At 45.5% G+C, this 72,089-nt stretch overlaps 1 protein-coding gene and 1 non-coding gene across 2 annotated transcripts; one reads left to right on the forward strand and one right to left on the reverse strand.

Annotated features, from left to right (window-relative positions):
- Nucleotides 1–6,264: 6,264 nt before the first annotated feature.
- On the forward strand, nucleotides 6,265–6,338 carry TRNAN-GUU. The gene has a single exon. It is a non-coding gene; the product is annotated as a tRNA-Asn (tRNA).
- Nucleotides 6,339–7,021: 683 nt separating this feature from the next.
- Nucleotides 7,022–16,079, reverse strand: LOC125536275 (histone deacetylase 5). Its single transcript, XM_048699466.1, has 13 exons — nucleotides 15,781–16,079; nucleotides 14,966–15,167; nucleotides 14,707–14,853; nucleotides 14,279–14,391; nucleotides 12,717–12,928; nucleotides 12,300–12,364; nucleotides 11,796–11,966; nucleotides 11,600–11,689; nucleotides 10,633–10,962; nucleotides 9,103–9,296; nucleotides 8,835–8,991; nucleotides 7,573–7,637; nucleotides 7,022–7,455 (listed from the first exon to the last, which is right to left on the reverse strand). The coding sequence occupies exons 1-13, from the start codon at nucleotides 15,948–15,950 to the stop codon at nucleotides 7,290–7,292; spliced, it is 2,082 nt and encodes a 693-aa protein (XP_048555423.1). The 5' UTR covers nucleotides 15,951–16,079; the 3' UTR covers nucleotides 7,022–7,289.
- Nucleotides 16,080–72,089: the final 56,010 nt, after the last annotated feature.

Genomic DNA, 72,089 nt, shown 5'->3' on the forward strand with positions numbered 1-72,089 from the left:
GGGCTCAAATACATAAGCTCGAATACACCAGAGTCAGCGGAAGCAACAATATCTGAGTACAGACATAAGTTAGACAAGTCTGCCTTAAGAAGGCTAGCACAAAAGTAGCAACGATCGAAAAGGCAAGGCCTCCTGCCTGGGAGCCTCCTAACTACTCCAAGTCGTCAGCGGACGTCACGTAGTAGTAGGCATCCTCCGGGTAGTAGTAGTCATCAGTGGTGTCGTCTAGCTCCTGGGATCCGCCATCTGGTCGCAACAATCGGGTATGGGGAAAAAAGAAGTAGCAAAGCAACCATGAGTACTCATCCAAAGTACTCGTAAGACTTACATCAGATCTAAACTAAGTATGCATCTGTATCAAAAGGAATGGGTTGTATCTGTGGATTAAACTGCAGAATGCCAGAAGGGAAGGGGAAAACCTAGCCTATTGAAGACTAGCATCTTCTGGAAACCACCATCTTGCAGCAACAGGAGGGAGTAGAGTAGCATAAAGTAAAGTAGTAGAAGTGTTATCAACCTCGGCCAGAGATCCTTTCTTGACTCCCTGCGAGAAAGCAATCCCAGAGCCATACTATCCATTTCTCATCCACAATTCATTTCTCATGCACAATTCTTTTCTCGTCACAAGTATCCAGTTTCTAGTTGTATCGATCGGGATACAACTCCAAGTGTCCGTTACCGTAGGACAGGCTATCGATAGATGTTTTCTACCCTGCAGGGGTGCACCAACTTACCCACCACGCTCGATTAACTCCGGCCGGACACACTTTCTTGGGTCATGCCCGGCCTCGGCCAAACAATACGCCGCGACCCGACCTAGGCTTAATAGAGAGGTCAGCACGCTGGACTAAACCTATGCCCCCATGGGCCATCTCCCCGGGAACTCCTGCACGTTGCGTACGCGGTCGGTGAGCAGACCTAGCAACCTCCTTCAAAAAGGCAGGTGCTTACCAGTCCAACCCGGCGCGCGCCGCTCAGTCGCTGACGTCTATTAAGCTTCGGCTGATGTATACAACACAGAACGCCCATACTATGCCCACGTGATGGTTAGTGCTATCAGGCCAGAGGCCCTCGGATCAAATATCCAAATCGTAGTGGATTAGGAGCACGCGGTAAGGAGTAGAGACTCATGATTGATGTGACCCCGTCGCCCCATCTCGAGTACTTGCGGCAAGGGCTAAGAATGCCCGGCCACTCCTCGTAAGTATCTCGCGGGCACCTTCCAGATCAACCTGACTCCACATCACTCGCTATTAAGCTTGTGCAGGTACCCCTCAGGGCCGACCCGTCTTTAATAACATGGATCAGTGCAAAGTCATAGTAACCATAGTAACTGTGTGTCTAACACCAAGGGGAAAACCCAAGGAATCACCCCCGGTGAATTCCACTCGATGTTATCATCAAGGTGAACGTAAGAGGATCCACCCTCGAGGTTCACACTTGAGGGGTTGCACGACAGAGCCGTAACGGAAGTGGTTAAGGAGGAAATCACCCTCGATGACCTTGACTGTATAGCTACACTACAGAGATCTCATCAGGAGTGATGTAAGAGGTTCCACCCTCGGCACTCGATGGTAACTCTGCAGAGTCATACAACTAGGGGGGTGATGTGCGGTGTCGGGGCCTGGACGTCGATCACGTTGATCGAGTCATCGAACATAAAGCGAGGCAACTAGGACAAGGTGGGGGTCACTGATGGATCTCTAACCAACCTATACTAAGCCAGTTTAGGATAATCAGGTAAGGTATGAAAGCAGGTAACAAAAACAGGCTATGCATCAGAGTAGGATCATACATAAAGCAGTAACAGTTCTAATGCAAGCATGAGAGGGGAAAATGGGCGATGTCGGAATGCTCAAGGGGGGTTTGCTTGCCTGGTTAATCTGGCAAGGAGGGGTCGTCGTCGACGTAGTTGATCACAGGGGCATCAGCAGCGGTCTCGGGGTCTACCGGAGAGAAGAGGGGGAAGAAACAGTAAATACAGATCAAACAGATGCATCACTAAGCATTACATGACGACAGGCAAAGCTAGGGTTGTCCTAACATAGTACTACACGTTGCAGACGGAGGGGATAAACATCCGGGGATGAATCCCCGGTGTTAGACGAATTCCTGACAGATGGAAGAGAGGGGACGGTTCCATGTTCAGCATGCTAGGGGCATGTGACAGGTGAGTGGACCGCGTATTCGGATTCGTTGGATTTTTCTGATCATTTTTCATATATAAATTATCTTTATCCGAGTTACAGATTATTTACTATCAATTTTCAAAGTTTTAATGCTTTTCTGGAATTAATTTAAAAAACCCGAATTACTTTCTATACCCACAGCTACCTAGCCAATCAGTATGACAGGTGGGGGCCAGGGCTGAGTCAGCTGGTACAGTCAGCGGTTGACCAGTCAATGTTGACGGGTCAACCAGGTCAAAGGGGGCCCATATGTCATAGTCTAGGGCTTTTCTTTTCCTTTTTTTAACTAGATTTAATATTTTAGTCAGTGGGGTTATTAGTCCAAAAGGGGGGATTAGCACTAATCAACAGGTCGGCCCCCACGGGCAGAGGGCCAGCCGGCCACACGGGCTGTGCCCAGGCATGGCTCGGCCATGGCCGGCCGAGAGGCACGGCAAGCCGCGGAGGGCGGCCCCCGGCGCGGCCTCACGCCGGCGCAACGAGCAACAGCGGCAAGCGGACGCCGCAGCAGCGCCCCTACAAGCGACAGCGGAGGCAGGCGCCTACGCAGGGGCGCGCGGGCCTCCGGGCGGCAGTGGAGGCGGGCGCCGGCGCGGGGGCGCGTGGGCCTGCGGGCGGCAGCGGAGGCAGGCTGCAGCGCGTGCAGAGGAGTGGCGAGCGGGGCGACGCGACGCAGGTGCGGTCGAGCGACGAGGCCGGCAGCAGCACAGCGGCGTGGCGGGAGCAGACGGCGGAGCGGTAGCCAGAGTAGGCGCGGAGGGGGAAAGCGGAAGGCTCGCGTACGCGGCGAACAACAGCGAGAAGCGGCAGCGCAGGAGCAGAGCATCAGGGAGCAGCGGTCGCAAGCAGCAGCGTGGGAGAGCTGGCAGAGCAGCGGACATGGCAGCGCGGTTGCGGCGTGCGGCCAGGGAGCAACCCGGGGCGCGAGGGCGCATGGCAGCGAGGCAAGCAGGGCGCGGGGACGGCGCGGCCAGGGGGCGACAGTGGGCGGAGCGAAGCTCCGATGCATCCACGGCGATCGAGACGAACGGTGCTACGTCGATGGATTCGAGAGGAAAGAACGGGGAAGAAGAACGCATGCTCACAGTGGATATGGGGAGCCGCACGGGGTGGTCGGGGATGCGGCGACGGTGAGGGAATCAGCGTCGGCGTCGCGCTGGCCGAAGGTGGAAGAAGAGGGCAATGGCGAGCTTCCGGTGCGCCCCTACTCGATTCGAAGCGATCATGCGTAGGAGTTGTCGATGCTGGAGCTCGTGGACACCCTCCCAGACGCCGGGGAGGCTAGTGGCTGTGGGCGTTGATATCCATGGCGACGCGGGGGGGGGGGGACGGACGTGGACATCCATGGCGATGCGAGGAAAGGTGGAAAAGATCCTGGGGATCGTCCAGCGCGTGTGTGGTGTTGCTCTTATCCGCGCTAGGGCTACAGGGTTCGTCGCGGTGGAGCACATCGTGCGGTGCATCGTCCATGGCATGGACACGCACCCCCGTGGTGAACAGGAGGAACGAGATATGGGGGCGGCAGGCTGGGCCGTGCAGTTGGCCAAGGCCCAGGGAAGCAGGGGTGGCGGCTTTCTTTTGTTTTCCCTTTTTTGCTATTTCTTTCTGTTTGCAAATTGTTTGGCTGCCAAACATTTGTGAAAAATGTCCAAAGAGGCCAAATAATTATGATGCAATATACTGCACTGCTACAAAAAGTTTGGGAGGAGTTTGAATTGATTTGGATTTTTCACAAATGGAAAAGCATTTAAAAATGCTGATTTGGAACTGCTTTAATTCCTAGGGGAAATTAGCTAAATCAAATGATGTTGAATCACTCATGACATTTAGTTAGTGAATATTTGCAACCCAGCGAACATTTTTGTTTTACTGTTTGGAGAATTAATTTATTTGACTTTATTTTAAAATTGAATTTGAAATGGTTTTGAATCGAAGTGAGATTAGCAACGGTAACGGTGATGACTTGACATCATTAATAGGGGATTACTGTAGCTTGATTATCCGGGCGTTACAGCTACCCGTCCTCTTACTGTCACCACCCCTGGCCAATTGGCCCAACGCTTTTTCAAACCTCGCTGACGGTGGGAAAGGCTCCCACTAACTTTAAATTAAGAACTCAAACAAAAAAGGAAGGGTTACAAATACATGTATTTACATAGAGAAGGGGGAGGGAGTTCTCCAAAACTAACAATAAAAAAGTGGACAGAGGCCTACAAGCTTTGAACAAAATCAAAGATGAAAGGCTCTAGAGTTTGGTTAGCCCTATGAACTAGCAAGGGAAAATCTCTCTTGAACCTAGACATCTAAGAGCCCTGAGTTGGGGGCTATCCCCCTGAACAACTTTTTGTTGCGCTCCTTCCCTATCCCCCACGCCGCTACTGTAAAGACCTCCACAAACATAGGTTTGTTCCAACCAACCTTCACAGCATGGATTAATCTCAACCTACACTCTATGGCCGGCCACTCGATGCCCAGGGTTCTCCAACATTCCACACTAAAAGGACAATTGAATAAAAGGTGTGATAGTGTCTCTTCTAGGGGGGTGTTGACAGAGCGAACAACTGTAATCATCATTATCGGTTATGTACTGCCTTCGTTTCAACATATTTTTGGTATTGAGCCTAACAGTCAGCAATAACCAAAGGAATAATTTGCTTTGTGAGGTGCATTTCGATTTCCAAATCCAAATGAAGGCCTCATCTACCTGCATTTCACTGAAGTAGTGAGCATAAAATTTACTTGCCTTAAACTCCTTCCCACCCCAGACACAGCACCAAGTGTCGTTGACTTCAGATGAGAGATCAAAATGGGCAGTGACTCTCTCTAAGTCCCTCATTTACTCCCTGGCCTCCACGGACAGCGGCGGGTGGAACACTTTGTCCAAGTGCACTCGACAACAACAGGTTTCTGACGTAGATATACTCGTTAAGTGCAAAGGAGAATGCTCTAGGGTGTGAGGCACATAGGATTTCAATACTCCAAAAGTCCGTCCAGAACAGCATCGAATCACCAATAGTCACCTTAACGGCAGTCACTCCCCTGTGGATATCAGCTAAACTCATTAAGTCCTTCCACCAAAATGGCCCACATGGGTCAGACGCATGCGGAATTTTGTCAGTATAATACATGTGACATATCAGTTGTACCCAAGGAACATTGATGGCCCACTCGCCCGACATTGCGATCCCTGGTGGGATGTATGGCCCTCTCCAGCCACCCAGCACGCGCCGCACTAGGGCATGTGCTCACGCGGGAGCCAACCATCCCGGCATGGGGTGGGCGACGCTGACAGGCTAGTCCAGTTGTCTCGTCATGGGGACAGTGCGAGAGGCCTCGCACACGAGCGCGTCGAAAACCACCACAGAAAGGTTGCCTCGGCAGAGACCTTGGTCCACCCGTCATGGACCCCCCCCCCCCCCCCCCAAGGCAAACAACTCGGTTGCATGACGTTTGAGCAGATCAGACGGCGCGTAAAGCCCGCATGAGGTAGCGGAACTATGAGCATGCGAAACGGACGGCGCAGAGGCCCTACTCGCCCATGGAGGCTACCAGGAGATGGTGCGAGGCAAGAGACGCCGACACACGGGTCTGGCCTCCCCATCGCGCGGGGACAGCACATGCTGGCGACCGAAACCGGGTCGATCGGGTGCGTGCCGTACGGGCATATCAGACAGTGAAGAGAGCCCCCCGAGAAGCTTCCATGCTGCACTAATGAACTCCATGGAGAGCACTCTCGCCCGCAAAGCCCCAAGAAGGCGGGTACTCCAACATCCTTTATAAAAGTATAATATTTTTTGCGAGGAACTTATTCTATGTGTATAGTGTTTAGTTTATAGGATCTAGATTTCATGTGATGTATGAAATGTTGCTGAACATGAATTTGATAGGTAGGATTATTCTTTAAGCCTTTCTTGGAACTTCTAACAAACATTCATGCATGGAGTTGTATTAGCATATACTAAATAAAATAGCATATTAGATGGCTTTACAGGTGGGTCGGTGCCTAGGCGGTGGTTGAGTGGATGTGACATGATGTATCAGATGATATTGTTGACCTTAGCAACATTAGCACCAAGCTGGAATAGCTCAGATGGCTAGAGCGTGTGGCTGTTAACCACAAGGTCGGAGGTTCGAGCCCTCCTTCTAGCGATTATTTTCATTTTTCCTCCTTTTCCTACTTATTATACTTTCCATCTGTACCATTTCTGCTCCCTCTCCTTCTGGCGATTATTTCTATTTCATTTTTGCCTGGGTGCTATTTCCTCCTTTTTCTACTTATTATACTTTCCATCTGTAGCATTTCTGGTCACTTTTTTAAAAATTAATTCTAATTCGAAACTACACATGTTACATGCCCTCGGAGGTTTTATTCTTCTTTAAAAATGATGGCATCTCCTTTTGACCGAACAAACTGACCACGTGGTTTCAACCAGATCTCATCCCTCTGCTGTGCGCGGCTGAGGCTGTAAAATGTGTTCGAAAGTAACATGGGAGTATCGTGATGTACCGTCGACAAAAAAACATGGGAGTGCCCTAATTTACGTGTATGCATATGGCAATCCATGCATATACATGATCTTTGGGTTTGGGAAAGGGCAGGCAGCGGGCACCTATCATGCATATGGGCATATGTACTCTAGATTTTCGTATATCTACGCATAACCTGGAAAGGGCAGGCAGCAGGTATCTAACCCAGGTTCTGTAGCATAACCTGGAAAGGGCAGGCAGCAGGTATCTAACCCAGGTTCTGTACAGTCCAAGTGCAGGTACGTGTGAGTTTTCTGCTTCAGAGACCCCAAGCAACAGCCACAACATAACACTGGAAAAACAACTGCAGGGGCAACTCAGTCCCAAGTTGGGTTCTGTGCTACTCAAACTAGTTCATACATTTAATATTCTGAGTAGTCGTCAAACCAGCGCAAACTCCAAACGATCCTACTGATGAACATAGTCAGATCCAATGGTGGCACAAAATGAGGCCTCTACGGCTCCCCTGGTTCCGAATCAAACTACATTTTTACATGCCTACTAAGCACAATCCCTTCATTCCTTCCTTCCCACTGGCTGTACAGAACACACGGTGAAGCAGCCTCCACAAGTTCACAGGCTTCTTGCGGCAGCAGCGGAGATGTAGTTGGCAGCCTCGTGGGTGTCCAGCTGCTTCCCTTCCACGAGTCCCTTGATCAGAGTGGCTGAGTAGGTCTCAGATGGAGGAGCTAATGGCAGCTCACCGGATTTGTGCTGCGCAACAGCTGTTGAGGGGCATCTGCAGGGAAACAAACAGTTTCACACTCCATGAAAGACAATTTCATTGGGAGCTTCCCTTCAAGTAGTGCATCGAATAGTATCTAAAAGAAATTGCTAAGTGGAGACCGGAACTTACGTCATAGTTAAGATTGGAAGGCCGTCCTCCTCTCCAAGGTGAAGTACATTGGAGTACCAGCTATCCTGCAGCAAATTTGTATATCAAACATGAACAATATTCCAGAATTTATGAAACTAATAAGTTGCAGAAATAATTGACTGAAACAAAAACATCAGTAGTGTCAGATTTATTTACAAAATTATTGTCAGTATATTCCCATGGATGAGGCATTAGAAATGTGTCCATTATTATGAGAGGGGGGGGGGGGACCTTATTTAACTGCTATAATGATGTTTAAAGAGCTTCAAACCCAAGATTAACATTCCAAACTGCAACCTCGACTAGAGTATTTTTTGACAAATCTGGCCCCTTTGAGGGGCTTCAGGCACATCTGGCCTCCAGGCAAAACTATTTCAGAATCTGGCCCCTGGGGTCGGCGCCGCACAACATGGCGCCGAATATGTACACCTCAGCGCCAAACTAAGTGGCGCTGAGATGTTACATGTTCGGCACCGACCACTGGTGAGCCCAACAGAAACCCTAGAGACAGATTTGCTTGGCGCCACACCACATGACGACGAACCTGTACACCTCGGCGCCACTTAGTTCGGCGCCGAGATGTACATGTTCGGCGCCATGTGGTGTGGCGCCGACCCCAGGGGCCAGATTCCGAAATAGTTTTGCCCTGGGGCCAGACATGTCTGAAGTTGCTCAAACGGGCCAGATTTGTCAAAAAATACTCGACTAGACATCAGGTCCCAGGTAAGGTAATACAGGCACTTGTAAATTCTAAGTTCAGATGAACCTTTACAGACCAAAGAGGCTGGACATGGCATTTCCTTACAAAAGGATACCTTTTTAACAGCAGGCATTAGCCTTCATCTAGTAAGGCCTTGTACAATGGGAGATGCTTAGAGACGTGCTTGCAAAAATAAACCGAGTTTTTCTGAAGCACCGGTGCCTATTTCTACAGGAGAGACGCTTAGTTAAGTGTCTACCCTGTACAAATAAGCACCGGTGCTTAAGGAAAGCCTGGTTTATTTCTCTAAGCATCTCTCCTAAGCACCTCCCATTGTACAAAGCCTAAGAGTGAGATTCTGCCAGTGATGGCCATGAAAGAGGTTGGTTGTGTCCTTTATCAAAGTGCTGCCGGAAGAGCAGTCACCCTTAAGAGCATTTTTTATCAATGATGTGATATTAACTATTCTCATTTATAGGCATATGGAAAACTATATGCGAAGGATAAGTGTATGCTTGATATGGAAAGCAGCAAATCAAACCTTGATAGGTTCGAGATGAAGAGCTTTGTTTGAAGAGACAGACTCTATTTCGGACAAGCCAATCAAAGGAGAGCTGGGAGACTCAAGTTTTCCATCTTCGCTGTTATCCTTCACTAACCTGTTCTCTTGAAACAATACATCATTGAACTGCTCAAGCCTGTAAAAAAGGGAATTTTATGATGATATCAGAGCGCTAACAAAAGATCAGGTTCCACCCAGCCCTGAATCAAGGATCAATACAATGTAGATGTGGTTAGAGTATACGTACGTTATTTTGTACATGCAGACATATGACTCATCATTGTAGTTTATCTCAGGGTTGAGGAAAGCAACACCACCGGTACCCCAGCAAGGGGTAGAAGATCTCCCAAAAAACAATCTATGAGGCACAGTCTTCCACATGGTACCTCTTGGTGGGCTTGTGTCATGTGAACCAAAGCATGATATACTCATACCATCAACCTGTCAGAGATCAAGATGAATAGCAATCTTTCACGCAAACAATCTTTCACGAAGGGGAATATTGTATTAGTAATTCTAAAGATTATAATAAGAAGGCACTTATGCATTTTACATTTGCAGAAAGCACTAAAAATGCTTCCTGAAGGTCAACATACCCCTGGAAAGAGTTCCTTCGGTATAGTCCTTTTTAGAAAACTTTATAAATGCCATGTGGGTCAATAGTGAGGATTAGAACAAGACACTACGTCATAAAGGGTAATGTAGCCTATTTCACGTGGTTGGATATTCAGCATGGCCCAACACACACAGCCCACCTCCAGGCCCAACCCCATCTCATCCCATCTGCATCAGGGGAGACTTGTATGAGATCTCACATTAGGTGAGATCGTGAGATCAACCACAAAAATTCACATTTAGACATTTCGAAAAAAACCTGAAATTATTTGACAACATCCATGTAGGGTATATGTCTACAACTCCGGAAAAAATCAGCTCAAAACTCGATGACATTTGTAGATTCAAAAAAGACAAATTCGAATGTGAATAGTGGCAGCTTTGGGTGAATAGTACTTTGACACTATTCATGTCCAATTTTGACTTCTTCTTTTCTATTAATGTAGGTCGAATTAGGAGCTGAAATTTTTTGAGGTTGAACATCAACCATTGATGTGTGTCTATAATTTTTTTGAGAATGTTTGATCATGTAGATTTGTTTCAAAAAAATCGATCTCATTGATCTCACCTAATGTGAGATCTCACACAAGTCTCCCCCCATCTGCATCTTCCACCACAGCTTGCTCCCCGCAAAATCTCCCTCGTACGCTAGAGGACAGAGTGAAGATAAAGGAGCTGCAGCCAGTTCAATCTCTTCCGACGTTACTACAGCCAATGGTCGTGAAGCTTTCCATTCATAGACACCTATCCTCAGGTCAACGACTGTGATTCACACATTGCTAGACCAAACCAACTAAGAGGAGCAGCGACGAAGGGATGAAGAGCCATGGGGTAGAGAAGGTTTGTTCGATCGTTGCGGAGCAAGCGTGAGCTGCCATCGTTCTGGGCAGCAACAACTTCCCCAATTGAATTGATACATTGACCCATAGCAGACTAATGTATGCAGTCGAGAAATATGTTGTCCCAATTTGTGCGAGAGGTACAAAAGTACCCTCTGTGAGTGATTTGAGTTCCGTAAACTATTTTTCTGAAGGCGTGTACCAAATGAAATCTCCCCGAGAAATCAACGATGTGATGAATGCAGCGACAGGCTACAAAACTCCAATACAGGAACCTAATGTTCCTTGCAAGATATAAAAAGACAACGTGTTTTCAACTTTACCTTCCCCCCTTCAATGTAGCACAAGAACCTTGGTTTCCACATGTTTGAACCAAAGCTGGCATACCAAACATAAACTTTTGACAATGCTGATCTCCAAGTAAATAGTAGATCATATATTCTTGTAGCCGCCACAACAGGTCCGTCGTCTTGGGCTTGAACTGAATCACTTGAGGTGTTCTTCGTCGCAAGGTTATCTTCGTCAAGTTTCAACATTGTGATGTGTTCACTTAAAACATCATCAACAACTTGAGTAACATTGACAGATGAAATAGCATCAGGAAGCTCACTAACATCTTCAACATCAGACTCAGAACCAGAGGATGCGTATGGCTGTTCATTCCCCAAAGGGGAAAACAAGAAAGAGGAATTATTCAAGGGCTCCGCCATTGGGTTAATACTCTACTATTCGTCCCAGCTATGCAGTAAGCCTCCAAGCATCAAGAGACATAAATGGTAAACCAAACTATTGACACGAGATAATTAAAGATGCACAGTTTAGATATGGTTGAGCTGTATAACTCTGTATGTGCTTTTGCAAGAGTTAAGACTTGATAGGCACCTTGGAACATATACATGAAGCATTTATCACAACGAGAAAAAAAAAAGGTTCATCAAGTATGGGTGGCCTGCGGATAATATGGAAATAGCCTATCAACTGAGCATCATTCCACATAACTCATGAACATGCATTCATCTAAGGAATTGGGCTACATTTGGTACTTCATTTAAAACCTGGAACAAAAAAAAATTATCCATTAAGAATGTGGTTTGAAAACGGCAACTATTTATATGGCATGTCTGTAGAAAGCAAGAGAAGAGGGTGTCAAGTTTCCCAGCAAATAGATCTGGAACAAGGCGATCCACATCTTGTACAGAATAGCACAAATGCACAATCCATTAGTCAGAGGTTAACCAAGCAAGCCCCAACTCAAGTCACCAAGAAAAAAATCAGAAAGATGAAATTTACCTCGATATACGATGGTGCACTCCTCAAAGGTACATTATCCGGAAGCTTACTGCTCAAAACAGGCCAGTATGCCTTTAATTCATCACGTACCTGATCAGTGTTTTGGAAGGAGGGGGGGGGGGGGGGTGAAAACTCAATTACAGATATTTATAGCAAGGCTAGAATTGCAAAGAAACAGTACATTGCAGATCATTACCATTTGTATGACTCTCCATGTAGATTCAAATGGTTGCATCCGTGGAGAGTTATATGTGAAGTTATCTCCCAACAAAACTTTTGTGCAAGCACAAACTGAGTTTGCTATGGACTTGAGGTTATAACCTCCTTCAAGAGCCATCACAATCCTTCCTTTTGCAAAACCTAACAGCTGCGGGTAATAAGCAGACAGTCACAAGCATAAGCACCAATCAGCTGAGCAGAAAGTACAAGAAAAAAAAAAGATAGTAATAAATTGATGAGATCAATTGGAAAATTTCTAACAGGTAACAGCAAAGCATGACAACAAAAAGGAATGACTGGCAAAAAGATACACATTATTCTGGCATATCTAAACTCCAAGGTCAAGCATGATCAATATTTTTTAAGGCCAGGAGAGTGCATGGTTCACTGAGTCATGATCAATGTTTTTTAAGGCCAGGAGAGTGCATGGTTCAGTGAGTTAAATAAAAGGTCATTTTTCTGCAAGCCTGCAAATGCGTACCTTTGTTAGTAGCAGTGCATATCCATCTGGAGTGATGCAGCAACCACCAAGAGGATCACCCATTGCTACCAAAAAAAGGGAGAAGATATTCAAAACCAGTGAGTAACAATAACATGCATGATTACTACATGACATACACAGAAGATCCGATTCCATTGGCATGTAATAGCAATACAATACAACGAAGTTCCAGCGATTGTCAAAATATCATCGGTGAAGATCTCAATGGTTATGCAAGAAAGAAATCAGGTATATGAGATGTACTACTCGAAGCAGTGCACTTCTAGCCCACAGAATAAACTACAATGTCAGTATATATCAACAGTCAGGCTTCATAAGTAAGAAGTGCCTAGATTTGGTTAGACGTGTTTAACTTTTACGGATAAGATAGTTTCTAAGAATTTTTCAGCTGCCTACCTGCGTCAAACCCAGCAGACAGTAATATTATATCAGGATCAAATGCTTCTGCAATAGGAAGCAGTACATGGTCCCATGCAGCAACATAATCTGCATCACTACATTTACCATGCTCCCAGGGCACATTAATGTTGTACCCTTCACCAGCTCCTTCCCCAATGAAACAGTGAGATGCATCCCCTTCACAAGGGTAGAAGCTTCCGTAATCAAATCTACAAAGCAAACATTGGAATAATAGTTTACACACTATTGAAGGATCAACAGAATACCACATGACACAGGCCATAAAAGTTTGGCTTCTATAATAATGCAATGGAACAGCTTGTAAGTTTGAGATTTCACAATATCAGAATTGGTTGGATAGTTCTAGGAGAGGCCTTTACCGCACATGGCAAGTTACACAATCCGTAGATTCATTGTAAGCTAAGACGTGTACAGTTGTAAACTTAAACAGTAAGCAGTTAGAAACAGCAGGTTTCTTCAGGCATCTAATATATTGTTAGAAGAAGCTTCAGCGTTGCTGGGAGACTGGACATTCTCACATTTGTCAGAGGAAAAAGATAGATCTCAACATTGTGTATTTTGGTTGCTCCAGATTATGATGGTGCAAATTAATCAAATATAATAGAGCAAGAGTTGTATAACAAGTACTACTCGGTTTTCAATCATAAGAACTGAAGTTACATTACAAGCAACTCTTTCTAATATAAACATGAAATGTAGTATATAGCCCTGCAGTTGCATGGGAAACTTAGCTAGCAATAGTAAGTAAATGCAATTAATCAATTACTATCATATATAAGCAGAATCAAGGGTGTGCAGTTGACAATTCAAATGACTGATTAAGTAACCATACAATGTTGATTGGAACACATAATTCAGGTCGATCCAATATTAGTAGTGTGGACCTAGAAAGTATAAAATGACCATGATGAAACAGAAAAAGGAATAAACCTACAGCATAGAGTTATCAGTTATAGATTCTTCCACTGACAACAGATTAATACTTAATAGGTCCCTTGGCACATTACTCGCAGACTGGGCTCAAGCATTTACATTGTGTTATACAGCCCAACTGAATCAACATGCAATGCATAATGTAGCAATAGATATTGTATAACTTCTTCAGATTCTAAAGAGTGTATTGCATGAGATTATCAGGGTGGATTGGTGGTACGAGGAGACTTCATCCCAATCGTTGCAGGTACAATATCAAACAGTACTGCAGTCAGATCAGCTCACTCATATGAAAATTGGGTCTGTAATGCCATGTAAGTAAGAAATGGAGTTTCCAGATTTCTATCAACTGCAAGGATGCACTGTAAGAAACATGCTCAGCAAACTACATCTATTCAAAGAGCAGTAAACCTTGAAACTATAAGCAACAAATCTGTCATGGCTTCACGAATATCATATCGTGAAGGTTATATGGCTAGTCTAAAGTCTAATCTTAGACTTTTCTTTCTCTCTAATGCATATAAATGCAGTGGTTTGGTTTGTGGGGGAAAATGTCTGGAGTCTAAACAAAGCATGCAAAGCAATGCCAAGGTGATGTGTCATACCTGTGCACTGAAAAGAACAATACACGAGGGTCACTATAAAACATCTTCTGTGTGCCATTTCCATGATGAACATCCCAATCGACGATTAATATCTTGTTGATACCTAGGTCAGGCTGTAACAGAACAGAGAAGGTCAGAAAATAATCCATCTTCTTAGTAGATCACATCATAACAAACTGTGATAATTGTTCCTACATAGAAACATAGTTTAACAAGGCGCCAAGGCTCTAGGCGATAGCAAAATGCCAAGCGCTCAATATGTGCATAACTGCGCTTAAGCGTGCGCTTTGGTCAAAAAAGCGCAAGGCGGTGGCAAAACGCACAATCAGCGCCTAGTGCTTTTTTTACTTTGCGTAGAAAATGATGAACAAAAGTAGCACAAGTTGATCTTAACTAGAAAAATCAACAGGGAAGTTTCAAATACGTACCCTCTCATTTAAGAGATAATTTGCAGCAATAGCCACGTTGTTGAAGAGACAAAATCCCATTGGCTCATTATGTTCAGCATGGTGGCCTGGAGGTCTGACTAGAGCGATAGCAGAACTCAACTCACCAGACGCAACCTTCTCAGCAACCTACTTGTCAAATGAATCGTTGTGTCAGCACTCAGGATCAATGGAACAAAAACTGTTGTACAAGACTATGGAACGTACATATGTAATTCAGGAAAAGTACACGCTAAATTACCTCGATGACAGAACCAGCTGCAAGGAAAGCAGACTCTGAGGAGCCCTCGTTGAAGTAAATGGAATTGAATTTCCTAGCAGTCTTGTTTCGACGGTAATCATACTCCTTCGAGCTGATATCCCTTATCAGTTTTATATGATTTGGGGTATGGACAGAGGCTATATATTTTTCCTTGGCCTCCTTTGCCTTCATGTCCACGCACCTGGAAGAAACTTATGTTAAACTACAGCGGCAGAACCTTTGCAAAGGCATACAGTTGTTAAGCTAATCAAAGTAATGCAAACAGTGGACAGGACAGAAGATATAATGCTAATGTTCAAACTTAACTCTAGTAGCATTCAAGTTACTACTGTACACAAGCAAGGGCTTGACTATCCATTACCCAAAATTGCACAAATACCAGGACTAAATTCCTTTCAGCAGCTACAGTGCATGCATGCTTGAACCCGTTGTATGAAAAATCTCTCTACTCTCCTCCCTTTCTCAGACCCATTAACATTCGGACCACTTCAAATGTTAATCAAAACATAAGCATACAGTTATAATCATGGATACTGATTTATTTAGTTAGTTTTTCAGGAGACCAAAAATACAGTTTCTGGTAGATCGAAATGGGCATGGCTACAGCTGTAAATCGCAACAGGAATACATTAACACAGCGGGAGCGCGCGAGGACCTCCCATCCCGGCGTTTCGACGGAACGGTATGCAAAAAAAAAGGGGGGGGGGGGGGGGGGGGGGGGGGGGGGGTACGAACGCCTCCTCACGGATCCTCGCACGAAATTACGGCGTCCTCGCTTACAGAGTCGCGCGTACCTGGACGCGACGCCCTCGGCGTCGAGCTTGCGCCGGATCGCGCGCAGCCGCTCGGGGTTCTCCGGGTGCTTCTCCCCGTCAGGCGTGGCGTGCGCGCACATCCTATCGTCGTACAGCAGCCCCACCCTGGGCGCTGCGCCCACCGGCGCCGCTGCAGCAGCCGCCGCCATCCTGCGCCGGCGATCGCCTCGCGCAGGCGGCGGGGAGACCGGGGGGCAAAGGGGCGAGACGGGTCGAAAATTGGGGTGGAGCGGAGATGGGGGAGACGACTGGACTGGACTGGTCGGTAGCCCCTCAGGTTGGTGGAGCCTCTTGTCTTGTGTGCATGCCTGCGCCTGGCCGCCTGCGCGTGCTGGCGTTGGGCCCCACCTGGAAGTGGGAGCTCCGGGCTTTTTGAGTTTTGCCCTGGGCGAGACTTCGAATTCGCGTAGCGGCAAAAGATTGAGGGGGCCCAAGTGGACAGGTTTTATTATGGATCGCTGGTGTGGGCTGCGATAGAGCTCACGGCACCCTGGACACCCCGGGCCGCGTGTGCGGCACTGATCGAGCACGTCTTATATGGGTTACGCATATCCACATATATTAAATCCGAAGTCTCAAATTCATACAAATCAATACACATTGATTATATGATACAAACTGTCTAAATTCAACCGTTTGAAATAAAGCGAAGCAAATCATAGTTCAACGGCAATCCGGACATGTCAAAATGAAATGAATGTCCAAGCGTGATGGATACCTCAACGGCTGGCCGGATCACTCGCCGAGCGCTATCCATGTCGCCTGCTCCGAGGCCATCCTTGCGTCCTGCTCCGCTTGCATCCGAGCCGCATGCTCCGCTGCCGTCGCAGCCGCCCTCGCCGCCTCATACTCTCTACGATCGTTGATCACCTTCTTCTTCTTTGCAGACCACTTCTTTGCATGCTCATCCAAGAGGGTTTCGTCCGCCAACATGATATTTGCATCCTTCGTGTCTCGTGCGAGCTGCAACCTTTCTTTCTCAAGCTCAATCTCTCCAAATGTCTTGGCCTTCTCGAGCTCCAATTTGATCGCCGCATCTTGCTTCTCCAACTCGATCTTCTCTCTCTCAATTTCCAGCTTCTTCTCCGCCCTCTACGGTTCCAATCCATCCTCTTCTTTTGCGCATCCAACGTGAGCTTGTACCTCTAGTCTCCCTCGCCGAAAAAAATGCTCGTCCATGTGGAGGACATTTTTGTAGCCACAGCTTTACGGGAGGCCCTTGCCTTCTCCCACTTGTTTCCCATGACTTGTCGGTTATCCCTTGTCACGGTGGCTCTCTCATTCTCGACGACAATATCTTCCTCTTCATCATCCAACCCAATTGATTGGTGGGAGCTTGAGTCATCATTCCTCTTCTTGTCTGCCTTGAGATCGGCCACAAGTTGTGTTCACTTTGGCATGCCATTCAATATGATCCAACGATGGCTAAAAGCAAATGGCTTCTTCACCATTTCGTGATACAAAGTGGCCGCCATCGCAGTCTAGCAAACAACATATGTATGAGCACGGGAATGCAAAACAAACAAGCGTACGAAAATGATGACAAGATGAAGTAGCTTATGTGAGTTGCCACTCCCATCCCACTTCGAGGGTGTTTGGTCACTTGTGAGTAGTAGCTGACGTACTTGTTCACTTCCCCTCAAATGATCCCCCATTGATGTTGGAGAGATGCCACATTGCGGCCGGTGATGATAGAATGCGGCTCCACATATTCCTTTTGTTCGTGATATTCCTTCTAGATCTTCTCCCAATACGTGTTTCCCTTTTGTTCGGTGCCGCATATTGGATCTATTGTTGTGGCCAACCAAGTTTTGACCAACAAGATATCTTCATAAGTTGTGAGATCTCTTGCCTTCGTCGTATTTCCTTCTACTTCTTCTTGCTCGATTTGGGATCGGGTGTTGTCTCAACTTCAAACGTAGTGCAAGTTGGATCCCCCAATTTGATCATGTTCGACAGAAACACCTCCTACACGATCATGGTTTGCAAGCAATCATCATGTACAAAATGAACCAGCAACCTATGCAAAACAGTGATTGGACAGGAGCAACAAGAACATATCGACTCTTGTTGTGTCATTTTGTCGAACGGGTCGTTGGCAGCCCAGGCACCACCAGTGCCCGTGCTTATCCGTGCCCGAATGAGCTGCCCCGAGTGACATACGTCCACGGTCGGCATCTGCGTGGGCGGAAAGCTCTCCGGAATGCCCCCACTGTCTGTCGGGTCCTCCTCTATCCAGCGTGGTCTGACGATGCAATCCACGTCTGCGGATGGATGGATGGGATGCGGGGTTCCGGGCGCAGTTGGGGGGACAGCTGCTTGTCCATGTCCGCATCTTCCTGCGACGCTGCCACAGCCCCCCTCTTTCGCTGCTGGCATCGTTGGTTCCTTGGGCCGATGTTCTCCATCTTGCACGATGAAGCCTAGGGCGGGACGCTGACGAAGGAGGCAGACACATTCTCTATCGCAGTGGTCGAGGACCGGCTGGATGACCCAGGGTGGCGGATCGGGACCCGTGGTTAGGATGGAGAGCAAGTGTGGTGGACAGCAAGGGCTCTGATGCGGGAAAGGTAGGAGGGAGGCGGGAGGAGGAGGAAGGGTTTGGTCAGGAATGACGACCAAAACTTTCATGACTAGGTCAACCACGGCTGAGATTTCAACTTCGGTCGGATCAGTGAAACTCTTAGGTTGCGGGGGCTCTTCTGTGAAGGGATCCTCTTGAACTGATGGTGTGTGAAGATGTTCCAAAAACACATTGCTGGGAATGGGCTCTCGCTTGGAACCTATCTTTGCCAGGTCATCTGCTGTCTGGTTCTTCAGTCGGGGAATGTGGTGGAGCTCTAGACCCTCAAACTTCTTTTCCATTTTTCTTACTGCATTGCAATAACCAGTCATAGCTGGACTTCTGACATCCCATTCTTTCATCACTTGATTGACCACCAAATCTGAGTCGTCATAGACCATTAGGCGACGGACGCCGAGTGAAATGGACATTCGCAACCCGTACAGAAGTGCTTCATATTCAGCTTCATTGTTGGAGGAATCAAAGTGAATCTGAAGGACATAACTGAGTTTGTCGCCTCGCGGAGATACCAGAACTACTCCAGCGCCAGAACCATTCAGCATCTTGGATCCGTCAAAAAACATAGTCCAATGTTCGGACTGAACTTGAGTCGGTTGCTGCTGTTCAATCCACTCGACGAGGAAATCTGCTATTGCTTGGGACTTGATTGCTTTCTTTGCCTCAAACTTGATATCTAATGGAAGGAGTTCAATCACCCATTTTGCCACTCGACCAGTTGCATCTCTGTTATTCATAATTTCTGACAATGGAGCATCGCTGACGACTGTGATGGAGTGATCTGGGAAATAATGTGTCACTTTCTTCGAAGTCAAGTAAATTCCATAGACAAGCTTCTGATAATGCGGATACCTCTGCTTGGACGGAGTTAAGACCTCAGAAATATAATACACTGGGCGTTGAACTTTATAGGCTTTACCTTCTTTTTCTCGCTCGGTCGTGAGTACTGTCAGTGGCTGCAATATAAAGCAGTAAAGGCTCTTTGCTGATTGGAGCAGCGAGCACCAACTGGGTGGAAAGCAGGGTTTTGAGCTCTACAAACGTTGCGTCAGCTTCAGGATTCCACTCGAACTTATCAGATTTCTTCATCAATCGGTAAAGAGGTCATGCCTTTTCACCGAGACGAGAGATGAACAGAATCAAAGCGGCCAAACAACCAGTAAGCTTCTGGACGTCGTGTATGCGCACGGGGCCTTTCATTCGGAGTATTGCACCAACTTTCTCTGGATTTGCATCGATACCTCGTTCGGAAACGAGAAAACCGAGCAACTTTCCACCTGGAACTCCAAATGTACACTTTGACGGGTTAAGCTTGATATCATACCTTCTTAGATTGGCAAAGGTTTCAGCGAGGTCAGTCAGCAGGTCAGAACCTTTTCGTGACTTAACCACAATGTCATCCATGTATGCTTCCACATTCCGACCGATTTGAGTGAGCAGGCACTTCTGTATCATACACATGAATGTGGCGCCAGCATTCTTGAGACCAAAGGGCATGGTAACATAGCAAAAGCACCCGAATGGGGTGAGGAAACTGTTTTTATTTCATCGGGTCCATATAGTCGGATCTGATGATACCCGGAATATGCGTCCAGAAAAGACAATCGCTCACATCCCGCAGTCGAGTCGACTATTTGATCGATGCGAGGGAGAGGGAAGTGGTCTTTTGGGCAGGCCCGATTAATATGCTTGAAGTCAATACACATATGGAGTGAATCATCCTTCTTGGGGACCATGACTACATTGGTGAGCCACTCGGAGTGGTAAATCTCTCGGATGAACTCAGCTGCCAGAAGCCGAGCCACTTCCTCACCAATTGCCTTCCTTTTCTCCACGGCGGACCATCGGAGGTGTTCTTTGACAGGTCTTGCTTTTGGGTCGACTCGCAAACGGTGCTCAGCCAGTCCCCTAGGCACACCTGGCATGTCAGAGGGTTTCCATGCGAAGATGTCGCAGTTCTCACGGAGGAACTGGATGAGCACTTCTTCCTATTCAAAAACAACCAAGTTCAGATAAAAACCTAAGAGGTTCCGGACCACAGTTCAAAGTACTCGAGCATTGCGCCCGAAAGAGTTTAACGGTTACAATACCACTCGGCATACCGAGGAAAATTCAATCGGATTATAAAAGTTTGTTCACTCCGCGGGTGGACGACTGGCAGGCTCGACGAATTCGTCCAGGTCGATTACATCGGCAATACGAGTGGCGGCAGCAATAAATGTCTCCATGAAAGACTGGAAGTCGTGTCTCCTGGTATTGGCAACCTTGATCGCTGCTAGCTGATACGTCCATTTTGCATCATGCTTTTATATCGATATTTATTGCATTATGGGCTGTTATTACACATTATGTCACAATACTTATGCCTATTCTCTCTTATTTTACAAGGTTTACATAAAGAGGGAGAATGCCGGCAGCTGGGATTCTGGGCTGGAAAAGGAGCAAATATTAGAGACCTATTCTGCACAGCTCCAAAAGTCCTAAAACTTCACGGAAGACGTTTTCAGAATATCACTGTTCAAGATATCTTCCATATGCCGATAAATCGGCCGATTTATCGCTTACCACTGTCAGACCGATAAGATAAACGGCCGATATGGCGATAAATCGGCCGATATGCCGATTAACTGGCCCATTTACCCCTTATCATGGGTCGACCGATAAGTTCCCGATAAGCGATATCCCCAACATTGCAGAATATATAAAAAATACTCAGTGAAAGAAATTCACCAGGGGGGCCACACCCTGCCCACGAGGGTGGGGGCGCACCCTACCCCCCTGGGCGCGCCCCCTACCTCGTGGGCCCCCTAGTGGCCCTCCGGTGGCCATCTTCTGCTATATGAAGTCTTTCAATGGGAAAAATAACAAACCATCTTCTCGGACGAAACTCCGCCGCCACGAGGCGGATCCGATCTAGGGCTCCGGCGGAGCTGTTCTGCCGGGGAAACTTCCCTCCCGGAGAGGGAAATCATCGCCATCATCATCACCAACGCTCCTCTCATCGGGAGAGGGAAATCTCCATCAACATCTTCATCAGCACCACCTAGTTCATCTCTTGTATCCAATTCTTGTCTCCAAGTTCGGGATTGGTGCTAGAGGGCTGCTAGTAGTGTTAATTACTCCTTGTAGTTGATGCTAGTTGGTTTATTTGGTGGAAGATCATATGTTCAGGTCCTATATGCATATTAATACCCATCTGATTATGAACATGTTTATGCTTTGTGAGTAGTTATGTTTGTTCCTGAGGACATGGGAGAAGTCTTGCTATTAGTAGTCATGTGAATTTGGTATTCGTTCGATATTTTGATGAGATGTATGTTGTCTCTCCTCTAGTGGTGTTATGTGAACGTCGACTACATGACACTTCACCATTATTTGGGCCTAGAGGAAGGCATTGGGAAGTAATAAGTAGATGATGGGTTGCTAGAGTGACAGAAGCCTGAACCCTAGTTTATGCGTTGCTTTGTAAGGGGCTGATTTGGATCCATATGTTTCATGCTATGGTTAGGTTTAACTTAATACTTTTGTTGTAGTTGCGGATGCTTGCAATAGAGGTTAATCATAAGTGGGATGCTTGTCCAAGTAAGGACATTACCCAAGCACCGGTCCACCCACATACCAAATTATCAAAGTATCGAACGTGAATCATATGAGCGTGATGAGAACTAGCTTGATGATATTCCCATGTGTCCTCGGGAGCACTTTTCTCTATATAAGAGTTTGTCTAGGCTTGTCCTTTGCTACAAAAAGGATTGGGCCACCTTGATGCACTTTATTTACTTTTGTTACTTGTTGCTCGTTACAAATTATCCTATCACAAAACTATCTGTTACCACTTATTTCAGTACTTGCAGAGAATACCTTGTTGGAAATCGCTTATCATTTCCTTCTGCTCCTCGTTGGGTTCGACACTCTTACTTATCGAAAGGACTACAATAGATTCCCTATACTTGTGGGTCATCAAGACTCTTTTCTGGCGCCGTTGCCTGGGAGTGAAGCGCCTTTGGTAGGTGGAATTTGGTAAGGAAAAATTTATATAGTGTGCTGAAATTTACTGTCACTTGTTACTATGGAAAGTAATCCTCTGAGGGGCTTGTTCGGGGTATCTTCACCCCGACCAGTAGAGCAAAGAGTTGCTCCTCAACCTACTGAACCTACTGAAAATGAAAAATGTGTGCTTTGAAATTCCTTCGGGTATGATAGAAAAACTGCTAGCTAATCCCTTTTTAGGAGATGGAACAAAACATCCTGATGAGCATCTAATATATGTGGATGAAGTTTGTGGATTATTTAAGCTTGCAGGTGTACCCGGAGATGTTGTTAATAAGAAGGTCTTCCCTTTATCTTTGAAGGGAGATGCATCGACATGGTATAGGCTATGTGATGATATGGGGTCATGGAACTACAAATGATTGAAATTGGAATTTCATCAGAAGTTTTATCCTATGCATCTTGTTCATCGTGATCGCAATTATATATATAATTTTTGGCCTTGCGAAGGAGAAAGCATCGCTCAAGCTTTGGGGAGGCTTAAATCAATGTTATATTCATGCCCCAATCATGAGCTCTCAAGGGAAATGATTATTCAAAAAATTTATGCTCGGCTTTCTGATAACAATCACACCATGCTTGATACTTCTTGTGCTGGCTCTTTTATGATGAAGACTATTGAATTCAAATGGGATTTATTGGAAAGAATTAAATGCAACTCTGAAGATTGGGACCTCGACAAAGGTAAGGAGTCAAGTATGACACCTAGGTTTGATTGTGTTAAATCTTTTATGGATACCGATGTTTTCCGTAAATTTAGCACTAAATATGGACTTGACTCTGAGATAGTAGCTTCTTTCTGTGAATCTTTTGCTACTTATGTTGATCTCCCCAAGGAGAAGTGGTTTAAATATCATCCTCCCATATAAGTAAAAGTAGCTGCACCTATTAAAGTTGAAGAAAAGATTGTCACTTATAATGATCCTATTGTTCCTACTTCTTATGTTGAGAAACCACATTTTCATGTTAGGATAAAGGATAATGCTAAAGCTTCAACTATGGTCCGTAAAAGCAATATTAAAACTTATACACCTCATGAGCAAATTAAAGTTGAACCTGATATTGCTATTGTTAAAGATCTCTTGTCTGATAATATTGATGGGCATGTTATTCATTTCCTTGATGAGACTGCTAGAATTGCTAAACCTTGTGCTAAAGATAAAAACAGACCTGTGGTAGGCATGTCTGTTATTTCTGTTAAAATAGGAGATCATTGTTATCATGGCTTATGTGATATGGGTGCTAGTGCTAGTGCAATACCTTATTCCTTATACAAAGAAATTATGCATGATATTGCACCTACTGAGATAGAAGATATTGATGTCACAATTAAACTTGCCAATAGAGATACTATTTCACCCATGGGAATTGTTAGAGATGTTGAAGTCTTGTGTGGGAAAACTAAATATCCTGCTGATTTTCTTGTTCTTGGTTTCCCACAAGATAGCTTTTGTCCCATTATATTTGGTAGACCCTTCCTGAACACTGTTAATGCTACCATAGATTGCAAAAGGGATGTTGTTACTATCGGGTTAGATGATATGACTCATGAATTTAATTTCTCTAAATTTAGTAGACAACACCGTGAAGAAGAATTACCTAGTAAGGATGAAATTATTGGTCTTGCTTCTATTGTCGTACCTCCTAGTGATCCTTTAGAACAATATTTTCTAGACCATGAAAATGATATGTTTATGAATGAAAGAAGGGAAATAGACAAAGTATTTTTTAAACAGGAACCTATTCTGGAAAACAATTTGCCTGTTGAAATCCTAGGGGATCCTCATCCACCCAAGGGTGATCCCGTGTTTGAGCTTAAATCGTTACCTGATACTCTTAAATATGTTTATCTTGATGAGAAAAAGATATATCCTGTTATTATTAGTGCTAACCTTTCAGAGCATGAGGAGGAGAGATTATTGAAAACTCTGAAGAAGCACCGTGCTGCTATTGGGTATACTCTTGATGATCTTAAGGGCATTAGTCCCACTCTATGTCAACATAAAATTAATTTGGAAGAAGATGCTAAACCAGTTCGTGATCATCAACGACAGCTGAATCCTAAAATGAAAGAAGTGGTAAGAAAGGAAATACTAAAGCTCCTTGAGGCAGGTATAATCTATCCCGTTGCTGATAGTCAGTGGGTAAGTCCTGTCCATTGTGTCCCTAAGAAGGGAGGTATTACTATCGTTCCTAATGATAAAGATGAATTGATTCCTCAAAGAATTATTACAGGTTATAGGATGGTAATTGATTTCCGCAAATTAAATAAGGCCACTAAAAAGGATCATTACCCCTTACCTTTTATCGATCAAATGCTAGAAAGATTATCCAAACATACACATTTTTGCTTTCTAGATGGTTATTCTGGTTTCTCTCAAATACCCGTGTCAGCCAAAGATCAATCAAAGACTACTTTTACTTGCCCTTTTGGTACTTTTGCTTATAGACATATGCCTTTTGGTCTATGTAATGCACCTGCTACCTTTCAAAGATGCATGATGGCTATATTCTCCGACTTTTGTGAAAAGATTTGTGAGGTTTTCATGGACGATTTCTCTGACTGGATCTTCTTTTGATGATTGCTTGAGCAACCTTGATCGAGTTTTGCAGAGATGTGAAGAAACTAATCTTGCCTTGAATTGGGAAAAGTGCCACTTTATGGTTAATGAAGGTATTGTCTTGGGTCACAAAGTTTCTGAAAGAGGTATTGAGGTTGATAAAGCCAAGGTTGATGCTATTGAAAAGATGCCATGCCCCAAGGACATCAAAGGTATAAGAAGTTTCCTTGGTCATGCCGGATTTTATAGGAGGTTCATTAAGGACTTCTCAAAAATTTCTCGGCCTCTGGCTAATTTATTACAAAAATATATACCATTTGTCTTTGATGATGATTGTGTAGAAGCATTTGAAATTCTTAAGAAAACATTAATATCTGCACCTATTGTTCAGCCACCTGATTGGAATTTATCCTTTGAAATTATGTGTGATGCTAGTGATTATGCTGTAGGTGTTGTTCTAGGGCAAAGAGTTGATAAGAAATTAAATGTTATTCAATATGCTAGTAAAACCCTAGACAATGCTCAAAGAAATTATGCTACTACTAAAAAAGAATTCTTAGCAGTTGTATTTGCTTGCGATAAGTTCAGACCTTATATTGTTGATTCTAAAGTAACTATTCACACTGATCATCCTGCTATTAAATATCTTATGGAAAAGAAAGATGCTAAACCTAGACTTGTTAGATGGGTTCTCTTGCTACAAGAATTTGACTTACATATTGTTGATAGAAAGGGAGCTGAGAACCCCTTTGCAGACAACTTGTCTAGGTTAGAAAATGTGCTTGATGACCCACTTCCTATTGATGATAGCTTTCTTGATTAGCAATTAAATGTCATAAACGCTTCTCATACTGCTCCATGGTATGCTGATTATGCTAATTACATTGTTGCTAAGTTTATACCACCTAGTTTCACATACCAGCAAAAGAAAAAGTTCTTCTATGATTTGTGGAATTACTTTTGGGATGACCCACATCTTTATAAAGAAGGAGTAGATGGTGTTATTAGACGTTGTGTACCTGAGCATGAACAGGAACAGATCCTACGCAAGTGCCACTCCGAAGCTTATGGAGGACACCATGCTGGAGATAGAACTGCACATAAGGTATTGCAATCTGGTTTTTATTGGCCTACTCTCTTCAAGGATGCCCGTAAGTTTGTCTTATCTTGTGATGAATGTCAAAGAATTGGTAATATTAGTAGACGTCAAGAAATGCCTATGAACTATTCACTCGTTATTGAACCATTTGATGTTTGGGGCTTTGACTATATGGGACCTTTTCCTTCCTCTAATGGATATACACATATTTTAGTTGCTGTTGATTATGTTACTAAGTGGGTAGAAGCTATTCCAACTAGTAGTGTTGATCATAACACTTCTATTAAAATGCTTAAAGAAGTTATTTTTCCAAGATTTGGAGTCCCTAGATATTTAATGACTGATGGTGGTTCGCATTTTATCCATGGTGCTTTCCGTAAAATGCTTGCTAAGTATGATGTTAATCATAGAAATGCATCTCCTTATATCACCCACAGTATAGTGGTCAAGTAGAATTGAGTAATAGAGAGCTCAAATTAATTTTGCAAAAGACTGTTAATAGATCTAGAAAGAATTGGTCCAAGAAACTTGATGATGCATTATGGGCCTATAGAACTGCATATAAAAATCCTATGGGTATGTCTCCGTATAAAATGGTTTATGGAAAAGCATGTCACTTACCTCTCGAACTAGAACATAAGGCATATTGGGCTATTAAAGAGCTCAATTATGATTTTAAACTTGCCGGTGAGAAGAGGTTATTTGATATTAGCTCACTCGATGAATGGAGAACCCAAGCCTACGAAAATGCCAAGTTGTTTAAGGAAAAAGTTAAAAGATGGCATGATAAAAGGATACAAAAGCGTGAGTTTAATGTAGGTGATTATGTATTGCTATACAACTCTCGTTTAAGATTTTTTGCAGGAAAACTTCTCTCTAAATGGGAAGGTCCTTATGTTATCGAGGAGGTCTATCGTTCCGGTGCCATAAAAATTAACAACTTCGAAGGCAGAAATCCGAAGGTGGTGAATGGTCAAAGAATCAAACATTATATCTCAGGTAATCCCATAAATGTTGAAACCAATGTTATTGAGACCGTAACCCCAGAGAAATACATAAGAGACACTTTCCGGAATGTTTCAGACCCCGAAAAGGAATAGGTATGTCGTACGGTAAGTAAACCGACCCCAAAACAGTTTTTAAGGCAATATTTCTCCGTTTTGGAATAGTTAGAAAAATAGAAAAATAAGAAGCAGTACGGGAAGGACACGAGGGCTCCACGAGGGTGGAGGGCGCGCCCTATCCCCCTGGGCACGCCCCCTACCTCGTGGGCACCTCGTGCGCTTTCCGGACTCCGTTTTCTTACACAACACATATTTTGGTCAGTAAAAATTCATTATATAATCTCCCGGGGGTTTTGACTCCCGTATCACGCAAATATCTCTTGTCTTTGTTTTGAGTTGTCCTGCTACAGACAGAGCAACATGTCGTCCCAGGATTCAGAAGGAGAAAGCTATGTGGCTGATTACCTTGCAGATCCTAAGGTCTATGGGGATGTGGAGCATTGCGGTTGGACTACGGAAGAAGAAGAGGACTATGAACCCAAGGGAAAGGAGGAGGCGAGCTTAGATGAAGATGAAGTCCCACTACCTCAACCTGGAGACATGCATGTGGAGTTCAAAAAGTCAAGCCTCCCGGATAGAGTAGAGAAACCTAAGATTGAGTTTATCCCTTTTCGCCTCTTGCAGGAAAATAAGCAGGAACTATGCAAAAGGATACTGAGCCTGGAACAGGAGATCGAGGACCTAAGGGACCAAAATTCTGTCCTCAAGCACAAATTAAGGAAGAAGCCTACGCCATCAACAAAACCATCACCTTCTTCACCAACAAAGAAGAATTGAGTATCTGGTATGGGCACTCCCCTTGGCAACTGCCAATCTTGGGGGAGTGCCCCGGTATCGTATCACCATCACTCTTATTTTTATCGTTTTCCTTAGTTCGATCCTTTTGGTATTATCTTGATCTAGTAGAATAAAATTTATGGCATGATCCAGTTTTGAGTTTTGCTTTATAATTCCTCTATGTAATCGAGTCCATGAGCTATATAATAAAGATTAGTGTTGAGTCAAGGGCTTGATTATTTTGCCATGATCCTAAGGGAATAAAAGAAAAGAGAAAGGAATAAAAAGAAACAAAGATATCATGTGAGTCTTATGGAGAGTAATGAGCTCACATAGAAAAAAGTATGATGAATAAAAGTTGTTGAGGGTTAACAACCATAGTTTTGGTCATCGTTGCAATTAATAGGAAGTAATAAAGAAAGAGAGGTCTTCACATATAAATATACTATCTTGGACATCTTTTATGATTGTGAGCACTCATTAAAATATGACATGCTAAAGAGTTGACGTTGGACAAGGAAGACAACGTAATGGGTTATGTTTTCTTACATCTGAGATAAATTATATTGTCATGGATCATCCAACATGGTTGAGCTTGCCTTTCTCCCTCATGCTAGCCAAATTCATCGCACCAAGTAGAGATACTACTTGTGCTTCCAAATACTCTTAAAACCAGTCTTGCCATGAGAGTCCACTATACCTACCTATGGATTGAGTAAGATCCTCTAAGTAAGTTGTCATTGGTGCAAGCAATAAAAATTGCTCTCTAAATATGTATGATTTATTAGTGTGGGAGAAAATAAGCTTTATACGATCATGTGATATGGAAGAAATAAAAGCGACAGACTGCATAATAAAGGTCCATATCACAAGTGGCAATATAAAGTGACGTTATTTCGCATTAAGATTTTGTGCATCCAACCATAAAAGCGCATGACAACCTCTACTTCCCTCTGCGAAGGGCCTATCTTTTACTTTTATCTCCCACCTTGCATAAGAGTCATGGTGATCTTCACCCTTCATTTTTACATTTTATCCTTTGACAAACACAATATGTTGGAAAGATCCTGGTATATATGGCTAATTGGATGTGAGTTTTCATGAAATATTATCGTTGACATTACCCTTGAGGTAAAACGTTGGGAGGCAAACTATAAGCCCCTATCTTTCTCTGTGTCCGATTAAAACTCCATACCCATAAGTATTGTGTGAGTGTCAGCAATTGTGAAAGACTATATGATAGTTGAGTATGTGGACTTGCTGAAAAGCTCTTATTTATTGAATCTTTCCTATGTTATGATAAATTGCAATTGCTCCAATGACTGAGATTATAGTTTGTTAGTTTTCAATGAAGTTTACGATTCATACTTGAAATTGTGATTGAATTATTACTCTAGCATAAGAAATCATATGACAAGAATTATATAAGTTGATGTTCTAAGAATGATCATGATGCCCTCATGTCCGTATTTTATTTTTATCGACACCTCTATCTCTAAACATGTGGACATATTTTTCGATTTCGGCTTTCGCTTGAGGACAAGCGAGGTCTAAGCTTGGGGGAGTTGATACGTCCATTTTGCATCATGCTTTTATATCGATATTTATTGCATTATGGGCTGTTATTACACATTATGTCACAATACTTATGCCGATTCTCTCTTATTTTACAAGGTTTACATAAAGAGGGAGAATGCCGGCAGCTGGTATTCTAGGCTGGAAAAGGAGAAAATATTAGAGACCTATTCTGCACAGCTCCAAAAGTCCTGAAACTTCACGGAAGACGTTTTCAGAATATATAAAAAATACTCAGCAGAAGAAATTCACCAGGGGGCCACACCCTACCCACGAGGGTGGGGGCGCGCCCTACCCCCCTGTTTGGGCCCCCCTACCTCATGGGCCCCATGGTGGCCCTCCGGTGGCCATCTTCTGCTATATGAAGTCTTTCGATGGGGAAAAATAACAAGCCATCTTCTCGGACGAAACTCTGCCGCCACGAGGCGGAACCTTGGCGGATCCAATCTAGGGCTCCGGCGGAGCTGTTCTGCCGGGGAAACTTCCCTCCCGGAGGGGGAAATCATCGCCATCATCATCACCAACGCTCCTCTCATCGAGAGAGGGCAATCTCCATCAACATCTTCATCAGCACCATCTCCTCTCAAAACCCTAGTTCATCTCTTGTATCCAATTCTTGTCTCCAAGTCCGGGATTGGTGCTAGAGGGTTGCTAGTAGTGTTAATTACTCCTTATAGTTGATGCTAGTTGGTTTATTTGGTGGAAGATCATATGTTCAGATCCTATATGCATATTAATACCCCTCTGATTATGAACATGTTTATGCTTTGTGAGTAGTTACGTTTGTTCCTGAGGACATGGGAGAAGTCTTGCTATTAGTAGTCATGTGAATTTGGTATTCGTTCGATATTTTGATGAGATGTATGTTGTCTCTCCTCTAGTGGTGTTATGTGAACGTCGACTACATGACACTTCACCATTATTTGGGCCTAGAGGAAGGCATTGGGAAGTAATAAGTAGATGATGGGTTGCTAGAGTGACAGAAGCTTGAACCCTAGTTTATGCGTTGCTTCGTAAGGGGCTGATTTGGATCCATATGTTTCATGCTATGGTTAGGTTTACCTTAATACTTTTGTTGTAGTTGTGGATGCTTGCAATAGAGGTTAATCATAAGTGGGATGCTTGTCCAAGTAAGGACAGTACCCAAGCACCGGTCCACCCACATACCAAATTATCAAAGTATCGAACGCGAATCATATGAGCATGATGAAAACTAGATTGATGATATTCCCATGTGTCCTCGGGAGCGCTTTTCTCTATATAAGAGTTTGTCCAGGCTTGTCCTTTGCTACAAAAAGGATTGGGCCACCTTGATGCACTTTATTTACTTTTGTTACTTGTTGCTCGTTACAAATTATCCTATCACAAAACTATCTATTACCACTTATTTCAGTACTTGCAGAGAATACCTTGCTGGAAATCGCTTATCATTTCCTTCTGCTCCTCGTTGGGTTCGACACTCTTACTTATCGAAAGGACTACGATAGATCCCCTATACTTGTGGGTCATCACTAGCTTTTCCTCCTTGGCCTCCTTGCAGTGGACTCAAACTAGCGACAGAGCTACGTCAGCACCGCAGTGAGCAGATGACTTCTTCCACTCCTGCACTCGACCAGGGACCTCATTGAGTCGAGTCATCAAAGACTCGAGGTCATTCTGGAACGTCTCCCATGGCCAAAGCGCTGAGTCAATCGGCGACACCGCAACCTTCAGGCGAGCAAGGTAGTCCGTAACACTGGCGATGCAGGATTCCAGTCGGAGCACGTTCATGGCAGCTTCATCACCAACAGGGGAAAGGATGGGGTCCAGGCCTGTCTCGATCCGCCTAGTTTCTTCCTCAAAGTTTTGATAGAATTCTACAAACACAAAGAAATAATGAGTCAACGGTTTTATGGTGAATCGACGATGGCTAAACAATCAGATAAGGAAAAAATACCTTCGAGCATAAGGAACAACTTCTTGGCGAGTGCCCCCAGATAAGCCTCCAGGTCATTTCTCTTACGAGAAATGCCTTCAATCTTCTCGTTCAAAGCAACTTTGTCTTTCTTCAGACGGGTCACTTCTATGTTGGCTTCGGTGAGGGAAGCCTTTAGCTTAGCGTTATCTTCCTCCAGTGCCCTGACTGAAGCCAGCTTCTTGTCGGCGAGTGCTGTCTTCTCCTGAACCTCCTTCTGCGCAACTGCAAGGTCAAGGTCCTTCTATACCAGAGCTTGCTTCATTTTCTCTGAAGAATGTGCACTCGGGTCAGAGAGAAGAATGAAGAGATAACTTGAGAGATGGTCAAGATAGATAGTCGACAGGTTATTACCTTCTGTACCAGCTACTTCGTCTTTAGCCTTTTTCAAATTCTGATTGGCCAGCTCCAAGTCAAGGTTGAGCTGTCTCTGCTTCTCCTCGAAGTCGGCAAACTTGGAGATAAGCTCACAGGATTTTTGCAGTCAGCAAAAAGATACATCAATGGACAGGTTCAAATATTATTCGCTTCCGAGTGAAAAGAACTCAGACTACTGCAGAATCAAACATTCAATAGTAGTCTCGGGGACTACACCTAGTGGGTGCACTTAGCGTGCCCCCACTGGTTCAGATTCCACTCGACATGGTCCGCCCAGACTGAGTGGAGAAGAAAAAACAACACACGATGGCCAGCAATAGTCATTCTCAGACCCCAACCGACTGCCTGCAGTCGACTGCGGTCTCGGGGACTACACCCAGTGGGTGCACTCTGCATGCCCCCACTGGTTCAGGTTCCACTCGACATGGTCCGCCCAGACCGAGTGGAAGAACTGAAGGAGAAGATATTTTTATCAAGGCCCCCGCCGAATCACACATTTGACGACGGCCTCGGGGACTACACCCAGTGGGTGCACTCTGCGTGCCCCCACTAGTGCAAAAACTACAATCGACACAACCTAGTCGACTAAATTGGAAAAAAATATTCGATGTAAATTAAAACACCCAGTGGGTGTGAAGTGTAGACTAACAGATGGACACACAAAGAAGAGTTTTTTCGGGTAGCATATCCTAACAAGCGTCAAGATAGGAGTTCAGTCGAAAACCAACTTACCTAGACATTGGCTCGGAGGGCTGCACTAGCATCATAAGCAGCTCGGCTATTCTCATGCACGGTCTTCACCCGCTCCATCATCAGGCCCGCTTGGCGTATAGCTTCTGCAGCGGCGCTTGCCTAGTCCTCCGGGACATGATTCGTGGTGAAGAACGGAGTCATCGATTCTGTCGGCGTTCTGGGAATGGGGGTCCCCAGACTTGCCTGCCTGCGGCCCACGGCGTGGCTTTGCTAGCAGGCCTGTATGGCCCATCTTGATCAACAAGGCATTCAAGACCCTCGCGAGGGGCCAAGCCTCGTGAGGTGGACGACGCAAGACCTCCTCAGGAGCGGCCTCACCAGGCTGGCTCGTGAGGGGCAGAGAGTTCAAGGCCAGGCAAACCTCGCGAGGTTCTCGTGACGTGAGCCATGACGATTGAGATCAGGCGGGCGCCAGCGCGCGTAGTGCTACCCCTTGAGCACTGCGTTAGTTTTCCCTTGAAGAGGAAAGGGTGATGCAGTAGAGCAGTGTAAGTATTTCCCTCAGTTTTTGAGAACCAAGGTATCAATCCAGTAGGAGGCCACACACGAGTCCCTCGCACCTACACAAACAAATAAACTCCTCGCAACCAACGCGATAAAGGGGTTGTCAATCCCTTCACGGTCACCTACGAGAGTGAGATCTGATAGATATGATAAGATAATATTTTTGGTATTTTTATGATAAAGAGAAATAAAGATGCAAGTAAAATAAATGGCAAAGAAAATAAATAGGTATTGGAAGATTAATATGATGGAAAATAGACCCCGGGGCCATAGGTTTCACTAGAGGCTTCTCTCGAGAGCATAAGTATTACGGTGGGTGAACAAATTACTGTTGAGCAATTGACAGAATTGAGCATAGTTATGAGAATATCTAGGTATGATCATGTATATAGGCATCACGTCCAAGACAAGTAGACCGACTCCTGCCTGCATCTACTACTATTACTCCACACATCGACCGCTATCCAACATGCATCTAGAGTATTAAGTTCAAGAGAACAGAGTAACGCTTTAAGCAAGATGACATGATGTACCACTACAAAAAAAAGACACATCCGTGACATTTTGGGTCGAACGAATTTTTTTTCTGTCATACATATGACACTTCTATGATGATAATTGTGACAAAACCTGGTATCATCATAGATGTGGTGGGCTCCTACTTCTATGACAAAAAATCATGACAGAAAATGGGCTTTTCGTCCTAGGCGGGCCGGAGACGCAGCTGCATGACATTCTTTGGTCCGTCCATGATGGAAAAAACCGTGGTAGAAGCAAGGGGGAGGAAAATTTCGGGGAGTTCCCGGTTACGGTGGGAGGTCGGGGGCCGAGCGATGCGCGTTTCTCTCGTACACGTATGCACGTGTGTGCGAGGCGTTGGCTCTAACTGAACCCGAGCGAGGCGTTGGGCTCTAACTGAACCCGAGCGATTGCACTGCAGGCTACGTGTTACTGAACCCGAGTGATCGATCAATGGCTGTTAACTGAACCCGATCGAGCGATTCCTTCGCTACTGCTACTAACTGAAGCCGATCGATGCTGCCTCTGGATGAACATGACCTCGTGGTGTGGTGGAGGGCTGGATGAACATTAGACGGTGGAGGGGTGCCAGTAGAGGGGTGGTTGAACAGGCCCCCGTGGTGTGGAGGGCTGGATGAATAGTAGACGATGGAGGGGTGGTTGAACAGTAGCCGATGGAGTAGCGCACGGTGGAGGCTGGATGAACAGGAGCCCGTGGAGGCTGGAGGAGGTCGACGGTAGCCCGTGGAGGCTGGAGGAGGTCGACGGTGGAGATGAATAGTATCCCGTGGAGTCCCGTTTTGCGGTACGCCACACCCCTCCCGATGAACAGGACCCCCGTTTCGACCATAGGAGATCCGTTTCGTCCGTTTTGCGGTACGCCACACCCCTCCCGATGAACAGGACCCCCGTTTCGACCGTAGGAGGTCCGTTTCGTCCGTTTTGCAGTACGCCACACCCCTCCCGATCAACAGGTCCCCGTTTCAACCGTAGGAGGTCTGTTCCTCCGTTCTGTGGTACGCCAGGCCTCGTTTCCATCGCCTGTTCCGTCCAAGCCCTCCCGATGAACACGACCACACATTCCGTTCCGACCCAGGCTCCCACGTGTTCCGTTGCCTCCCGATGAACACGACGCATTCCGTTGCCTCCCCATGCACACGACGACGATGCTGTTTCTCCGTTCCGACCCAGCCATGTACACGAGCCTTGGCCGTACGTATGTGCGAGTAGGCGTTCGAGACCCTGCCCATATGTACACATACGTGGCCGTATTTTCTTTCTTGCACCCTGGCCGCTGTACGTATGTGTACATGCTACGTGCGCGCCTCTACCACGGCACGTACGTGCCTCTATTATGACACGTGCGCGCCTCTACATCCACCAGTATATATGTACGTACACGTTCTCGACCAGAATGACAACGCTACGTACGCTTCGACCAGGTGGGTCCCGACTGTCAGGCACTTCCTTGCCTATGAAGATGTAGCTGGAGGGTCCCAGCAGTCAGGGGGGCGAATCGTTTTTTTGCCTGGACGCACTTCCTTGCGTGCGAAGATGTAGCTGGTGGGTCCTAGCAGTCAGGGGCAAACGTTTTTTTCGCGAAATACAGTGGCCCGTCCGGTGGGTCCCAGCTGTCAGGTGGAGGAATCATTATTTTCCGCGTAATAAGGAGGCACTTCCTTACTGCGGCCGTGGACCCAGCTGTCAGCCTCTCCACGTACAGTCCACGTCCGATGAAAGTCGTTCCTTGACCACATTGACCACGCAGCGCCGAGAGCACCAGGGCGGTGGACGACGGCGAGGCCTAGGAAGGGGACGACGGGGAGCCAGGGAAGACGCGGCAGTGGAAGCCCGCGCAGAGAGGAGTACGAGGGTTCACTGGTTCGGCTGCGGTGTGAGGCTGTCGTCACCGCAGGGCCTGGCCAGTGGTGGGAATAGTAGGGGCGGTGAGGCCTCCGCAGCAGCACAGTGCTACCTCTTGAGCACTGCATTGGATTTCCCCGAAGAGGAGAGGATCATGCAGCAAAGTAGCGTAAGTATTTCCCTCAATTTTTGAGAACCAAGGTATCAATCCAGTAGGAGGCTACGCTCGAGTCCCTTGTACCTACACAAAAACAATAGCTCAACGCAACCAACGCGCTTAGGGGTTGTCAATCCCTTCACGGTCACTTACGAAAGTGAGATCTGATAGAGATGATAAATAATTTTTTTGGTATTTTTGGTATAGAGATGCAAAGTAAAAAGTAAAAGGCAAAGTAAAAAGCAAAGCAATAATAAAGTGATGGAGATTAATATGATGAGAAAGAGACCCGGGGGCCATAGGTTTCACTAGTGGCTTCTCTCAAGAGCATAAATATTCTACGGTGGGTGAACAAATTACTGTTGAGCAATTGACAAAATTGAGCATAGTTATGAGAATATCTAGGTATGATCATGTATATAGGCATCACGTCCGAGACAAGTAGACCGACTCCTGCCTACATCTACTACTATTACTCCACTCATCGACCGCTATCCAGCATGCATCTAGAGTATTAAGTTAAAAACAGAGTAACGCCTTAAGCAAGATGACATGATGTAGAGGGATAGTTTCATGCAATATGGTAAAAAACCCCATCTTGTTATCCTCGATGGCAATGATACAATACGTGCCTTCCTGCCCCTTCTATCACTGGGAAAGGACACCGCAAGATCGAGCCCAAAGCTAAGCACTTCTCCCATGGCAAGAACAACCAATCTAGTAGGCCAAACCAAACTGATAATTCGAAGAGACTTGCAAAGATAACCAATCATACATAAAAGAATTTAGAGAAGATTCAAATATTATTCATAGATAGACTTAATCATAAACCCACAATTCATCGGTCTCAACAAACACACCGCAAAAAGAAGATTACATCGAATAGATCTCCATGAGAGAGGGGGAGAACATTGTATTGAGATCCAAAAAGAGAGAAGAAGCCATCTAGCTACTAACTATGGACCCGTAGGTCCGAAGTAAACTACTCACACTTCATCGGAGGGGCTTGGATGATGATGTAGAAGCCCTCCGTGATCGATGCCCCCTCCGGCAGAGCTCCTGAACAGGCCCGAAGATGGGATCTCGTGGATACAGAAAGTTGCGGCGGTGGAATTAGGTTTTTGGCTCCGTATCTGATCGTTTGGGGGTACGTGGATATATATAGGAGGAAGAAGTATGTCGGTGGAGCTTCGAGGGGCCCACAAGGCAGGGGGCGCGCCCTAGGGGGGGCGCCCTCCACCCTCGTGACCGCCTCGTGGCTTTCTTGACGGAGGGTCCAAGTCTCGTGGATCTTATCTGATGAGAAAATCACGTTTCCGAAGGTTTCATTCCGTTTGGACTCCGTTTGATTTTCCTTTTCTTCGAAACTCTAAAACAGGCAAAAAACATCAATTCTGGGCTGGGCCTCCGGTTAATAGGTTAGTCCCAAAAATAATATAAAAGTGGATAATAAAGCCCAATAATGTCTAAAACAGTAGATAATATAGCATGGAGCAATCAAAAATTATAGATACGTTGGAGACGTATCAAGCATCCCCAAGCTTAATTCCTGCTCGTCCTCGAGTAGGTAAATGATAAAAACATAATTTTTGATGCGGAGTGCTACTTGGCATAATTTCAATGTAAATCTTCTTAATTGTGGTATGAATATTCAGATTCAAAAGATTCAAGACAAAAGTTCATGTTGACATAAAATAATAATACTTCAAGCATACTAACAAAGCAATTATGTCTTCTCAAAACAACATGGCCAAAGAAAGCTATCCCTACAAAATCATATAGTCTGGCTATGCTCTATCTTCACCACACAAAGTATTTAAATCATGCACAACCCCGATGACAAGCCAAGCAATTGTTTCATACTTTTGACATTTTCAAAACTTTTTCGACATTCACGCAATACATGAGCGTGAGCCATGGATACAACACTATATGTGGAATAAAATGGTGGTTGTGGAGAAGAGAAAAAGGGAGAAGATAGTCTCACATCAACTAGGCGTATCAACGGGCTATGGAGATGCCCATCAATAGATATCAATGTGAGTGAGTAGGGATTGCCATGCAACGGATGCACTAGAGCTATAAGTATATGAAAGCTCAACAAAAGAAACTAAGTGGGTGTGCATCCAACTCGCTTGCTCACGAAGACCTAGGGCATTTTGAGGAAGCCCATCATTGGAATATACAAGCCAAGTTCTATAATGAAAAATTCTCACTAGTATATGAAAGTGACAGAATGAGAGACTCTCTATCATGAAGATCATGGTGCTACTTTGAAGCACAAGTGTGGTAAAAGGATAGTAACATTGTCCCTTCTCTCTTTTTCTCTCATTTTTTGGGCCTTCTCTTTTTTATGGCCTCTTTTTATCTTTTTTTTTAATTTTTTGTCCGAAGTCTCATCCCGACTTGTGGGGGAATCATTGTCTCCATCATCCTTTCCTCACTTGGGACAATGCTCTAAAAATGATGATCATCACACTTTTTATTTTTCATACAACTCAACAATTACAACTCAATACTTAGAACAAAATATGACTCTATATGAATGCCTCTGGCGGTGTACCGGGATATGCAATGAATCAAGAGTGACATGTATGAAAGAATTATGAATGGTGGCTTTGCCACAAATACGATGTCAACTACATGATCATGCTAGCAATATGACAATGATGGAGCATGTCATAATGAACGGAACGGTGGAAAGTTGCATGGCAATATATCTCGGAATGGATATGGAAATGCCATGATAGGTAGGTATGGTGGCTGTTTTGAGGAAGGTATTTGGTGGGTGTATGATACCGGCGAAAAGTGCGCGGTATTAGAGAGGCTAGCAATGGTGGAAGGAAGGAAAGTGCGTATAATCCATGGACTCAACATTAGTCATAAAGAACTCATATACTTATTGCAAAAATCTAGAAGTTATCAAAGCAAAGTATTACGCGCATGCTCCTAGGGGGATATATTGGTAGGAAAAGACCATCGCTCGTCCCCGACCGCCACTCATAAGGAAGACAATCAATAAATAAATCATGCTCCGACTTCATCACATAACGGTTCACCATACGTGCATGCTACGGGAATCACAAACTTTAACACAAGCATTTCTCAAATTCACAACTACCCAACTAGCATGACCCTAATATGACCATCCTCATATCTCAAAACAATTATCGAGCATCAATTTTTTTCTTAGTATTCAACGCACTCAAAAGAAAGTTTTACAAATCTTGAATGCCAAGCATATTTATTATTAAGCAAATTACCATGCTATTAAGACTCTCAAAATAATCTAAGTGAAGCATGAGAGATCAATAGTTTCTATAAAACAAATCCACCACCGTGCTCTAAAAGATATAAGTGAAGCACTAGAGCAAAATTATATAACTCAAAAGATATAAGTGAAGCATAAAGAGTATTCTATCAAATTCCAAATTATGTATGGCTCTCTCAAAAGGTGTGTACAGCAAGGATGATTGTGGTAAACTAATAAGCAAAGACTCAAATCATAACAGACGCTCCAAGCAAAACACATATCATGTGGTGAATAAAAATATAGCTCCAAGTAAAGTTACCGATAGAAGTAGATGAAAGAGGGGATGCCTTCCGGGGCATCCCCAAGCTTTGGCTTTTGGGTGTCCTTAGATTATCTTGGGGGTGCCATGGGCATCTCCAAGCTTAGGCTCTTGCCACTCCTTGTTCCATAATCCATCAAATCTTTACCCAAAACTTGAAAACTTCACAACACAAAACTTAAAGTAGAAAATCTCGTGAGCTCCGTTAGCGAAAGAAAACAAAAGACCACTTCAAGGTACTGTAATGAACTCATTCTTTATTTATATTGGTGTTAAACCTACCGTATTACAACTTCTCTATGGATTATAAACTATTTTACTAGCCATAGATTCATCAAAATAAGCAATCAACACACGAAAAACAGAATCTGTCAAAAACAGAACAGTCTGTAGTAATCTGTAGCTAGCGCAAGATATGGAACCCCAAAAATTCTAAAATAAATTTCTTGAATTGAGGAATTTATCTATTAATCATCTGCAAAAAGAATTAACTAAATAGCACTTTCCAAATAAAAATAACAATAGTTCTCGTGAGCGTTAAAGTTTCTGTTTTTTACAGCAAGTTCAACAAGACTTTCCCCAAGTCTTCCCAACGGTTCTACTTGGCACAAACACTAATTAAACACAAAAAACACAACCAAAACAGAAGCTAAATAATTTATTTATTACTAAACAGGAGCAAAAATCAAGGAATAAAAATAAAATTGGGTTGCCTCCCAACAAGCGCTATCGTTTAACGCCCCTAGCTAGGCATAACAAGCAAGAATAGATCTAGGTATTGCCATCTTTGGTAGGCAATTGTTCAATGAGGCATCTATCTCCTTTAGGAGTTTCTTTCTTTCTAGTGATTTTCAAACTCTTAGGCACAAGATTGAAAAATTCATTTGTAGCAATTGGTTCCTTAATGATAGCAAAAAGATTGGGATGAATACTTATAGATTTAAGATCCGCAGTTTCCTTACTAGATGATTCACCCTTATTTTTAGGAACATACATAAGCTTGGCAATTGTAGTAGGAGGACTTGGAGTATTCTTTACGGAAGAAAAAGTGGTTCTCAAGTTCGTAATGATACCCTCAAGTTTATCGATTCTAGTAGAATCTAAGTTTATTTTCTCATTAACTATGGGTTCCTTTTCCTTAATATTTTTCAAATTCATTCCTACCTTAGATCCATATTGGGTAATTTGATTGTGGATATTTTATCTAGATTTTCAATTAATTCAATAGTAGCAACTTTATTTTCAATAATTTCAAGTCTTTGCATAACATGCTCCAAAGTTAACATAGTTCCATTAACCAAAAGAGGTGGTGAGCCAAATAAATCTAACATAGCATTATAAGAATCAAAAGTATGGCTACCCAAGAAATTCCCTCCGGTAATGGTATCAAGGATATATCTATACCAAGGACTAGCACCTACATAAAAATTGCGGAGAAGAACTGAAGTAGATTGCTTCCTGGTAGATCTATTTTGAGCATTGCAAATTCTACACCAAGCATCTTTTAGATTTTATCCCTCCCTTTGTTTAAAGTTTAGAACTTCATTCTTGGGAGACAACGGAGACGATATGAGACTAGCCATGACGACAAGTGAGCAAACTAACACACAAGCAAACAAAAAGGCAAATGGGCAAAAAGAGGCAAATAGAGAAAGAGAGGGAGGATAGAGAGAGAGGGCGAATAAAACCGCAAGGGTGAATTGGGGGGAGAGGAAAACGAGAGGCAAATGGCAAATAATGTAATGCGGGAGATAGGGTTTATGATGGGTACTTGGTATGTTAACTTTTGCGCAGACTCCCCGGCAACGGCGCCAGAAATTCTTCTTGCTACCTCTTGAGCACTGCGTTGGATTTCCCCGAAGAGGAGAGGATGATGCAGCGAAGTAGCGTAAGTATTTCCCTCAGTTTTTGAGAACCAAGGTATCAATCCAGTAGGAGGCTACGCTCGAGTCCCTCGTACCTACACAAAAACAATAGCTCAACGCAACCAACGCGCTTAGGGGTTGTCAATCCCTTCACGGTCACTTACGAAAGTGAGATCTGATAGAGATGATAAATAATATTTTTGGTATTTTTGGTATAGAGATGCAAAGTAAAAAGTAAAAGGCAAAGTAAAAAAGCAAAGCAATAATAAAGTGATGGAGATTAATATGATGAGAAAGAGATCCGGGGGCCATAGGTTTCACTAGTGGCTTCTCTCAAGAGCATAAGTATTCTACGGTGGGTGAACAAATTACTGTTGAGCAATTGACAAAATTGAGCATAGTTATGAGAATATCTAGGTATGATCATGTATATAGGCATCACATCCGAGACAAGTAGACCGACTCCTGCCTGCATCTACTACTATTACTCCACTCATCGACCGCTATCTAGCATGCATCTAGAGTATTGAGTTAAAAACAGAGTAACGCCTTAAGCAAGATGACATGATGTAGAGGGATAGTTTCATGCAATATGATAAAAACCCCATCTTGTTATCCTCGATGGCAACGATACAATGCGTGCCTTGCCGCCCCTTCTATCATTGGGAAAGGACACCGCAAGATCGAACCCAAAGCTAAGCACTTCTCCCATGGCAAGAACAACCAATCTAGTAGGCCAAAACAAACTGATAATTCGAAGAGACTTGCAAAGATAACCAATCATACATAAAAGAATTCAGAGAAGATTCAAATATTATTCATAGATAGACTTAATCATAAACCCACAATTCATCGTTCTCAACAAACACACCGCAAAAAGAAGATTACATCGAATAGATCTCCACGAGAGAGGGGGAGAACATTGTATTGAGATCCAAAAAGAGAGAAGAAGCCATCTAGCTACTAACTATGGACCCGTAGGTCTGAAGTAAACTACTCACACTTCATCGGAGGGGCTTGGATGATGATGTAGAAGCCATCCATGATCGATGCCCCCTCCGACGGAGCTTCAGAACATGCGCCAAGATGGGATCTCATGGATACAGAAAGTTGCGGCGGTGGAATTAGGTTTTTGGCTCCATATCTGATCGTTTGGGGGTACGTGGATATATATAGGAGGAAGAAGTACATTGGTGGAGCTTCGAGGGGCCCACAAGGCAGGGGGCGCGCCCTAGGGGGGGCGCCCTCCACCCTCGTGACCGCCTCGTGGCTTTCTTGACGGAGGGTCCAAGTCTCCTGGATCTTATCTGATGAGAAAATCACGTTTCTGATGGTTTCATTCCGTTTGGACTCCGTTTGATATTCCTTTTCTTCGAAACCCTAAAACAGGCAAAAAACAACAATTCTGGGCTGGGCCTCCGGTTAATAGGTTAGTCCCAAAAATAATATAAAAGTGGATAATAAAGCCCAATAATGTCTAAAACGGTAGATAATATAGCATGGAGCAATAAAAAATTATAGATACATTGGAGACGTATCACGCAGCCGGCCACGGGAGGCAGGAGCATGCGGCACGACCGGCGCTGCTTTGGGCGGCTGGAGCAAGAAGACCAGAGGTTGAAGAAGCACTACGGCCGCTGGATGGACATCGTACGGTCACTGGAGCTAGAATCGTTCATATTGACTAAAGTTGACAAAAGCCCCCGTCCCAGTCAACTTAGTAGGCCCACAAGTTAGCCTCCCACCATGGTGGGTCCCATCTAGTAGGGGGAGTATTCATTTTTTGTGCGTAATAAGTAGGCACTTCCGGTGGGTCCGAGCTGACAGCGGGGGGAACGTTTTTTCGCGAAATACGCTGGCCCGTCCGGTGGGTCCCAGCAGTCCGGGGGAAACGTTTTTTCGCGAAATAAGGTGGCCCGTCCGGTGGGTCCCTGCTTTCAGGTGGAGGAATAATTATTTTGCGCGTAATAAGGAGGCACTTCCTTGCGACCGCCTGGACCCAGCTGTCAGCCTCTCCACGTACAGTACTCTTCCGATGGAAGTCGGTCGTTGACCATGTTGACCACGTCGCGCCGAGAGCACCAGGGCGGTGGTTTGGACGACAACGAGGCCTAGGAAGGGGACGACGCGGAGCCGGGGAAGACGCAGCAGTGGAAGCCCGCGCAGAGAGGAGTACGAGGGTTCACTGGTTCGACTGCGGTGTGAGGCTGCCGTCACCGCAGAATAACAGGGGGTGTGGGTGAGTAGAGGGATGGCCTGGCCAGCGGTGGGAGTAGTACGGGGCGGTGAGGCCTCCGCGGCATCACAACCGGCCACGGGAGGCAGGAGCACGCGACACGACCGACGCTACTTTGGGCGGCTGGAGCAAGAAGACCAGAGGTTGAAGAAGCACTATGGCCGTTGGATGGACATTGTACGATCACTGTAGCTAGAATCGTTTATATTGACTAAGTTGACAAAGCTCTTGGTACGCGTCAACTTAGTAGGCCCACAGCTCGGATTTGGCAGAGAACATATAGCCCATTTGCGATTTGTAAGAATGTACAACCCATTTATTAATTATAATGGAATTTACTACAACCCATTTACAGTTTGTTAAAAGTACAGCCCAACTTCTAGCTAGGACAACAATTAATAATTTCAAACAAACGATCAAACAAATTCAAAAAAATTTCCCACATTTTGATGGGATCCGAAATACTTTTATCCGAAATTTCTAGTCAGGTTAAATATAATTTCAAAATAAAGTTGTATTACATTAAAATCCAACGAAATATTGCGCGTGCAACAAGTAATGAAATTAAGATTTTCAAATTCCAAAAATAATATATTTTTCAAACTAATTACGTGTTTGGTGCATAGTAACTATCCAGTTATTATAATTACATCCCATTTATTATTTCTTAAAGTCCATTTTCTTGTTAAGCCTAATGCATACCTCCTAGGAAAGTTTGCAGCCCAGCAGGGCGGAGAATAATAAGTTGACCCGGATATTGTGTACAACTGTCGGCCCAGTTGCATTGCTGATGTTGAAAAAAAAGGCATGTGTAGTACATTACAACCTAACATGGTTACTCAGCCCACATTCAGCGACGCTGGAAAGGCCCAAACAAGGCTTCTATACAACTTTTTGAAGTCACTGAGCTCAATTAATAACTTAAGAAAAAAGCTAGATTACAGTGGAACCTAATTAAAAGCTGTCACGAGCAAATAAATAATTCAACGGGTCCCACTTGTGCGTGTGCGCGTGTGTGTGCATGTGTGTGTGTGTGTGAGAGAGAGAGAGAGATAGAGAGAGAGACCCATTGGTCGATGCTCGTAAATACATCTTTCAGCCATATGCATTGCCGATGCTCAGTAGAAACTTATATAGTTAACACAATCATATAGAACATCATAGCACACTGAACTTGCATACAAAAATTTTACGCAGGCGGCACAATCAGGATGGAAGCAGTGGATCGCTATGAGAAGGGCTATGTTGAAACCAACGAAGTCATACATAACGGTTCATCGTCTTTATCAATGACGGGGAAATATCTTGAATGTTGTGGAAAGAAAACAGACAGACAACACAATAAGTTCTGCTAGTACATTAAGTTGACGTACACCCCTGTGTAAAAAAAGTTCAGGTACAAAATTAGAACATGTCACAATCAAATGTACTGGCATATCAGTGCTTCACACCCATAGCTCGGATTTAACTAGTATCTGACACGATTCAGTTGTTACCTCAAATTAGAGCACATCCAGGCAGCCAACCCTGCCTCTTCTCCCAAAGAAGCAGTGGCCTCCGCCGCGCGATGGAGTAGGCCCTGTGCCATCCATCATTCTGAGCAACACGGGGAAAGACTGACGTTGACTCCTATAATGGACGTCGTCGACGGACCCTGGCACCAGCGGCGGCGGCAGGACTTCGATTGATGGATTGACCACTTCTTTGACATGCACGAACACTCGATACAGGTACATCCCTAACGTGGTCCGCGGCGGCCTTGGTGGCGACAAATAGTACAACCCCGGTTCCTGCACCGGTATCTCAACACCAATCACCGTCAGAGCATCGGCCATGTATTGAACACAAATACATGGTGGACGGCTTCTTCATCCATTCCATAACCGTCAGAGCCCAGCTGTCTGGAGGAACAAACATACTTATGAGCTCACCTCCAAGGTCGTTGATAAGCTCGTTCATGGACTCGCTGTTCCAAGCACGTCGAGGCATGCCGTGGAAGGTAAGCTTTGTTAAAAACTCAAGCTCAAAGGGCACCGAGCCCCATCCTGGGTGCCACCGATCAAAGCTCACCAGCGCGCCATCGCAGAACAAATGCTGGGAAGAGTCGAACACACGACTGCAGTCGAAAGTTGTCCGGAACCTGACGAAGAAATCAACCGGTGGTGGACAGACTTCGACGAGCAAGTCACTTATTTGGATGCCGTGCACAACGCCAAGAGCTTTGACAAGGTCGTCCGGCGAGACGGGAGGCCGATCACCGTTGATGGTTACCATCAGCACTTTGCCGGCAAACTAGTAGTCAAGCGCCGCCATACCACTGTTGAGCGACAGCACGCAGCGACCGAAGGCAGGACGAACCTCAGGATCTCCGGCTCGAAGATCCACGTTGACCGGCGACATGATAGTGCGCTTGAGTATAGGGAGTACAGGAGGGGGATTTGGGGGAACTGGAGTAGGAATTGAGATTCCAGAGGTGGGGGAGGGACGGGAGACTGGGGATGAAAAGGTAGCATGAATTTCGAGCACGCGCCAATATGCTCTCAGCGCGCAAGTGCACGAAAACTCCGGTGGCACCCACATGTCGGCCTAAGAGTCCTTATTCTTTCTTTTTTGGAGAGCCCGACCTTTTTTTCAGGATCTTTTGAGAGCCCGGCCCGAGAGTCATAATTGACCTGTTTGGCATTGCGTTACTACTCGGCCCATATTCAACGACACCTCACTGGCCCAAACAAGTGTACATCATCAAAAAGACACTGAGCTCAAATTATATAACTTGGAAAAAGGAGATATACTCTGAACACTGGAGAATGGTGATGCCCTCATTTAGCTCACCAGTAATTCGAGACAATAAATAGTCCAAAACAACGATATATACAACATTCAAACACTGACTAGTGACTACTACTGACATAAACAACAAGACATGATAGTTCATAAGAAGTCTTGCTACACCACCAAAACGCACCCATCTGCAGCGCTCAGACTCTTGTGATCCAGACGAGAATGACATTCTAAACAGAAGCAACTATTACATAGTAAGAGTGACATAGACGAGGATGACCAAATGACAAGGAATATGCATAACAAAAGAAAGAACTACCCATCCAGAACCAGCAGCAAAGACAACAAAGTCATTCGAAGAGATGATCCAACACCATCATAATTTGCAGCCCCGTTTCAACGACCAGTGATCCGGAGACACCAGTACTCCACCCTTTCGATGCAACAGCCCAATTACCTATCAACCTGAAGGCTTGAACCACATCACTTCCTGTCATAATTGAGACATCCAAGGATCAAAGTTAATCCGGATGCCTTTGTCATTCTCACCTTCTTTTGGCTGCAGGCTGTATCGTTGACAATCAGGGGAGTTTGCTCCTGAACTCCTAGGGCTCGCCGTGTGGACACAGTTTTCCATAGCAAACAGAGCCTCTCTGCCATCAAGGTCCTTGCCAATGGTGATCTCCTGGTTAATCGGATAATTGAGTCCGAGAAATAGAGAGTGTGAACCAAGGCTGTTTACCCGCCTCCAACTAAAAATCCTAAAGGCCCCAACAAGCTGGTATCCTGCTCATAGACGTAACAACCACTGTCCAGATACTCACGTATTACACGGTGCTTGTGTACAATGGGGTTTTTGCAATATAACTTTTCCGGCTCATGTGTCCGAATGATCATCAGTCTTTTGCTGTCGTCTAATCGAGCGAGGAACCAGTTGTGCTTCCCTGTTTTTGGCAAAGGTGGTGTGATTACAAAGGGCAGTAACTGTAGGGACACTGCATCATATCAAAAAGGACATGCGTTGATAATGTAAGATCAGCATTGTTCAGAGTATGAGTAGGATAATGCAAGAAACAACATTGATATGTCCCTGTTGGAACTGGGAGGAAAATACAGGGAAATGTATACTGGGTTCGAAAATATAGAAGTGCCATGCATGGTTATACTCATGTTATCTCGCAATCGATTCTTCACAAGAAACTACCATGTCATGCATGTTATGTAATCATGTTCTGTCCTCACAAACAAATTCTTCAAGGTAACTACTACTACTACTACTACTACTACTACTACTACTACTACTACTACTACTACTACTACTACTACTACCACTACTACTAGCATGAGTACTCCAGTATTGTATAGCGGAAATAGGTCTCCCATGCTAGCATGCCTGTTCACTTCATCGTTCAGGTATCATCCATATTGAGTACTCCAGTATTGTATAGCGGAAATAGGTCTCCCGTGCTAGCATGCCTGTTCACTTCATCGTTCAGGTATCATCCATATTGCGAGAAGAACCAAATTCTCGTGCATGCCCAATCAACGCCCTGCCGCGATGCATGCAGTGGTCGTTCTGGTGCATCAAGGACGGCATGTAGATAGTTCCACACTTGAGAAGAGGAAAAATGGAAAGATAGAACGTGGCAGCAGAGGAAGAGAACGCTGGCTAACGAGGCTGGGAGGGGATCGAGCAGGAAGTTAATGCTCCACGCCTAAAGGTTTTGGGAAAACCTGATTTTCATAAGGTGACTTATACTCACCTAAATGGAGGGAGTATTCCTTAACCAGAGAATGTTGTGTCTCCCACTCACACGCTAAAAAAAACTACGACACATTTTTTTATCTGTTTGCATGCATAGGTCCCACCTATCAGGAAGGATGGGCACGTACACGAACAAGTACGACTCATCAGTCTACCCGCATAGCCTTTTCGTTTAGTCTACCTAGCTGTCTAATCAACTGCCTGCACGCCACTTCTCCCATTTACTTCTCCATCGGGAACCAATTCTCCTTGGCTTCTTCACCTCCCCTTCATCTTCATTTGCATCCAAACCCCGTACATATGCAAGCCAATCTCCACTCACACCGAGCCTAACCTGTGAAACAGTGGGCAGGGGGAGAATTAGGAAATGGACACGGAAGTAGTCTTTAGAATGCATTTACTACGTGATCAAACTCATCTTACCTGCTCATCGGAGGAAATCCGAGTGCCCCTCAACGTCGGCATCTCAAGGGGCATCAACTTGCAACTACGGCCATGCCACGCTGGAGAGACCCCCAAGGAAACATCCTCGTGCGTTCCACGGAACATCAAGATTCATTTGTATGAGTAGTTTATCTTATGAGAGAAAAGGATGAACGAGGGAAGGCCTCTAGAGATAGAGATGGACACTACTACTACCAATGTGCTGGCCCGTGCGTTGCAATGGATCCAAAGTAGTAGAATAATACTTGTTCACGTGCTTGAAATATAAACACTCTAGTTTTGATATACATGTGTCAGCAGACATGACAGCTTGTCCATGGAAGTTGAACCACGGCGACCATCACGTTTCTTGTTTCTACCACTGCCACCCCCACACGCGATTCCCACGACGCCGCTCCAACCCACGGCACGACGTCCCCCGACGTGAACATGGATCCTCTGACGTGGCTATCACTGCCTTGCCCTGCCTTTCCTTCACTGACAGGTGGGACCCACGCTTATGGGTCCCACATGTCAGTGACTGAATGGTAGGATTGTTCGCGTCAGGGGATCCTCATCCCCCCTGACGTGTCCCTCATCCCTCTTGGCCCCACCACTCCTCTGCCTTTGTGTGCATGACATGCGGGCCAGCTGAACTGCGGTGACCATCAACTTTCTACCACAGACACACCCGATTGGACGCGGTTTGCCTGCTCCGATGCTGTGCTCCGATCCGTACTCCTGCACCATCGAATTTTCATCCAGCGGCTGTGACACATTTCGTCCCGGGCATCAATCCTCAGCTGGAGTACTTATGTACTCCCTCCGGTCCTTTTTACTCTGCACATTGGATTTGCCGAAAGTCAAACTTTGCTAAGTTTGACCAAATTTATATTAGAAATTATTAGCATCTATAATATCTAATAAATATAATATGAAAATATATTCCAAGATGAATCTAATGATATTGGTGTTGTTATGTGAATGTCTATAATTTTTTATATAAACTTGGTCAAAGTTGGATGAGATTGACTTCGGACAAACCTAATATGCAGAGTAAAAAGGACCGGAGGGAGTACTATAGGTAGTACCCTCCAGTGTGGCCATCTACGCCTCGTAACGCCCCGACGCCCAGCTGTGGCACCCTCGCCACGGCCACGCCACCACCGGCCGGTTCATCTCGAACGAGTGAGTCGCGAACCACGCCACCACCATGAGAATGACATGTGGGCCAGCCGCATTTAAGGTCCGCATGCCATTGACTCATAGGTCAGGCACTAAGCCACTGAAGTTCGGTCCCGTGGGCACCGAGAGGGAAATGTAACTCCTGCGGCAGGCCTTGTGGTGCTCCCGCAGTACGAGCTCGTGCCAAAACTGGAATTTATTTCTTACTACTACCAACTACTAGTACTAGTAAGGTACACGTGCATTGCACGCATGAGATTTTGGTGGTTTGTGCATTATGCTTCTACATGTGGAGCTTTCTGGATTCTAACATGTGGCAAAATCTGGTGGAATGTAAGGTTAGGAAAGTTTGATTAACTTAGGTGAGTGTTTGGTTCAAGCCACACCTTAGGCAAGCCACACTAAGGCCCCACATGACATACACACAAAAAATGTGGCAAGATTCCCTTAGGCTTGCCAACTCTTTTCTCTCGTTTTGAAGAACTAATAACTTCACCTAAGCTTACTTGTGGAAAAGTTAGGGTCTGTTTGATTCAAAGGATTTTCATAGGATCTTTGAAGGATTAGAATCCTTAGGAATTTTTCCTATGTTGGTCGTTTGATTCATAGGATTGAATCATGTAGAATATTTTCCTAAGGATTCATTTGTACTACGTTTCACATGAATTCTAACATGCACTCCAACCTCTTGAAAGAAATCCTTTGTTTTTCATGTGACACAATCAAACAAACTCAAATCCTATAGGGATCCAATGAACATGCCATTCCAATCCTACTTTTTTCCTATTCCCGTGTTTCTGCAATCCTATGAATCAAAGAGGCCCTTAGTCATGAATTAAGTTCAACCATGGAGTCTTCTAGATTATACATGTGGCAGAATCTGGTGAATGATATCCAACGGCCAGTAGTGCTCGGATTTGCCATCTTTGTACCATCGGATTGGCTTCATCCAACTACCAACTTTCAAAGTTTTTCACACACTATATAGGGGGTATAGATATAGATGCGCCGGTCCGTTGCAATGGATCCAAAGTATATATATCTATTTAGTGGAGTGCACTCTAAACACATTATCTATTTATTTTTCTCTAACCTTCCGTAGCCATGCAACCAAGCCACATAAGCTTCATGGGTGCCCCCACATCATATTATTCATACTACGTTGATTGAAAAAAAGATAAATCACCCAAAACAAGATCTTCCCGTTTTTTGTTCCTACGATGTTGTGCCGTGCACGTACCTACTAGTTGTATAGTGGTAGTACTAGTAATATAGTATTAGGAGTACAAACTTGGTACTAGTAGGAGTAGTACTAGTACGGAATGCTCCTACTCTATCAACGAGCCCCGTTTGACACCAAATTTCTTGGCTTCCGTGCTACAACTAGATCTTCCCCTCGTTTCTGTTTTCCAACCCAGCGGCGGGCGGGGTTTCGGTTTGCTTAATGGTGGTCCCACATGAAAGTGAAAATGCTAGGAAACACGCCTTCCCTAAGCTATGAGTCGTGCCGGACGGGCCGTGTTGTACTCCCGATTCCCGGGCGTGTGGGGGTGCGACGCGAACGCGACAGTCCTTTTCCTTTTACCAGCAATGTGCCCGTGCGTTGCGACGGATCCAAAGTAGTGGAATAGTAGTATTTGTTCACAAACTTGAAATAAATCACTATTGTTTTGATATACTCCTAATATATTACTCCCTCTGTACCTAAATATTTGTCTTTTTTGAGATTTCAAATGGACTATCACATACGGATTATATAGACATATTCTAGTGTTTCTAGCAAGATGCCCGCGCGTTGCACGAAGTTGATGGAAAATGTAAGCACAACTTATAAATTGACGGATGGAGTACTAGTTACAGTGATGCATATAATTAAGCAAAGGGATCGCACATGTCGGTATTGACTAGAACGAGAACGCAACAGCATAATAAGAATTAAGGCCACGATGATGCGATCGCAGTGGTGGTTATAGAAGGCAAGAAGAAAGATGGATCCACGAACGTACGACCTCCTCCTCCTCAACTTAGTGCGCCGGGCCAACGACCGGTAGCTAAGGAGCGGCGGCTTTTGTGGCGAGGTCGAGGTGCTTCTCAGCAAAGGCATCCAAGACTTCCAGCCGGTTGAGGAAGGCCAACGTCGTAGCGTCCTCACTAGCCTTGTAGATACCTATGTACACGATTTCCTCGCACATGTGGATGTGTAGGTCGACGAATTCTTGTAGGGCGAGGCGCCTCGCGGCGAGCGCGACCTCCAGGTGGACATTCTTCATGGCGTCGGCGGGCAGTCGCAAGGCCACCAGTGCTTGAAAGAGGTTTCGGCCATGGAGGCCGATTAGGGTGGCAGGCAATGAGGAGCCCGGGCGCGCGGGCTGGAGGAGTACGACGATGTCGTCCGCGAGCTTCTTGAGGACGGTGAACTTGTTGCTGGTGGCAACGATCATCTGGTCCAACTAAGAGTCGTAGTTGGTGTCGAAGGCGGCCATCCACCAGTCGGTCTCCAACACCGTCTGGAGATGATCCTCGGCGCCATGCCGCAGGCCGGCGTCGTGGACCATCTGGCGCAGCTGCTGGCCGCTCACGAGCATCATCTCCATGGGTTTGGAGTGAGCTCTTTTGTGCTTAGTGTAGGTGCTTAGGCAAATGCTTAGGTGTGTACGATGTGGTAGATGCATTGGAATGGAGGGGCGCCTTTATATGAGGGCAATGAGGGCAAACTGCGTTGCATTCACATCGTGCAGCCTCTTTTCCCGGACCTCCTCCCATTACTTCCCTCATGCATTAATTGAAGGTGGATGCATTGGCCGTTCAACATATCGGGAACCGCTACTCCCTCCCTCGTCTGCATTAAAGCCGTATCGGGAACTGCGCCGCCCGCTGTCAAATCGAATACTCCCTCCGTCTAGGTGAGTATTAAGTCATCTTACGAAAACCAAATAGTAAACACATAGGTGTGGTGCATTAACTCTCACGTTGTTTCTTATTTTTTGACAGAAATGGAGGAATCAACCAAGAAGAGATGTGGGGCTTGTATGCTTTTAATGACTTGAGACTATCAAACATGACATGCAGTGGTCAGTTCGTTGCACAAGAACAAATACAACCCACGTCAGCACACACGCATCTTATATAGCATCACATCCAATGGCTATAAAAGATGAATGAGACCAAATTATATCTCATCTAGATGAGTTCTAGCAAAACTGTATTAATAATACTTAGTACTCCTGCGCCATGTATCATATATTAGTATCATGTAGTACTTTATTTATTTATGAGGTATCCAGATGGCACTGCACCGCCAAGAAAAGAGGGTAACATCAAAATTATGGACTACTTTTTGAGTATGTTGGTAAGGTCCGGTCATAGTCACTTGTTGAAATCTATAAAAAGAGATGTATCTAAAACTAAAATACGTCTAGATACATTTCCTTTTATCCATTTTGATGACAAGTATTTTCGGACGGAGGGAGTAGAAAACAGAGTTGGTGATGATGGTGTGCGTGCCATCCTACAATATAGGCCGTCAGATTTATATCTAACGGATAGGAAAGAAACTATGGCAATTTTGCAAAAATATACCCACACGTCTCTCCATGTTCGCAAATAAGACCTTCCCTCGTTCAACCTTTTCTCTCACAAGATAAACTACTCATACAAATGCATCTTGATGTTCCGTGCAACGCACGGGCACCTAGCTTATTTCTTTTAAAATAGTTGCTGCGACAATTGGGTTGAAGTGATATATTTTATGTCTGCCCCGAGTGATTTCAGATTCACTAGTAGTAACAAAGAAAAGGTTGCCTTGTTAATTAACAGAAAACAGGGTGAAAACTATCACATGAGGCCGGTAAAAACAAGGCACACTGGCCGGGTTCAGCGTCATCGTCACTACAGCTGTGCACGCGCGAGAAGTCTACATATCGAGGGGGCTACCGAGCGAGGCACCGAGACACAATGTTTGAGAGAGAAACCAATTGACAGATTATGATCAGATCGAGTTGTCACCCTTCTGCTGTCATTGTTGGGGGGGAGGGGGGAGAGAGAGAGAAAGACGTATCGAGAGTGTGTGCGGTAGGCACAGAGGCACAACTAGCGAGTGTGTGTGTGTGTGTGTGTGTTTGAAAGAGGAGTAGATAGATTATTATCAAGATCGATGTGCCACCCTACTCCTTCGGTGCCAGGTAGTGTGTGTGTGTATGTTTGAGAGAGAAGCCGGTCGATAGATTAGTATCAAGATCGAGGTGTCACCCTACTCCTTCGGTGTTGGGAAGTGTGGGTGTGTGGGGGGGGGGGGCAGTGACACTCACATATCTCTACTCTTATAAAAAAACAGAGTTGGTGATGATGGTGTTCCTGCCATCCTGCAATATAGGCCATCCGATTTATATCCGACGGACAGGAAGGAAACTATGGCAATTTTGCAAAAAGATACCCACACCCCTCTCCGCATTTGCAAATAAGGCATTCCCTCGTTCATCCTTTTCTCCCACAAGATAAACTTCTCATACAAATGCATCTTGATGTTCCGTGCAACGCATGGGCATCTTGCTAGTAGGGACAAGGAGTTTGTGTGACACATATCTAGCTATATTAAGGGATAGGTAGATAGCATATGTGTGAGAGACATTATTATACTTTGAGACATTAATGGCTGTGGGTGGGCGGAATTAAAGGGGTGGGCGTGTTATACATAGAGAGCGTGTGTGTTTCTGTGTGAGAGACTTGTAGGACGGGGTAGAAAGATGAATTTAACCCTGACGGAGGGAGAGAAATACATGAAGTTCATGTGTGTGATTCCGATGCCCACAGGGAAATGAGATATGTATGCATGTGAGAGAGATTGCACAATTCATTCACGTATCACTATCTAGCGATCGTGGACGTGCATCGCTTGAACATAATTCAATATCTACTTCGTATCATGGCCAAAGGTACAATATCGATTCAACACTATAAAGATTGGACACTCACATATCACATTTTTTTCTATTTAAATAAACCTTTTCAGTTGTGCATGCCAAAGTTACAGTGATGTTTCTTCAAACAACCAATGTAGCTATCATGTACATGCACCATTGTTACTCTTGCATTCAAATTCATTAGTCTTGGATGATTTAAGTTTCTATTTTGAAGTAATAGATGTAATATTCATATATGAATTCAACGGGTACGCAATTTATGAAATGGAGGCTATGTAATCATATGAGGTAACACTTTTAAGTAGCTGACTACAATATCCATTTCTTTTTGTGCACCTCTACACTAACACATCAATGCATTATGTTTAAAGTAAATAACCAATGGCACTAAATTATCTATTTACACGAGAAATACATAGGCTGAGCGTTTGATCCCTTTTTTTGTGAACGCGCCACTACACCCGTACGATTGGCCGCGCCCGTGTGAACGTCCAAGTTATTGGCGCATCATCCCGAGTTATTGTCTTTTTTCTGGGGTGGACTTCACACCAGTTATTAACTGCTAACGTGTGCCCCGTGTACACAGTCTAGCATGACCTTCCCGCTAGCACGGTCCAAAATTAGTTGAAACTGGATACGAACGATCCCGCGGGCGGCAAAATCTCCCGCCTCCTTTTAAAATTTCCGCCACCTTAGTCTTTAGCATGCGAAATCCCCCTTTTGTCCTTGGTGCACGCAGACCAACAGTTACAATACCGCCCTCATCTACATGATAGGTCGGGGCTGCTTTGGTAACTTTCGGTTCCCCCACTACACGGCACCCCCATTTCCTCTCCCCCTCCCGCAAAAACGACTAACTCCACAGCACCAGAGCATCTTACATCACGCCGTCCGTACTTCATCGCCCTTTCTCCCCTCCCCTCTCGAAACCATGGACTGCTCATCCACCGACGTACCATAGCCCATTCACTGCCAGCGGCGTCCACCTCGCCGGATCTGCTTCTCCGGCCGCATCTACCCCTCCCACCTCCCTTAGAAACAAGTAGACTGCTCATCCACCATCGTACCACAGCCCATTCAGTGCCGGCCTTGTCCACGGCGCCGGACCTGCTTCGCCGGTACTCTCGTCAACCGCCGGGCATCTGCAGCGGCTCATTCGTACTCCCCACCGGAGACGCTTTGTCCACACCCCCCGGAGCCGCCCCACCGATGCCCCCGTCGATGGCCTCTGAACCTCTTCGCCGACACCTTCCTCAACCCTATCGGAGCCGCTTCGCTGACACCTTCCTCAACCCTACCGGAGCTGCTTCGCCGACACCATCGTCAACCCTACCGGAGTAGCTTTGCCTATACCATTCTCAACCCTACCGGGGCCGCTTTGCCAACTCACAAGTCCACGGCCTCAGATCCGCTTCCTCGCACCCTCATCCAACCTACCGGAGCAGCTTCTGACGCCCCGTCCACGGCCGCAGATCAGCATCGTCGACGCCACCCTTAACCCAACCACCGGAGCAGCTTCTGACGCCCCGTCCACGGCCGCAGATCCGCATCGTTGACACCATCCTTAACCCAACCACCGGATCAGCTTCTGACGCCCCGTCCACAGCCGCAGATCCGCGTCGTCGACACCATCCTTAACCCAACCACCGGAGCAGCTTCACCTACGCCCTCATCCACGGCCACAGATCCGCTTCGCCTATACCGTAGTCCACCCTACCGGAGCCGCTCCACAAACACCCTACTCGACGGTTCTAGATCTCCTTACCGGACCCCGACAGCCAGCGCAGCGTCATCACCCTCGATGTTTATAACCTGATTCCCACCGTCTGGAGAGATGCCAAGCACCCGCCACGTCCTAGGTACTTGTCACCTTTAAACCCGTCCAGCATCACCTGACCGATGTACTTCAAATATACTAACCGGTCGCTGTTACCTGTTATGCAGCTGGAAAAAACTACAAGGACGATGTTTCTTCTGGATCTAACAGCTTGGCCAACCAAGATCCTGGACTGAGGCATTGCTATGATCTTGTAAGCGCGTCTCTCTCTCTTGTATTGTTCTGTGCCTGCCAGCGTGCTTTGCTAGGATTTTCGACCAGTAATCCCTATGTGCAGACAATGATTTATACTACTGGCTGCTAAATTAGATATGTAGATGTCATACATGATACTACCTCGTACCTCCGTTCCTAAATATAAGTCTTTCTAGAGATTCCACTATAGGTTACATACGGAGCAAAATGAGTGAATCTACACTCGAAAATGCATCTATATACATCTGTATGTGGTCCATACTGGAATCTCTACAAAGACATATATTTAGGAACAGGGGCAGTACATTACACAAAATCGTAGGTGGCATGTAGGAATTCCAGTGCACTACATTAGCCTCCCTTAGAGTGCCTGCTAGTCCAGCATACAGAGTCATGGCTAGTTTATGATACGCACACAATCGTTAATTGGTGGTTTAAATATGCGCAAGGGATATGCAATGTTGTATCATGTAGAGATGTCTGAAATTAGCCGTGTCAACTTGCAGATAGGGTTACACAATGAAGAAGTACAAGATGTATGTGGCAATTTCATGGAACATCGCAAAAAAGGAGAGGCAGCGGTGAGCCTATACAGTGTGCTATGGTACGTCACTCCTCCATTGCAATCACCGTGACATGTTATTTGTATGCTGTTCTATTAGCCAAGTTTCTTAGGGACAGTTATTACGAGTTATCCTAAGAAAATAAGCACCTGTGAATATAAGCTCCATGTAATAAGCCAACCAGTTCTTTTCATTGCGTTTTCAGCTTATCTTTGGTATGATCAGTGGAAAGTCTAGATTGCATTATATATTTTTCATTTTGCTGCCCATATGGAAATTAATTTGACTTGCAAACATCACAAATTGAACCCAGTGCAGTAATTAATATGATAGGAAAATAGACCACCACTATTTGCTCAAAATGCAAATACAAAGATACCATCTACTTGGCACAATCTACTTTGGTCAATGTTTTCCATAGAGACCCCATTGCCTAATTTAAACGAAGAACGCATGACCCACATTTAAATGAAGAACAATTATTTATTGAAATTCGATGGTCCAAGTGGCTGGTTATTATCGTATAGCAGCACCAGCTGAAATCATCATATAGCAGCAGCAGTAGCTCATAGCAACTCATCATACAACAGCAGCAGTCTGCAATTCATCATATACCAGCAGCAGCTCATAGCAATTCATCATATAGCAGCAGCAGGAGCAGCTCATAGCAATTCATCATATAGCAGCAGCAGGACCAGCTCATAGCAATTCATCATATAGCAACAGCAGGAGCAGCTCATAGCAATTCATCATATAGCAGCAGCAGGAGCCACTACAAAAAAAAGACACATCTATGACATTTTGGGCCGAACGAATTTTTTTTCTGTCATACATATGACACTTCTATGACGATAATTGTGACAAAACCCGGTATCATCATAGATGTGGTGGGCTCCTACTTCTATGACAAAAAATCATGACAGAAAATGGGCTTTTCGTCCTGGGCGGGCTGGAGACGCAGCTGCATGACATTCTTTGGGCCGTCCATGACGGAAAAAACCATGGTAGAAGCGAGGGGGAGGAAAATTTCGGGGAGTTCCCGGTTACGGTGGGAGGTCAGGGGCCGAGCGATGCGCATTTCTCTCGTACACGTACGCGTGTGTGTGCGAGGCGTTTGCTCTAACTGAACCCGAGCGAGGCTTTGGGCTCTAACTGAACCCGAGCGATTGCACTGCAGGCTACGCGTTACTGAACCCGAGTGATCGATCGATGGCTGTTAAATGAACCCGATCGAGCGATTCCTTCGCTACTGCTGCTAACTGAAGCCGATCGATGCTGCCTCTGGATGAACAGTGACCGTTGCAGGGGGGGTTGGATGAATAGTTCCCGGTGGGGGTGGATGAACAGGACCCCGTGGTGTTGCCTCTGGATGAACAGGACCCCGATAGATCGAGCCGGTTGGGGCTGGATGAACAGGACCTCGTGGAGGGTTGGATGAATAGGACCACCCCGTGGAGGGCAGGATGAACAGTAGACGATGGAGGGCAGGATGAACAGTAGCCCGTGGAGGGGTGGTTGAACAGGAGCCCGTGGAGAGGGCTGGTTGAACAGTAGCCGGTGGAGTAGCGCGCGGTGGAGGCTGGATGAACAGGAGCCCGTAGATGAACAGTCGCAGGTGGAGGATGGAGGAGGTCGACGGTGGATGAACAGTAGCTCGTGGAGGCTGGAGGGGGTCGACGGTGGAGATGAACAGTATCCCGTGGAGTCCCGTTTTGCGGTACGCCACACCCCTCCCGATGAACAGGACCCCCGTTTCGACCGTAGCGCTCCAACACAAGTCCATTTCGTCCGTTTTGTGGTACGCCACACCCCTCCCGATCAACAGGACCCCCGTTTTGACCGTAGGAGGTCCGTTTCCTCCGTTTTGCGGTACGCCAGACCCCTGCCGACGAACAGGATCCCGTTTCGAACGTAGCCGGTCGAACACAAGGCCGTTTCGTTCTACGGTACGCCTGGCCTCGTTTCCATCGCCTGTTCCGTCCAAGCCCTCCCGATGAACACGACGCATTCCGTTGCCTCCCCATGAACACGACGCATTCCGTTGCCTCCCCATGAACACGACGACGACGCTGTTTCTCCGTTCCGACCCAGCCATGTACACGAGTCGTCGCCGTACATATGCGCGACTAGGCGTTCGAGACCCCGCCCGTATGTACACATACATGGCCGTATTTTCTTTCTTGCACCCTGGCCGCTGTACGTACGTGTAAATGCTACGTGCGCGCCTCTACTACGACACGTGCGCGCCTCTACTATGACACGTGCGCGCCTCTACAAAGACCAGTATGTACGTACACGTTCGCGACCAGAATGACAATGCTACGTACGCTTCGGCCAGGTGGGTCCCGACTGTCAGGCACTTCCTTGCCTGCGAAGATGTAGCTGGTCGGTCCCAGCAGTCAGGGGGCGAATCGTTTTGTTTTTTTGCCCGGACGCACTTCCTTGCGTGCGAAGATGTAGCTGGTGGGTCCCAGCGGTCAGGGGGAATCATTTTTTTCGCAAAATACGGTGGCTCGTCCGGTGGGTCCCGCTGTCAGGTGGAGGAATAATTATTTTGCATGTAATAAGGAGGCACTTCCTTACTGTGGCCGTGGACTCAGCTGTCAGCCTCTCCACGTACAGTCCACGTCCAATGGAAGCCGTTCCTTGACAACGTTGACCACGCCGCGCCGAGAGCACCAGGGCGGTGGACGACGGCGAGGCCTAGGAAGGGGACGACGCGGAGCCAGGGAAGACGCGACAGTGGATGCCCACGCGTAGAGGAGTATGAGGGTTCACTGGTTCGCTGCGGTGTGAGGCTGCCGTCGCCGCAGAATAACTGGGGGTGTGGGTGAGTAGAGGGATGGCCTGGCCAGCGGTGGGAGTAGTAGGGGGCGGTGAGGCCTCCGCCACATCGCAGCCGGCCACGGGAGGCAGGAGCACGAGGCACGACCGGCGCTGGTTTGGGCAGCTGGAGCAAGAAGACCGGAGGTTGAAGAAGCACTACGGCCGTTGCATGGACATCGTACGGTCACTGGAGCTAGAATCGTGCATATTGACTAAGTTGACAAAGCCCTCCGTCCCCGTCAACTTAGTAGGCCCACAAGTCAGCCTCCCACCAAGGTGGGTCCCAGCTAGCAGGGGGTATTCATTTTTTTGAGCGTAATAAGGAGGCACTTCCTTGCGTGTGAAGATATAGCTGGTGGGTCCGAGCTGTCAGCGGCGGTAACGTTTTTTTCGTGAAATATAGAGGCCCTTTCGGTGGGTCCCTAATGTCAGGTGGAGGAATCATTATTTTGCACATAAAAAGGACACATTTCCTTGCGTGCGGCCGTGGACCCAGCTGTCGGCCTCTCCACGTACAGTCCACTTCAGATGCATGTCGGTCGTTGACCACGTTGACCAGGCTGCGCCGGGAGCACCAGGGCGGTGGACGACGGCGAGGCCTAGGAAGGGAACGACACGGAGGCAGGGAAGACTCGGCAGTTGTTTCCCACACGGAGGGGAGTACGACTGTACGAGGGTTTACTGGTTCATCTGCCATCGCCGGAGAATAACAGCAGGTGTGGGTGAGTAGAGGGATGGCTAGGCCAGCGATGGGAGTATGGTTGGGCGGTGAGGCCTGCGCGGCAGCAAAGCCGGCCGCGGGGAGGAGGGAGCAGGCAGTCCCGCCGACGCCTGTTTGAGCGGCTGGAGCAGGAAGAGCAGAGATTGAAGAAGCACGACGGCCGTTGGATGGCCATCCAACAGTCACTGCTTGTGCGTCAACCTTTTTTTTAGGAAAGCCTCAAATCTATGGAAAACAGCACACAACCCATTTGCTAATTCTTAAGGTTTTTTTGGAGCCCATATTCTTTTTGTTAGCATTACAGCCCATATTGTGGCCACGGTTAAAAAATTATACGAAATTTTGCATATTTCGGTGCGGTCCGAACTGTTTTTAATCCCGAAATTTCGATTCACATTCAAACTGATTTTAAAAACAAATGTATATCAATATAAAATCCAACAAATTCTCCACGCATAAAAAATAATGTAATTTAAAATTTTGAAATGAAAAAAATATATTTGAAACTAATTGCCGGTTTGATGTGTTTTAAAAATGTACAGCCCATTTCTCCTTACTAATGGGCCATTTTCTCGGCCAGCCGAATGAAAGATATCCTCGTCTTGAAAGATTTGCAGCCCAACAGGCCTAACAAAGCGACTTACTTGGCAAATCACAAAAAAACTGGGCTGTGGCCGTGGACCCAGCTGTCAGTCCATTTGTTTTTTAGTCCATTTGGTGGGTTGGGTGAAACAATGATGTAGCATCTATGCAGCCCATTTAAATCCCATTTGCATTTTTCTCGAAAGCCGCGGACTTGCTGGGCTGGGTGAAAATATCATGTTGGGCTAGACGGAGAAATGTTATAAAAACATAAACACATGATTGCACGTCAGTAAAATCTTTGCAAGCTTATGTACGCAATCACTAGGAGTTAACTTGCTAAGTTATATATAAACAATTATTATTATTATTTTGTAAGAACTTTCAACTTACAAAATAAAATATCATTTTAATTTGATGAGTTAATAGTACGTGGGGTATTATTATTTTTTAGGCTAGACGTGGGACAATTGAGTTGGTTCTAGGGGAAAGTACTGGGAGAAAACTCAGTTTACATCGAAAAAGAAAGTGAGAGAAAATTCAGAGACCTGCTGGGTCCACCTGAGGAGGGGAATATGTTGGGAGGAAGGAGGTTCAAAGCACGGCAGCCGAGTGAACTAGTTTTTTTACGGACAAGTGAACTAGTTTACATACATAAGAAAATTGCCACTACAAAAAGCAATGAGGTTAATGGGTTCTTAAAAGAAATATTTCGGATAAAACAGATAATTATGACACATAGGCTAATGCATGAAACACTCACATGATAAAGGTGCTTATAAACAGATAAAGTACAACATCTAGACCTTCCTGGCACGCTTGATCATGATGCTGCGGCTGTCCGTGTACTCGCCGGTTACGGGAAGCAGACACGCCCTCATGTCCAAGATCTGCATGTACATGTCGTAGCATGCGTATGCGCCCTTGGCCGCGTAGGTTATGTAGGCTAGATTTAAAGGTACCTCCCACGTGTTCAGGTCATCTTCTTTCATGTTGGCGTATCAGGGGTCGATGATGGTCTCAGCGAGGTCAACCACGGAGTCCTTCTCCTGCCCGTTGCTGATGATCTTGTATTGCTTTTGGATGTCAACAAGCTTGTTGCACCAGATGGCCGAATCGTCACGTTCTTCCTTCTCTCCACTGTAGCGAAGGTGCAGTCGGCGCTGCCGATGAAACGGGCGAATGCTCCAGAACCTGGTGCATCCATAGGACTGAGGCGAGGCAGAGCTTCACCGAGTCTGTATCGTTGGTGTACATCACATTCAACTTGGTGCAGCCATAGGACTGAACGGTGAACTCAAAGGGGAACTCCTTGCCGAAGTACATATCCAGCAGGCTCAACCCTCGGATCGCCATTGGAGTCTCTTCGAGTGAACGAGTGTGTAGGCGGCGGCAACAGTTCGTTTTTCAGCTCCTTGGGAACTGGATTCAACAGTAAGCTGAGTGTGTACAGGCGACAATAGTTACTACCCCTCCCTCGTCCGCTGCACGCCCGGCAGAAGATGCACCCTCGGCCACACGTCGGTTCACGAGCGGGTCTGTATTGGTACTGTAATAACAGGAGTTAGTGGTCACTTTACTTAAATTTAATTATCTTTAATAGAAATTTGTACTTAAAACAAGCAATTCATTCGCTCGTTCTATCAGTGCCATAGGATCAACATGGACAACAATTAGAATTTTTCTTCTCAGGACGCACACGATCATCACATTTGTCGCACTTTCACAAAAGATAATACTACCGAGTTTGAACTATTTGTTATGGTTGTTGTCCTCTGCATCATCATGCCGTGTTTCCCAGCTTGCAAGATTCAGAACCAACAAATAAGATCCAAATAATAAGTACAACAAAGATGCCTACACATCTCATTGATTCCCAGCTTGCAAGATTCAGATCCAACAAATAAGATCCAAATAATAAGTACAACAAAGATGCCTACACATCTCACTGATTCCCAGCTTGCAAGATTCAGAACCAACCCATTAGAGCCTTTTGATAAAGTGAATATAGGGATTAAATCCATTTTGGCTAGCCATGTCATACAATCGAAGAACTTGGCGAATTCTCTTGACCGTCACAACATCTGTAGTTGAGTATTCCTGTTTGCATAGCATGTTTGCACAGCACAAACAAGGAGACAGGAGAGCATGATTTCGCTTTAATAGCGGCCTCCTTGAACTCAACCTCCAGCTCTACTTGGATGAGGTCTGCCTGGAGTTCCATGATTCAATTCATGCACCTTTTTCTGCAGTTCACCTGAAATGAAGCAAAGATTGCATCATTCAGCTAGCAAGAAGTACTTGCTCTTGTGAGCTGGCAGGTTCTTCTTTAGTAGTTGCACTAAAATTGAGGAACATTAAGGTTGGCTGTTCGGCTCATGTAAGGTGCAACTATAATTTTCTTATCCTTTTGTGCAGTTCCACTAAAATAAAGTGCCATTGTGGTGATAGTGACGGCTCCATCTTGCAAAGGCTAATAAAATGTTGCACGAGATTACCAGTAGAACTTGACGGAGATTTTGGAAACTCCAATCACCATTTTGTGCAGTTCCACCAAAATTGAGAGATGTTGCCCACGTGACATTTTAGTTGAACTGCACAAGACACTCATTCCAAAAAAGTGTTTTCTGCAGTTCACCAAAAGGTCACAATAGCAACAAGGTGAAATGGATATCCCTATCTGCACAAAAAGATAGAAAGTAAACAGTTGCTGGTCAATAAGAATATACGAAACATATACAAAATCAAAAGAAGCATCTTAATTATGTTCATGGCAATCACGCAAGGACAATAGAAATTTTAAAACGTCAGCGATGCTTCATGTTACCAGAAGCATTAACAATGATATTCCTCAAATATGGGATTACTTTAATGGTGGCATTGCTTGTTTACCAGACACAGTAAATCAACAACAGCTAAAGAGTTGAGGGCATGGGACCGTGGGGACAGGAAACCAGGACACTCAACAACGTAAAGGAGCAACTTACTTATCATATCGGGGAAAACAACAGGAGTGCCATTGTACTATGTGAGGGCAGCAAATCTAATCCTGGAGACCTTTTACTATGTGAGGGCAGCAAATCTAATCCTGAGACCTTTTACTATGTGAGGGCAGCAAATCTAATCCTGGAGACCTTTTACTATGTGATGGCAGCAAATCTAATCCTGGACATACTCTGTTGACTTGTCCACCAGCCGCCACTTTCTATCCTTTTTTCAACCAATAATAGATCTGTTCCTTATCCAGTTTGTACTGCGTTTTCCCATTATTTCCCTTTTCAACCAAGAGACCGGTTGGGTATCCGGTCTCTACTACTTTCACCATATTATTTCCTCTTTGAATTAAGTCCTAGATTCATGCTACAACTTTCCCCCCTTTCTTCGTTGTTTGAACAAAGCCCTAGATTCGAATGCATGAAGTAGCTTTAACTCTAATAATACTAAAAATTTAGGTGGCTTTGGAAGAGCTGATGGGAGTAGAAAAAGATGCACATGCAGACACGTGGGGAGCTGGGGCAGTAGAGCAAGGCCGCTTTCGAAGAACTTATACCTGAGGGTCGCCGGGATGTCGGCGGCGGCAGGTCGGATCTGCGGACAATACGGCAGGGAGGAAGAAGGGTCAGAGGACCTCCCGAGCCGGCCATGTGTCGGAGAGAACGACACGGGCAGAGGATCGGGCCCCTCCGGCAGCTGTGGGTTTCCTCCCTCGGCGGTGATGACCGCGTGAACGATGCACCTTTTAGTCCTCTACACACACCGGCCGAAGGGATCCGACCGGATCTGTGACCAGCGGTGAGCAGAGAGAAAATGTCGCTACCGCTGTCTTGTTTATATCTGGAGAGGATGAGAGAATGAAGAGAGGAACCCTAGTAAAGCAAGCGCTCAGGCCCCTACGTCCATATATAGTGGAGTGATTATCTTTTTTCTCTCCACAACCAGCGTTTCAATTTGTGTACGTGGCATTAAAGAAAAGAAACTCTCTATTTAAGGTGACTACTGTACGACTCCTACTTACTACTAGTAGTACTACAGTATTGTTCACTTGTGCTCCCCGCCCCTCCATTCATTGAACAACCCCACGGGTGAATAAACATACAGTAAGTACTGTATTTATATAGAACAAACAAGCTCGAACTGTTTTCGCGTAGTTAAAAGTTGAGGGCGGGGCTTTTCGCGGGCAGTACGCGCGGCAGTTTTCGGGTAGGGCCAGAAGACTTTTTTTTTAAAACTTCGAGACGGCCACATAGCATGGAGCCGACCCCAATGATTTTAAGCTTACAGGCACGGTACACGCTATCCTAGACTACTATACACATGAAACTGCCACACGAGCGTCCGGGCTGCGCTTGGCTCTTCGCCTCTTCGGGAATTCGAACAATGATGGAATACTACTGCACTGGAGGAGTACTACAGTACGCTTTTGGCCATCTGACACCGATTGAACTGCTGCATGTCCACCGCGTGCGGGAGGGAGAGCGTGTAGCGAAAGCTTCTCCTAGTCTTGCAGCCACCACGCTCATGGGCGAGGGAGGGACGCTCCTGCCTTTGCGTGTATGACAGGTGGGCCCTACAGATGTGTGGCCAACCTGTCATACAGCCAAAGGCATGTGCAGTTAAGTCTGCGAGGGAGAGGATAATCAAACTTCTCATTGATGTACGAGTTGACAGGACACATCAAAGCACTGCACTCGATATATTTCAATAATTTGCGTGTGTGACTCCCAGATGCAGAGGCCGGGGGTCATCATCCTCCTTTTCGAGAAAAAATAGACGCGTGTGTGAGAGGACGAGTGCATGCGTGCACCTCTTCTCTTCCTGTATAACATACTACTAAACTCAGAGTACAAGTTTTTGTGGGTGGCATGATGGTGCGTGCGAGAAGTCCCGAGAGATAGGTTTAATGCATTAATTGCAATGCATGCATGCATAAAGTACATGCATTGGTCAATTTTCTCTTAATACTTGCATGCAATGATTTAATGCACCTTGGAATCTGAACATGTGTTGGGGACAACCAAATTGAGCCTTATAAAATGGAAAAACTAAAATTTTGAGATAAGCCCTATAAAACCGGAAAGGAGGGAGTAGAAAAAGAAGTACTCCATCCGGGAATAGTGCCGCACTTCGAAACTAGAACCGTCAATAAATTTTGAACTTGCGTCTCGTCACATTCCAAATTACTCCACGCTATATTGAATTGTAAACCTGTTCACACCGATCACAACCTAAACGGTTTCCCACTTAGGAGCGTATTAGTACTCGGTTATAAATACTAATATGCCAAGATGACTTCACATTCCTCCTCAACTCCTCATCCACAAAAACAAACAAGTCATTCAGCATCCTTCCCTTGCGTCTGCCATGGCTAGCGTGAGTTCTGGGTCGAGAGATTGCCACCAGGGAGAGGCGAGCATGGAAGCGGAAGCACGAGAGATGTCCCGCCTCGCTGCGAGAGCAGCCGACATGTCACGCCGCGCAGAAGTAGCAGCACAGAGGTCCCGCCGTGCCGCTGAAGCAGCACGGAGGTCCCGCCACGTCGTCGATGCAGCAGACTGGTCCGGCCACGCCACAGAAGCAACAGAGATGTCCCACCGTGCCACGAATGCAGTAGAGATGTCCCGCCACGCCGTGGCGGCCTGGGAAAATTTCTCGCGGGCACGCGACGACTATTACAGGTGCATGCATGCGATCGTCCATAGACAGACGGATCAGATCTCCCGCTCGGCGAGGTTGCAGGATGACATGGTAGCCTCGTTTGAACAGGCTACCGGCGTCATCCGACAACTAAGGGAGGGAAATGAGAGGCTCCGGGCCGAGCGCGACCTGCTGAGGGAGAAGATCGTCCGAAGTGCAGACCTGCAGGAGGAGACTAGTGCCTTGTTGAAGAAACTTATGGACGAGAATGACATGCTCCGCAACGAGCGCCAAAGGCTGGTGGAGGAATCTGTGGATGTTCTCAAGAAGCGTCGCGGAGACTAGTTTCCTGGTTTATTTTGATGTAATAATCGGTTTAGGATGTGGATTGTGTCGTCGGTTGCGAAATGTTGGGTTCTAGCGCGGATGTTTGGCCTTTGTTGGCCTCTTGGGATATTGCGATTTCAATCTGGTAGCTTTTAGTCCTTCGTGTTAGGCTGGAGTTGTGATGAACTTCTTGTGAATTGTGGTGGTTTTCAGTAATGAAAATCGGAAGGGGCAAGCCCTTCTTTGATAAAAAAAATTAATCGTCCTTATATATTCATCAGTCTTGCTATAAGTCACAGTAGATGCTATATAGGTCCGTCGGATCTTACATCAAGATCCATGCTTTCAGATTTTCTTTTTTCTCTCTTAAATCTCAGTCGAGTGAGACATAGCCATGCTATTAAACAGAGGCTCAGGCGCCATTAATGGAGACCTTGGGAGAGAGGTGGACGGCAGATGGAGGTCAAAGGGCTCTCCTCCCGATAAGCATGCGCAGGGGTCTGATCGCACGCCTCTCGTACTCAAATAGCTACCCTGCACGTCGCCTCCTAGCTAATAAAAAAAGGGACGCGTGGCGGCACGTAAATGGTACTAGTAAGTAGAACGCCCACGGTTTCAATAATATTTGTGTTTCCGATTGTAACGTGACAACACTTCTTCCAAAATGACTTTGTTGATTGTTAATGTGTGTGCCTTCATAAATCGGACTGCAAATTTACCACAGCATGTTGGTGCCATGTCATGGCACCAAGCCAAGTTTCATTATTTTCATGCGTGTTTTGGATTTACAGGAATTAAAAAACTAAGTTTCTCAATGTTTCCAACCCAGCCACGACGCCCAGAATTTTGAATTTCATTCCCATTTCTTGCATGGAACCTAGAAATTTACCCAAGGACACACATGTGATTTTTCAACCAACTTTGGTGCACTGGAACATGTGCTTGTATTTCAAATTTGAATTATGCACACAAAGGTGACACGTTCCCTCCCAGAAACATGAGCCTTCTTGAGAGAAGCTCCGATTTGCAAGAAGCTTATACCAAAATTTGTTCCTATTTGGCCAATTTTTTTACCACGACATGGTACTACCATGACATGACACCATGCCAAGTTTCATGATTTTAAAACCAAGTTTCTCAATGTTATCGACCGAGCCACGATGCCCAGATGTTTGAATTTTATTCTCATTTTTTGCATGGGACCTACTCCCTCCTTCCATCTATATAGGGCCTAATGTGTTTTTCAAGACAACCTTTGACTATTGACAAGATTAATAGCACATGAGATGTATACTATGCAAATTATATTATTGGAAGCTCCTTTGACATACAAAATTGAAGGTATGCTTTGTGTAAGTTGCATGTCATATATTATTGCTCTAACGTTTGGTCAAAGTTAGCCTCGAAAAACGCATTAGGACCTATATGCATGAGAGGAGTCGACTTCGAGAGAACGTGTTTGTTCGAGAGACACCGAGGAAGACTACTATATATCGATGGTGCATGTAGGCGGGAATTAAACTAAGGGATGGTCTTATTGGTTTCGGGGATATAGGGGAAGAGTGAGAGGCGGGGGGGGGGGGTAGCTAGAAGGAGATTGTTAAGTGTGAGTGTGTGTTTTACCCATCTAGGCGGAAGTTATGTGCACAAAAGAGGAGAACGATTCGATGTGGCGTTAGGATTGAGGGTAATTAACTACGTATGGAGACATAGAGACCTTGAACGTGCATGTGTGAGAGGTATACATGTATACGTGGGATGTGTGTGTGTGTGTGCGCGCGCATGATCGAGATAAAAGAAAGAAGACATAAGTCATAAGATCAACGACATGGGAGAGACGGATCGGTATGACAATATGCATGCATGTGAGAATGCATGGAAGAAGTCCCGACAATTGAGCATGCGTTTTTGTCTTTAAGAGATAGTGGCGTGGGCTGGAGCATGCATCTATGGCGAGCAGAGGGAGTGAGGCGCAACGATTGTGCAAAAGGGACCAACCTATAAATGCATATGTATGGAGAGACATATATAGTGTGGGTGATAGGAAGCAAGACTCCGTGCGAGAAAGAAATGTTGACGGAGAAACTACAGATAGATACAGAGATGGAGATGCTAGCTAGAGGGACATCCGCTAGTTTGGGTGTTGGAGATGACCGCCGGGTGATTCAAAGGGTGAAGTTATATATGTGTGTGAGAGGGCACTTGACTGCATATAGAGAGAAACATATGTAGTGTGCGTGATAGGAATCAAGAGTGAGGGCGAGAAAGAAGGTTGATGGAGAAACAGATAAATAGAAAGATAAAGATGCTAGCTAGTGTGCGTTAGAGATAGGAGTCGAGTGGATCAGAAGGCTGGGTTATGTGTGTGGGTGTGAGAGAGATAGAGAGAGGGTGCGTGTGAGTCACATACAAACAGATATCAGAGAGAAATGAGATCCAGAGAGACGGAGTTTTGTGTCTGCGAGAGAGAAAGATATTTCACAACGAGAGTGATAGCTAGAGAGACATACGAGGGAACGCAAGATATCTCTAGGGAGAGAGGGTGTGTGTGAGCGACATACAAGAGAACAATGGAGAAATATGAGACCCTGGGAGACAGAGTTTGTGTTTGTATGTGAGAAAGAGATATTGATGAGGAAGAGTCGTAGGTTCTCATATCTAAGGAGCGAAAGACATCTATGTATGAAGGGTGTGCGAGTGGCACACATGGGAATAGTAGAGAGAAATGAGACCCCGGGAGACAAAGTTTTGTGTTTGTGTGAGAGAAAGAGATTCCACATGGAGAATCATAGTTAGAGACACATAGCAGGGAGCGAGATATACTTGGAGAGAGATAGAGTGATGAAGGTCGAGGGAGAGAGTACCGTCAGTGTGTTACGAAGATAAAAGATCATTGTCGACATACAGGTAGCACGAGAGATACCTGAGAGACGATGAACGCGTATAGGTCCAGAGAGATAGTCCTATATAAGCATGAGTGATAGCTATATGAGACGGATATCTGGATTAAAGGGGATTCAAATATTTAAACTGGAGATCATGACATCGATAATATCATAACGCAAATTGGTGTATCAAACCTGCATATTCATTTGAATTTGGGCACACGTGTAATGTTATATAGTTTATCAATATTGGTGATCCATAGATTCTTCAATTACAAACAATGCATGGTTTATATGCAATTAATGTCTAAACGGGATTACACTATATGTTGCGTGTGTGAAACACATTATACATGTTTGAGAAGTAAAAAAAACCCGCATGAAACACACATTAATTGGAGACAGTTAGCGAGGAATGCATACATTGGATTTCAACATAAAGTGGTTTCAAATATTTGAAAATCCAAATTGATGGATACAACCTTATGAATCTGAGATCATGCCATTTGTAAACCATATTTATGTATAAATGGTGTTGTGCTTTTGAAAGTATATATATAAAAATGATGTATATAGAATGTAATTCCAATTCAAAATGGATCCCGCCCGGAAAAAATAGAATACAAACGGGATTCGAATTGAGTTGGCACGGTAAACGTGCACTCTGCAAAATTTGAACGAAGCGGGGAAAGTCACAGTAACCGCCCGGAACCAAAATCTGCGAGATGGAAATCACTGCTGCCTATCCCTGCCACGCAAAGCCTATATGCTGGATTTCTATAGGTTTAGATAGGGGTAGGTTTGTAATTTCACCCAAACGTGACGTAACCGCCTCTCACCCGGATTCATACACGGTGGGTGCCAAAACTGTTGGAAATATGCCCTAGAGGCAATAATAAATTTATTATTATTATTATATTTCCTTGTTCATGATAATCGTTTATTATCCATGCTAGAATTGTATTGATAGGAAACTCAGATACATGTGTGGATACATAGACAACACCATGTCCCTAGTAAGCCTCTAGTTGACTAGCTCGTTGATCAATAGATGGTTACGGTTTCCTGACCATGGACATTGGATGTCGTTGATAACGGGATCACATCATTAGGAGAATGATGTGATGGACAAGACCCAATCCTAAGCCTAGCACAAGATCATGTAGTTCGTATGCTAAAGCTTTTCTAATGTCAAGTATCATTTCCTTAGACCATGAGATTGTGCAACTCCCGGATACCGTAGGAATACTTTGGGTGTGCCAAACGTCACAACGTAACTGGGTGGCTATAAAGGTACACTACAGGTATCTCCGAAAGTGTCTGTTGGGTTGGCACGAATCGAGACTGGGATTTGTCACTCCGTGTAAACGGAGAGGTATCTCTGGGCCCACTCGGTAGGACATCATCATAATGTGCACAATGTGATCAAGGAGTTGATCACGGGATGATGTGTTACGGAACGAGTAAAGAGACTTGCCGGTAACGAGATTGAACAAGGTATCGGGATACCGACGATCGAATCTCGGGCAAGTATCGTACCTAGACAAAGGGAATTGTATACGGGATTGATTAAGTCCTTGACATCGTGGTTCATCCGATGAGATCATCGTGGAACATGTGGGAGCCAACATTGGTATCCAGATCCCGCTGTTGGTTATTGACCGGAGATCATCTCGGTCATGTCTGCATGTCCCCGAACCCGTAGGGTCTACACACTTAAGGTTCGATGACGCTAGGGTTATAGGAAGATATAGTGCGTAACCGAATGTTGTTCGGAGTCCCGGATGAGATCCCGGACGTCACGAGGAGTTCCGGAATGGTCCGGAGGTAAAGATTTATATATGGGAAGTCCTGTTTTGGTCGCAAAGTTTCGGGGTTTATCGGTAACGTACCGGGACCACCGGGAGGGTCCCGGGGGTCCACCAAGTGGGGCCACAAGCCCCGGAGGGCTACATGGGCCAAGTGTGGGAGGGGACCAGCCCCAGGTGGGCAGGTGCGCCCCCCCACAAGGGCCCAAGGTGCCTCCAAGAGGGGAAGGGGGCAAACCCTAGGGCAGATGGGCCCTAAGGCCCACCCCAGGTGCGCCTCCCCTTCTCCCCCTTGTGGCCGCCACCCAGATGGGATCTGGGGGCTGCCG

This window comes from Triticum urartu, chromosome 2 (assembly GCF_003073215.2).
Source record: "Triticum urartu cultivar G1812 chromosome 2, Tu2.1, whole genome shotgun sequence".
Taxonomy (NCBI): domain Eukaryota; kingdom Viridiplantae; phylum Streptophyta; class Magnoliopsida; order Poales; family Poaceae; genus Triticum; species Triticum urartu.

What these genes read in the sequence shown, in the direction of transcription:
- LOC125536275 (XM_048699466.1), bottom strand. Translation starts at nt 15,950, where the DNA reads ATGGCGGCGGCTGCTGCAGCGGCGCCGGTGGGCGCAGCGCCCAGGGTG. An exon ending in TTGTTCTTTTCAGTGCACAG is followed by an intron (nt 12,929 to 14,278) that starts GTATGACACATC and finishes TTTGCTTTGTAG; the next exon opens with ATTTGATTACGGAAGCTTCT. An exon ending in ATGCACTGCTACTAACAAAG is followed by an intron (nt 11,967 to 12,299) that starts GTACGCATTTGC and finishes TATTACCCGCAG; the next exon opens with CTGTTAGGTTTTGCAAAAGG.